Genomic DNA, 72,089 nt, shown 5'->3' on the forward strand with positions numbered 1-72,089 from the left:
TCTCTATTTTTGGAAGGCGATTTTCCGTATACACAAAACAAAAACAACAAATTGCCTACAAAGTAATTAATCTACGCTTGACACGAAAGAGACGTGACTGACATATTTTTCGGCATATCCAAAAAACTTGGCGCAAGCGGCCGCCGGTTGGTTTTTTTTTTACAAAAAAGGATAATATTAGCTTATTAGCTTCAAACAAGATGTCATATTTATTATTGTAAATTTATAAACCCTTATAAATTTACAACTGTGATAAAATAAAATGTTATTGTTACATTAATTTTGGTTTGCGGTATGAAATTGAATAACTGTTACGTTAAGATAGAGCTGAGATGGCCCAGTGGTTAGAACGCGTGCATCTTAACCGATGATTGCGGGTTCAATCCCAGGCAAGCACCACTATATATATGTGCTTAATTTGTGTTTATAATTCATTCGTGCTCGGCGGTGAAGGAAAACATCGCGAGGAAACCTGCATGTGCTTAATTTCATCGAACTTCTGCATTCCACCAAGCCGCATTGGAACAGCGTGGTAGAATATGTTCCAAGCCCTGTCCTTAATGGAAGAGGAGGCCTTATCCCAGCAGTGGGAAATTTACAGGCTGTTAATTTACTTTACTTTTTACGTTAAGATAAAAATAAAGTATATAAGTTAATTTTTTTGCTACGTGATATTGATATATTCTGAAGCAATTCCTATTTTCTGTAACCTGATAAGTTTGTGGAAAATCTAGTCGGTCTAATCTAGGATACGCTTGATCAAATCAACAGTTGTTATTAAGTTGCCACAAATAGTTTATTTATATATTTGGGAAACAAACAATTATAATTACACCTAATAGTAAAAAACCAATATAAGATAAACATAAATCAATCAAGTTCCCACTTACAATTAATACAAACAAATGACATATTAAATTAAAAATAAAAACAAAAACAGAAAGCACAAATTTTTGAATTAAATATATCTAATTTTTTACAATGTTTGTTATAATTTTTTCATGCACGTAACAAGAACATATTCTTTGAATAGTCACAGTTACAAAGGGATACAAAAAATAAAGTTTGGTTTCTCGCGTTAAGACGATTATTTTACTTTTAGTAAAGGTAAATGGTCACCACCGCCTATTGACAATGGCGCTGTAAGAAACATTAACCATTCCTTTCAGTACTAATGCGCCACCAACCTTGGAACTAAGATGTCATGTCCCTTGTGCCTGTCGTATAGGTACAGGCTCACTCGCCCTTCAAACCGGAACTCAACAATACCAATGAATGTTGTTTTGTGGTGGAATATCTGATGAGTGGGTGGTACCCAGATGGGCTTGCACAAAGCCCTACCACCAAGTAGATTATTAGATTACTTAAATAACATTTTGAATAATGCTTTTGCTACAAATTTTAGATAGAAAAATAAAATAGAAAAAAGGTGTGTCGTTTTTAATTACCGGGAAACTGTATTCGCTTTTTATTTTTTTTTATTGCTTCACTATAATCCTCCTGTTTTATAATCTGAGCGTCCAATCTTAGGCAAATGCCAATCCGAATTTGAAAGGGTAACAAATTTAAATTTTGGCACATATATTAATTAATATACTAGGCATTTTGCTCTACCACAAATAAGCCTGCAGTGCCGCTTTTTAGTATGAATATGCATTTATGCATGCATATATGCATGAATATATGCTGCCAAACCAAAACTTTCCAGTGTTCCGGGCGACCTAATATATTCAAATACTGATTCTCTATCGCCAACTAATTGTTATATGCAAACATAGTTTACATAAATGCTTGTAAAAACAAACAAATTTAACATCAGATCGTTAATATAGATCAATATAATATATGATATTAAAAAAGATATATTCTCATTATATGTAATTCTTCAAATAAACCGACCCGTATAATTAAACGTATACATAACATATAGAATAGATGTAAAATTTACATAAACAAAACATATATATAATTAACATATACATTATGCCTTGTTGATCTTTAATTCCAGATAGAACCAATAAACGTTAGGTATTGATTAGATATCGACCTGCAATAGTGAATTTAATAACATAGCGGAAATCACGTAATCTCAACAAAACAACAACAGCCTGTAAATTTTCCACTGCTGGGCTAAGGCCTCCACGCCCTTTGAGGAGAAGGTTCTACCACGCGGTTCCAATGCGGGTTGGTGAAATACACATGTGGCAGATTTTTTATGAAATTAGACACATGGTTTCCTCACGATGTTTTCCTTCACCACCGTTTACGAGATGAATTATAAACACACTGGTGCTTGCCTGAGTTTGAACCCGCAATCATTGGTTAAGATGCACGCGTTCTAACCACTGGGCCATCTCGGCTCACGTAGTCTCGCTTGCGGACAAATTTGAGCACTTCAAGGGGACTACATGAGCTAAATCCGATTTTTATAATGCATAAAAGTATATGATCCAACGCAGTAAAAAAATCAAAGAAATATATGATAATCTTCTGGATATATGCCAGTGAGATAGTTTTTTGAAAACGTGATAACATTAATTTGTCAACCGACTTCCAAACGGAGGAGGTTATCAATTCGTCTGTATTTTTTTTTTTTTTTTTTTTTTCTTATGTTTGTTACCTCATAACTTTTCACTGGGTGGACCGATTTTGATAATTTTTTTTTTTTGTTTGAAAGGTAGTGCTTGTCGTGGGGTCCCATTTTTTTTTTTTTTTTTTCCGATGATGGTATCCATATGAAAACGACATAAGTCTTAAATTTGCATTATGTATATGCGCGACAAATAGGTGAATAACTGAAAATCACGTTAACCAATTTTGATAATTCTTTTTTTATTATAAAAAATATACCTCAAGGGTAATTTGGTGAAAGTTTGGTAAAGTTCTGAGCACAGGATCCATGACAAAGTAACGGAACGGAAGGGAACGGAACAATTCTGAGGAGCACGTTAGCGATACTCAGTCGAATCTTTTATTTATAGGTTATTTGGATATTTGAGTCACCTTCCGTAATGTGGTTATGTTTATGTAATTATCATAGTCGAATATTATAATCAACTCGGTGTCAGCCAATAAAACCCTACAGTATATCTGTCAAAAAACAATACGAGAATACTTTTAACAAATATGTTTTTTACAAATTACCTTTTATACAATAATATACTGGATCAATCAAGGGGCTCGTATCGCTTCTTTCTTTTGATTGTTGGGGCAAGGGTACCGTGGCTGACACCGGCTCCAAATATAACAATAATTATAACTACATGATATAATCGTTAATCGACTTTTAAGTAGTCTAATATTTTTCATTTCATTTAACTTAGGAAGACTCTAAAAAATATGTTGTATACGGAATTATTTTTATTACTTTTTCGTGCATATTCATTTGTTTTAAAATAGTGTTTTGATTGAAGTCGGTTTTTCTTTTTGTTAAAATTTTTATAATAATACAGAACTCATTCAGTGATAGGAAAATATTATTACGAGCTGTTATCTATACTAATATTATTAATACGAAAGTAACTCTATCTCGCTCTTTCAAGGACAAACCACTGAACTTCATTTTTTTCAATTGATACAATTTTCAACCGACTTCAAAAAGGAGGAGGTTATCAATTCGTCTGTATTTTTTTTTTTTTTATGTTTGTTACCTCATAACTTTTTACTGGGTGGACCGATTTTGATGATTTTTTTTTTATTTGAAAGGTAGTGCTCCCCGTGGGGTCCCATTTTAATTTTATGTTTTTCCGATGATGGTATCCGTATGAAAATTTTAACAAAAAGAAAAACCGACTTCAAACAAAACACTATTTTAAAACAAATGAATATGCACGAAAAAGTAATAAAAATAATTGCGTATTCAACATATTTTTAGAGTCTTCCTAAGTTAAATGAAATGAAAAATATTAGACTACTTAAAAGTCGATTAACGATTATATCATGTAGTTATAGTTATTGGTATGTTTGGAGCCGGTGTCAGCCACGGTGCCCTTGTCCCAACAATCAAAAGAAAGAAGCGATACGAGCCCCTTGATTGATCCAGTATATTATTGTGTAAAAGGTAATTTGTAAAAAACATATTTGTTAAAGTATTCTCGTATTGTTTTTTGATAGATATACTGTAGGGTTTTATTAGCTGACACCGACTCCAAATATAACAATAATTATAACTACATGATATAATCGTTAATCGACTTTTAAGTAGTCTAATATTTTTCATTTCATTTAACTTAGGAAGACTCTAAAAAATATGTTGAATACGCAATTATTTTTATTACTTTTTCGTGCATATTCATTTGTTTTAAAATAGTGTTTTGTTTGAAGTCGGTTTTTCTTTTTGTTAAAATTTTTATTTATTACGAAAGAAAAAATCACAGTTTCTTCAATAAAAATTTTTTCTTTAACTTAATCTCTTGTTAAACATTTAATCAGCTCGTTTACATTTGTTCATGAATTAGGAATAGGAATATAATAATATAGGAATTTCATACGATATTAAGATTTTTTTTTGTCATATGATAGGTGGCAAACGAGCAGGAGGCTCACCTGATGGAAAGTGACTACCACCGCCCATGGACATCTGCAGTACCAGAGGGCTAACTGGTTGCCGCCTTTGAGGAAGGCCTTTGTGTAAAAATAATAATACTTTAAGTTTTAAAACATAAGCTTTATTTATTTTTATATTACGAAATTGTTATCTCGAAAGGACGTGCGAATAAGTTTGTTAATAACATTACAACTCCATCCAACTTATTATAAAATAAATTAAGTTATTTACAAATAACTTATAACCTTATATAACACAAAAACTATATTAGTCTACTTAATTAATTACAGATCTAATAGGCCTTATTATAGATTATTATCTAATTACATAAAAACCATACAATATATATTAATTTTATACATATTAACATTACAATATTTTGGTGTAAATGTAGTTTATTTAAATAATGTCTTATGTAATAATTTGAAGTTACAGTTTTATTTACATTTTTACATATATTTATATCGTTTTAAAATTCAAATGAAACATAATCCATAAAATGAATTTAATGTGAAAAATATTATTATATAAAATCTTCTTGTAATTAATATTTTGATTAAAAAAGGCTTGACTGTACGCTTTTCTGCAGGGCGGTCTGTTTAGGTACCACGTATAGTAAGACACAACTTAGATACGTAAAACCAATTACTGCTGATTTACACAACCAATAGAAATAGCTCACTATCGCGTCATTCGACGCAATTCGTCGCTATAGATTCTCGTGTCAGTTCAACTCGAGAAAGCAGGTGCATTTAATTCGACGTGTCAAATTGACGAATATATTAGGTCATATGATATTACACGTTATTAAGTATGTGTAAATATCATATTCACATAAGAAATAAATATTGATAATTTGGGATGGCGTTTAATTTGTGTCGTACTATACTTGTACTGTACTACACAATATGTCATATTCTACCGCTATGCAGCAATACTTATTGGTGTTCAGGTTTGAAAGGTAACTTATAAGGAACTAGTAACCAGTAATGAAAAGTAATAGGAAAAGTATGGTAGAACTAGTAAGGAAAAGTAACTTAGTGTACTACAGGCCCAAGGGACAAAACATGTCACTTCTCAAGATTAGCGCTGGATGTAATAAACATGTGGTGGCTCATTTGCCTACCTTTAATAAATAATTATTAGAAATTTCTTAAGTTTTATCAAACTAAACAAAAATACTAATTAAACACAAATACAATGAAAATATTTTATTTTTCATACTGACTAGATAATAAAATATGGGATTATTAAAAACAATTTACACACAACATATACAACCTCATTACATATTAACCAAATCAAGTACCGCAAACATTCTACACAGTTTTAAATAGACTGATTAATTTTGTTAATTAATATTTATAATAGGAATATAACTAGGACTTTGGTTACAGACATTCGCTACCGGCTGTAATATGTACGTTATTAAAACAAGGATCTCGCATTCATTTGTTAAGTCCTATTAAACGATTACGATGGATTTGTAGTGCTCTAGACAATGTACCCATTACAACAAGATCGGGATCGTAAAAAAGAGTTCTATTGGAAAGTTAAAAAAGTCGTTAAAGAACATTCGTGTACAAAAACAACATGTATAGTCTGTAAATTGCCCACTGCTGGACTTAAGCCTTATCCCCTTTCGAGGTGAAGATTACGAGCTTATTAAGGCAGAATCGCGTCGAAATTAGACCAAAGCAGGTTTCCTCACGATGTTTTCCTTCACCGATGAATTATAAACACAAATGAAAGTTCAGCGGTGCTTTTCTGGGTTTGAAACTGCAATCATCGGTTAAGATATACGTGTTCTTCCCACTCCCATCACATGTCGACTCCGGAACATTTGTGCGCTAAAAGTTATAATAACATTGACGACTTAATAAATGATAACACGCCTTGGGAATTATATAATCGCCAATGGCCGTTTCGAATATTAAAATAATTTATCACTGTCAACAATAATTTTAATCAAAACAAATCCCTGACTTTCTCTCGCCATTCTTTTCAAACTCTGACGCGTATTTTTCAGAACATTTGGCAGGATTTTAAGGCGAAATAAGAAACTGTAATACGTCTATGCTGAATAAAGATATTTGAATTTCAATTTAGATTCTGAACGATACGTCAATCGTATTCCAAAAATGTATACGTGCCACCGTAAAATTGTAAATACAGCTAGATTATAATCTATTGCGCGAGATCGTAATCTTTTCGATTAGGAGTCTATCATTCCTAAAGTCACAAATTTCAAAGTTTTAATTTTGTAATTAGCAGCACATAATAAGAGAGATGCTTTCGTCGTATAAGAAACTAGCCACCCGCCCGGCTTCGCACGGGTGTAAAGCTGATACTGAATATACTACAGAATGTCTTTCTACGTTCACAGATTTTTTTGTCATTAGACAATACGAATCACTATTACTTTATATATTATGTATGTATTATACATATAAAACTTGCTCATGAATCAATTTATCTATCAAAAATATCTGCATCCAAGTCATACATACAGATAAATGGTAAGCGACTTTATTTTATACTATCTAATGATACAGAGACAGGGAGCCGAGGCGACAAACTATGATAAAACATTTAAAGATACATATATTATCTAATTATATAGACATAGAGGGCCCAGCCGTCACAAAACATTTAAAGATACACAACATTTTATTTCAAAATACAGCGTCAATTTAATAATCTTTGATAGAGTGAAGAGTAAAAATGACAGCGAAAATACGTAAGAATTTGTTGTTGTATTAGATACAAATCTATGAACTGCTGAGCGATGACAAGTGATTGACTGGAGCGCCAAATCTGAATTATGCTAAAATTAGATGATCGATGTCTACCTGACATTATGCAGACAGGCTATTGATAAAGTCAAACGTTCACCCTTAATATCACTTACCTTGTTACCGTACGTTCACTTAGTATTGAGATGATCGTCTAGATGATAAAAAAGTGTATATATTAATATTATAAATGCGAAAGTAATTTTCTTTAATAGGTTGTTTGACTGGTTTTTAAAATCCATTTTATATTGTTTAGTAGAGGTTAAGGAACCCAGTAAAAGTTGATTTTTTTATTTCTAGTACATATTTGCCGAAAAATATCATATTAAAAATTCCATATTTAAATAGCGCACAAAAACGCTACTTGGACAAGATGGCGCTGCAATGGGGTCGGTGACGTCACTTTGCTGTATTTTAATCTGTGGTTCATATAGTAGCAAAGCAAGGTTTACAAAAAAGTGACTTGATCATAAGCCCGGCCAATCAGGAGCGTGTTGTGTCACGTGACAAACGTTTGAAAAAATGCATTTTTATTTATTGATTTTTGAATAAATTAGGTATTATTTTCAAGTTTCGTTAGTAAATAACCATTTTAAACTCATAATATACACTGATTACAATAAATAATTCACAATTTATTTTTCGCATTGTCAAATAGCCTATTGATTACGCTCCTACCCCTAAACCAAATTTAGACGTATTTCTTTACTATTAAAAATACGTAACCACTATATAGCTATCTCTTTCTCAATCTGAATATTATTAATACACAAATATGTCTTTGTTGTTCTTGATGGCAAAATCGCTGAACCGAATTTTATGATATTTAGTATGAAACAACTTTGAATTCGAAGAAAGGATATAGGATTACTCTTGTCTACCTAACACTTGATGATTGAAGCATGAAATGCGAGCAAATTTGCGGGCGACGACTAGTTATAATTTTTTTTTATTACCTAGGTGGCAAACGAGCAGGAGGCTCACCTGATGGAAAGTGACTACCACCCATGGACATCTGCAACACCAGGAGGCTTGCAGGTGCGTTGCCGGCCTTTAAGAAAGGAGTACGCTCTTTTCTTGAAGGTTTCCATGTCGTATCGGTTCGGAAAAACCGCCAGCGAAATCTAGTTCCACAAAGTGGTTGTGCGAGGCAGAAAATGTAAGGAATCGCGCTGTTGTGGATTTTCGATGAAATAAAGATCATTGACTCAAGCTACCAGCCACAAGTAAGATTTGATAAAAGGAATTTCTTTCTTTGTCTTAGATTCAAATATTCTGTAGTAATCTCGGGTAATCGCAGCATATTCACACACACACGCACGCACACACACACATACACACGCACACACTCAAACAACACAATAGCGCCCGTCAAATAGCGATCGTCGTATACAAAATCAAATGAATATGAAACTGAAATTTAAATATTCGAATTTACATTCACCAAGCTCCACCTGCTTTATTATTTCAAAACACGTTCGAAAAATCATTGATTAGATTTATTTTAAGGTTAAAATTTACGGCCTAACCATTGAGGGATATCGGAGATACGCGAAACCTCTCGTATGAGATAATGGAATAATGATTGGGTACTTCCTTACACGTGTTCCGCATACTGATCAAAGCACTCCCGTGTTTTACGCGAAGTAATAAAACTCGTTACAAAAGATTAATTTAGCCAGATTAATTTAGACAATTTATGTGATTTGCTGTTATATCGAAGCTTTATGTGTTAATTAGTAGCATACTACGTTTATATATTGAACTAGCTGTGCCCGCGACCTTATACGCGTTTGAATTTAAATAAAAAAAAATATCATTGTAGCCTTAGTTACTCCCTATTTAATCAGCTATCTGCCAGTGAAAGTCCCATCAAAATCGGTCCAGCCGTTTCAGTGATAGCCGGAACAAATAGACAGACATACAAAAATGGTAAAAAAAATGTTATTTTTAACTCTAGGTCTAAATAAGGGTTGAACTTCAAATGTCACAACGTTCACGCGAGACAATTCTTTTGAAAAGTAGCTTGCTGTTAGCGACAGACATCCCTTTGTAAAATACTTGAAAAATACAGTAACTATATGAGTTTTATTAGTAAAAAATATAGCGATAATATCTTTATTCCATCCATGACATACACACGGTTTTATTTGCATTTATGTGTTATTTAGGGATCCGAGTAAATGGGCTATCTGATGGTAAACGATCGCCTACAGATATTGACACTGAATGACGTATAAGCGTTTCAATTTATTTTGTATCTATGATTACACTTACTCATTTTTCAAATGTAACATGTAAACTTATAAAAACGACTGTAAAATCAATGGAATAAGGTCTATGTTTAATTAATTCTAAATTAAATTTAATTAATAATCGCAGAGAAGACTTTGTACCCTTTTAAGGTATATTTTTGAAAATAAGTAAAGACCAGAGACTTTGTAAAGCTTATATAGTGAAGCAGTGCAGAAGGCTAAAATGTATTTATAATATCTGTTTCGATATATATAAGTCAAATTATGGTATAGAAAAGTAAGTAGTCTCCGCTTCTTGACTCTTTAGATTATTTTCTGAAAACTTCAACAGCCATCAGCATACTTTATCCAAATAATTAAAAAAAATAATGAAACCTTTAACGAATTACACGCTTAAAATTTCCACATGAATCCCTTAGTCGTTAAGTGAAAACTGGAAGAAAAAATTAAATATAGTTTTCGTTCAAAGTGCCAATGTTCATACAACAACAGCCTGTAAATTCCCACTGCTGGACTAAAGGCCTCCTCTCCCTTTGAGGAGAAAGTTTGGAACATATTCCACCACGCCGTTCCAATGCGGGTTGGTGGAAATGCCAATGTTCATATCGAATCTAAAAGTTTGTAACACATTTTATGATATTAATTTGACAAGGTATCATCTAGCTGATTTTCATTTTTCCTAAACTATATTTCACATTAATATAATTACGACCGATGGGCAACAATTACAACAAGCTTTATATTAACAATTACAAAACGCCTTGCATTTTATCACCAGTGACAGAAGGGGCACCTTTCAGTAAGGTCAATAAATTTTACGTTCATGAAATGGTGTTTTATAAGTGTAAGAATTTCCTTTCCTGAACTGCTGACGGCGTACAAAACAAGTTTGTTTTCCCAACAAGGAAACGCTCTTCGACGTGAGAACTATGTCTTATTACGATAGTGCATACATTTCATGTGATATATGACCTTGTTTTTATACGTCACAGCCTTTTGCAGGCAAATAGTCACCTCAACGCTCTGCACAAAAGCAAGAGCTGCAAAAAGGGTTAGAAAACGAATGATACGGAAATCATAAGATCATTAGACGTTATGGAATGAAATAAATAACTCTTTGATAGCATCTAGGAGATTCTTATTTATTCCCATTCGTTCATTCATTCGTTCATTCATTTGATTTGTTCCGACGGGCACGTAAATATACTGTGAAAAGCGACGTTTGATAGTAGCTCTTCAAAGGTAATCTATAAATATACAATTATATGCCGAACTTATTGCGGGTAGTTGGAGTACCTTCCGACTCATATAAAAACGACCGCTCGATAGACTGCAGATCACTTTGTCATCAGTCGTCGGTCGGTAAGAGTGTCGGTATTGCACTACTTAGCAGTAAGATCGTTTATTTATAATTTTGGTTTTGTGTTTATTTATGTGTTTGTCATATCTGAAATTAACGGTTGTTTGTGATTGCTCAAAATTTGATTACAATTTGAATTATTGTTAAAAATTAAGATTATTTTTAAATAAATTAGCTATAAGTTGTTTCAATTGTTTTTTTCTTTTAATTATTTTTCCTTCTGATTGCTAAAAAAATAACAACAATATATTACATGAAACAAAGTCGCTGACCGTTGTCTGTCCCCATGTACGCTTAGATCTTTAAAATTACTCAACGGATTTCGTTATACATATAGTATGTATGTAGTATATTCAGTATCAGTATTGTACGAAGTCGGAGCGAATTGCCAGTAAAAAACTTTATGTATTGTTATGAAGATATGCTTAGTTAATTGCTGCATGTTATGAATGAAATAAAAACACAGTCGTGTTAAATATTCTGCTTTGTTATTATTTACTTTATTTGGTCGCTGTTACATTCAAAAATAGAACTGCAACTAACAATCCATAAATATAATAAAATTGGACTGTATGTTTGTCTTAAAAAATAACCGCTTTTTACTAAATGCATACACGGTATCTATCAAAATATGTTTCTTTTTTATGTCTATTCGTTCTGGTTAGTATCTGGTACGATTTTAACGGGACTGTCGTTAGCAGATAGCTGATTACGAGTAACTATTATTACTACAATAATAACTTTTTCATTAAATTCTCAAGCGCATGGAGTCGCGGGCACATCTAGCCTTCGAAAATAATCCACGCGTTTGAAATGTCTATTCTTAATTTATAAGTGATTAATTTCTATAGCCGAGCGAGTAGCCGGAAAAAGACCACAGTTGCGTGCATTGGAGAGGCCTATGTCCAGCAGTGGACAAACATGGGCTGATGATGATGATGATGACGATGATGAATGTTTAAACATACCAATTAAAAAAATCACCCTTTCAAAAGTATCAGTTACATATATCACATAAATATTTAAAAGTTATTCGAAATATAATATTTACATACATTTTCTATGATCACTTTGTACCGAATAGCGCGAGCTTTTTAAATATACGGGGCATTTTCGTTGGAATATATTTTATACCTTTTATTTTTATCGACTGTTTAGTCCCTATTGTCTTTTTCGAGATCATAATACGGCTTTTGTTTGTATATTTCGTGAATAACAACTGTGTACTTTTATATTCAAATATATTTTTTTATCCTACGTGATTATGAAAAGGACGTATTATTGGGCATATTATATGAGACATTGGGCCTTTTGGATTTATTGACAATTTATTTAAACTTGGATACAGTTCAAAATGAGAAAAGTTCCTGATTGGTCTGATAGAAAATTAATAGTGACTATAATCGGTTGATAGTTAATTTCTAGAATTCTGATTGGTCGAAATTCCAAATTTTGGTCTACCATTGCTTTGTCATTACACATGACAGAACACAGAATCTATGTTTGTTGCTCTCTTGTATTCGAATTTTGGATGTATGATATCAGTTCTCTACTAAATTAATTCATATCTTTTATTCTTTATTTTTTTAGGGTGTTAACACCAATGCCTTTGCACAAACGCATTCTGCCAGTTAAAAAAAATAGAATTTAATATTCCAATTTCGATTTCATGTTGTATAACTGTCACAGTCAATTAGATTAATTAGTCTTTCAATAAAAAGCCTAGCCATTTTGCTAAATAGCTCAGTTCAACCCTGAATGATATTCAATGAAGACATTTTACGTTCACAAAATTGGATATTTTTTAACGTGATCTGAAAACATAACTTATACAAGTTTACTTAACCAAATTATAAGGCTTCAGCATAAACTTATAATTACTTTTATTTTCAGATTCTCACCTAAATTACTTTACGCTATGAACGAATTAAGTATTGGATAAATGTCTTTCAGGCCGCTGGTTGCAATTCACCATTTTGTAAAATGCCTAGGCCGTTATATGAGAGGCAAATTTAACTTCTTCGATATAGCTAAGCTAAAGAATACGTTTGTGTTAGATAGCTGTTTTATTGAGATAGTTTATGAGTTATATAACCTTCAAGCTTCAGGAGAATAACAGTAGCCGTAAACCTCAACAAATCTTGAAAAATGTACTAAATCATATTTTTTACGGCCCTATTTTTGATGTCTATGCGTATTTTTGACCAATTCCTATCAGATTACTATAAACAAATATAACTATATTTTTTATCTTTGACACGACTACGATTCTATTTTTATTTCATTATAAACGAAGGGATTTCTAAACGATTCAGGAAGTCGCCAACTGCCGTTACCGTGAACAGGATGTTTAAGATTAGAATACAACTATGGCGTCCGCTCTTAGGCTGTTAATTGTTTATAATTGTATGAAAATTGATCACATATAATAAAGTAATTCATTCGACCGCTATAACATACATAATACGGTAAATACTACCCTACGCGATTTCGTTAGCTCGTAAGTTTTATGACTCCAGCCGATTGGATCGTAGCGTGATATAATGTACTCCTTAACCTTTCTCAATAAGCGGCTTATATAACGCAAAGAGGTTTTTTTAAAAGAGGTTTAAACGATCCTGAGATTAGGGTTTCATTTTCAAGAAAGTTTCAAGAAGGTTTCATTTCAGTTATAAAATGTTAGTATAGATTAAACAAATCTATGATGACAATTTTCATTGGAATTCTATAAACTATAAATATTGTTAATTGTGACGTAAAGAAATTATATTAGAACAAGGTATAAAACAATGACAATGTTTTCTCAGGTAGTAGTTTCAATTTAGCAGATACATAGTTGTAATTATCAGCTAATTGCTGTATTATCATGTGTTTAATTAATGATTGGTTCTTGAAATTACAATTAGCATAAAAAATCTTATATATAACACAAATGTTACGTTACGGAACTGTTTGTGTTGATATTGAAAAATGAAATGATATTTTAACGAATTTGAAAACAAACTAAATGAACTGGATACAATAAATACATGATACAGATTCTATTCACTCACTGACAAAGGCGCGCCTCTACGGCTAATTCTCGGTTTGCTTTAACGAGTGACGCATGTATATTACGACACAACTTAGATGTAGCATTGGCAAAAGTCGTAAAAATTAATTCGGAAGTGATCGGTTTTACGAATTTTGCCGAAGCTACATCTAATGTCGTACTATACTATAATATGTCTTAGTGTGCGTGAGATGAATAATACAAGGACAAACACAGCAAAAGATACAGACTAAATTACATTTTTTAATGCATCATAAATGCGTTATTATCAAACTGGCTATGAAATAGGCGTTCATTATAATTACGTTAATATTTACTTCAGGAAAGTATGATACATAGTAAAATATACCTCTATTTATCATAATAACTAACTCCGACTGAAATTATCTAACGGCAATAAAAAGCTCTCTGTACTTATGTCCTTCTTATCTAGATTAGTTTCAGCGTGCTTGAGGTTGTTATCACTTTCACAGCACTTGGGGAAAGGGGGCATGTTGTCCGGTTTGAACACGAGGCATTTCTTGTAGTTCTCCTTGCTGCGTTCCTGGTTGTTATTGGCCGTATTGTGCGGCCGATGCCTTCCTCAGAGATTCGATGAGCCGTTGTTTAGGAGACGAATGCTGCTGTCTCGGCCGACGCTTGTTCTGTGTAAAACAGTTGTGTTAATGAAATGGTTAAAGGCGTTACGTATTACGACTTCACTCTTTTGATGATTGGAGATTTTTTTTGGGGTGATTGCGCTTCCAATCATCATTAAGAAGTCTCAACCCTGAAAAAACAACTTCCAGTCCTCGATAGATACACATCCATGACTTTAATTCTTACATTCTCGAAGTCATTAACTTCGGGATATTTACCTTGTTTTTTATCTTTGTTCGGTGGAGCTCGATATTTCGACATTATCTACGAATGTCATGTTCGCGAGTCTCGTGAACAAAAAATGGTAAATATCCCGAAATTAGTAACTTTAATTTCGGGATTTATAATAATATAAATTAAAGTCATCATGGATATATTCCAATTTCTTAATGTATATGTTCCAAAAAAAATCCAAGATTATATACGATTTGTTTCGGATATTGATACATCATTCTTACAATATTTACTTTAAGCGATTTTACCATCTTGACTGTTTTGTTAGGTTAGGTTTAGTTCGCTTATTTAGTGTCAGTCAAGAGATTTCGTTCTGATGTAACGGCATATGTACTTTCAACAATATCGATCAATTGTCGTTCTTAATACAAAATATATAAGATTGTATCTTACGTGCGCGGAACCATACTGATGTTAGTCTTCCTGCTGGAGTGGAGTCGTCGTGACGTTGACAGTGATAGCGAGCCGCGAGGTCCATGAGTTGATCCGCTGCGGCACAGGAGGTACCTACGAAGGAGGTTCTGTATTAAAACTTATTTCGAGTATTTTTTTTTTTTTTTTTTTTAATTTGAAGTTTGTGCACTTGCAACGTCTAATAAGAACTCATTCTGACGTGACATAGTTTCACCTTAGTACTTCACCTTAAGCATGGTAATATTATGTCGCGAAGCGTTCTAAGTTACGTTTTAGTAAAATTCCGACGCTAAATAGTTTCACCCCGTCATCTGAATTCACATTCAAGATAGTCGAGATAGTTTAGTAGTTCAGCGCGTACATCTTAACTGATGATTGCGGGTTCAAACCCAGCCAAGCACCGCTGAAATTTGATGTGCTTAATATGAGTTTATAATTCATCTCGAGCTCGTCGGTGAAGGAAAGAATCGTAAACCTACATGTGTCTATTTAAATAAAACTAGTTATAACGGATTTTAATCGCGTATATTAATTATTTTGGACATCCCGACGTTTCGAGCACTTTACAGCGTTCGTGGTCACGGGTAGACATCGCAGTCTACCCGTTACCACGAAAATTTAAGACAACACTGCATGTGTCTAATTTCAACGAAATTCGGCCACATGTGAATCCACCGATCCGTATTGGAGCACCCAGGTGGAATATGATCCTAACCTTCTGATCAAAGAGAGAAGAGGCCTTAGCCCAGCAATGGGAAATATACAGGCTGTTACTATAAGAGGAAACACACATGAACAGCGAATCGGACTTGCTTGGAAAGAGTTTCACATAAAGGAAATAAGCTTACCTATTAAAGTGTTTCCTGAAGATGCCGCTTGTGCAATAGAGGGCGATGGGGTTCACGCAGCTGTTGAGGAAGGAGAAACAGAACCCAACGATTCGGAAGCCGTGCCACCAAGGATTGTAGTCATCTTGAGCTGTTGGACTGGAGAAAAAAAATTAGACTTCATCCATACTAATATTACAAATGTAAAATTCCATGTCATCTATCTGTGTGTCTTAAATCCACGTTTAAGTCACTTTCACATTTCATTCATTTTCATATCCCAAAAGTTACGCTTTTTGGGTTAAACCTGGATGGAATCCAATTTGGTATAATGCAAGGTTAAACACTAAGAAAGGATGGAGATTTTTTTTATAACTAATTCGATTGCTCGTCCTAAAATGAATACTCAATGAACAGTGGTCGATTTCTAAATGGAAGAAAAAGTGCCTGATTTTTATCTAGGGAAATTTGTGCGTTCATTTTTCTTCGTACGGTTCAATAGTTATGTATGTATATATTTGTTTCGCACATAATTTTTTTATATTAATTTTCAGCCTATTGTTGACATATTAATCTGGTATTTATAATAAAAAAAAATTGGTGGTAAAACATAGACTATACATATATATAAAGGATACCAGAAAAATTTGAAACATAAAGCAAGTAATAAAAAAATATTTGAACTGAAATTTAATTTAAAGAAAATTGCATATTAGGAAAACAACTTTATTAAGACTGAAAAACTAGAAAAATAATATATTAGGTTCTTACGTATGAAATGGCGTTTTGAACAGAAGGAATTTAAAGTATTTTTGTAAAATATATTTAAATTTTGGTAGTTTTGTTGTCACGTTTTAAGCAAAAAATGATATGTCCTTCCTTGAAGCTCAAATTTGCTTCATACTAAATTTCATTACACTGGTTCAGCGGTTTGATAGTGAAAGAGCGACAGAAGGACACAGTAACTTTCACATTTAAAATATTGGTATATTTTTATAAAAGTATGCACCGTTATTTTTAACTTTGCCATCTCATAAGTAGTTCATTAATCCCTTTACTAATAAAACCAAGGAGGCGAAAATCAATAAACTCTTTGAAGGCGGACTTGGACTGCATTGGATTCGATTTTTGTCTCTAGTATAGTTTATAGGATGACCAAATATTAATAGTAAGTCATATTAAGCTTTAGTTGATTGATCGAAGAGCCGAGATGGCCCAGGGGTTGAACGCGTGCGTCTTAACCAATGATTGCGTATTAAAACCTAGGAAAACACCACCGAATATCCATGTGCTTAATTGGTGTTTATAATTCATCGGCATCATCACTGCTCGGCAGTGAAGGAAAACATCTTTAGGAAACCTGTATGTGTCTAATTTAATAGAAAGTCTGCCACATGCGTATTCTCTGCCATATGTGTGCTATTCCACATTGGAACAGCGTGGTGGAATATGTTCTGAAACTTCTCCTCAAAAGGGAGTGGAGGCCTTCGCCGAGCAGTGGGAAATTTATAGGCTGCTGTTGTTGTTGTTGATTCTCATAACTTACCAATAATAGAACCACATCATGAACACGTGAGAGGGTAGGAAACATGCAGCGAAGACCATCACGAATGCTAAGACTGTCAAGGCAACTTTTCTTCGAGCTCGCATCTGAAAAAATAGAAAGTTTTAGTATTTCATGTAGAAAATAATAGGCGATAATATAGTCCTATTCAATGGAAGCGCAGTACGAATATATACGCCGTGGCTGAACTCTCAACTCGAGATATAAAATTATATTGCTACCTAATATAAGTCATAAGCAATAGAATTTAACGATATTGCCTTTCACGAAGTCGAGTCCTCGATGAGTCGAGATGGCCCAATCGTTAGAACGCGTGCATCTTAACCGATGATTGCGGGTTCAAACCCAGGCAAGCACCGCTGATTCATGTGCTTAATTTGACTTTATAATTCATCTCGTGCTCAGCGGTGACAAATTTCATAGAACTTCTGCCACATGTGTATTCCACCATCCCGTATTGGAACAGCGTGGTGGAATATGTTCCAAACCTTCTCCTCAAAGGGAGACGAGGCCTTTAGCCCAGCAGTGGGAATTTACAGGCTGTTGTTGTTGTTGTTGTCTTCCACGAATGGAGTACGATATCTTAATATACTAGCGACCCGCCCCACCTTCGCACGGTAATACTGATACTAGATATAATACAGAATGTCATATACAAAGCGCATAGCTTAGTCATTAGACAATACAAACGGCTATGTTCCTGCATTTTAAATCTGCTGTAAGCTGCAAGCTGCTGCAAAGAGATTCAAGTATTTAAGGTACTTAATTGAATAAAGATTAATGCTGTATTGTTGACACGAAGACACGACGCTTACAACAAAATAGTAATCTCTAAAATTATTAGTGTTTCTCTACTAGATTTTGTATGTATTGTACCAATAAAACTTCCCCTAAAATTTTTCTATCTATTACAAAAACTGCAATAAAAAGTGTTTGTGTAATTTCTAAGATCTAAGTATAAATAGGGACAGACAGACGGTGGTACGCGACTTTGTTTTATTATGTATAAAAATAATTATTATTATGTAACAAGTTGAACTATTGTATAAGCAACGTCTGTTGTCTGATTTGGTCACAAACATTTTCATAAACACTAAACAATAAAGGGTGGATATATTTCTACCAAAATGAGATCCCTTCTAGATAACTGTTAAGATATTTAAATGCTTAATTAACAATAAATCATACTTTAGTATCTTAAGCTCATAATGATAATGTTTGAAAGAGGATAAATTGGATTTGGTCTTGAAGAAAAGGAATGAATTAGTAGACTTAGCTGATGAAAATAATTAGCTTTGCTTGGTAATAGGCTATTTGACAATACGAAAAAAAAGTGTCAATTATTGCAATCAGAATATATTATGAGTTTAAAATGGTTATTTATTAACGAAAGTTGAAAATAATCAATCAATCAAAATAAACTTTATTCAAGTAGGCTTTTATAAGCACTTTTGAATCGTCATTTTACAATTAAGTGAAGCTACCACCGGTTCGGAAAGTAGATTCTACCGAGAAGAACCGGCAAGAAACTCAGTAGTTACTCTTTTTTAACATTTAAAAAATACGTTTAAAATTACGGTACGGTACGGTGCGACACGAAATAAAAAGCTCCGTAATATTCTCACAGTAAAAATACATAAAGTCAATAAACGTGTGTGTTTGTGTGCTTATAATTGACTGATGCCTAAGTGTTATTGTATTGATAAATAAAAACATATATATAATAACCCTAATAATATATAATAACTAATAATTCTAGTACATAAAAGTGCACCTAAGAAGAAAAAGAAGAGAAACCTTAACAGGAATAGTGAGTGGCGATCAAATGTGATTGTAAAGGGAGTGTAAGAGAATTAATAAGCAGTAAACAATTACATAAAGTATATCTTATGCACAAAGAAATGATAAACAAATCGGAATAAACAACAGTAACTTTTTGTGTCGGTAACAGCTAAATAAAAATAGTGACTGAGTTTGAGAAGTATTAACCTACCTTCGTTAGTTTTATACGTCATAACAATGATACATAAGGAATAACATTTTTTAACAACGCTGACGAGTACGTGATTGGTGTAGCGGCAAAGACCCTAAGGTGTCACTCGTCGAGTTCGGGATCGTATCTCAGCTATAGCAACTTATTCGTACTTGTAAATTGATATATTTTTTTTTTCTTGAAATATATGTCAGTGAAGAAAATTAGGAAAAATTATTAATTGAAGCATTATTTCAATAACTATGCCACCAAAAAAAAATAATGTTAATAAAAGAACAGAATCAGTATGCACTAAGTGCAAAGTATTAGTAAAAGAGGAAGACTATCTTAATTGTGCCCTATGTACAAAAATCTACCACAAAGTATGCATCAACAGTATCGATGATATTGATAGTAATGAGACCTGGGTTTGCCACGAGTGTAAAGCTAATAGCCGACGCCGAGTAAATAATACAATTACACCAACGGTTAAGAATGTAACTAAGATTTTTGAAAATAACAAAGTCAAAACTACTGATTGCAAATCTAATTCTTCTTCGCCTAAAGATATACAAATAACAAAACAAGACATTAGGGATATAATTAAAAATGAAATACAGAGCATGAGGACTGGTTTATTAGTTGATATTAGAAGTATGCTAAGAGATTTGATACAGGAAGAATTAAAGTCAGTTAGAGAAGAAATAAACAATATAGAACAGTCGATGATTTTTTTGAATGAAAGCTATGAATCTGCAAAAAATAATATAGCAAAATACCAAACCAAGTTAGATAACCTTGAAAAAGAAACCAAAAATCAACAATCAGTTATACAAAACTTACAAAATAGACTAGAGAACATGGACCAGCAAAACAGATGTAATAATATAGAAATTCAAAACTTACCAGAACACAGGAATGAAAATTTGATAACAACTATAATGCAAATAGCCAAAACAGTATCGTGTAACATCATGGAAGACGACATAGTTCAATGCACTAGAGTTGCAAAAATTAATAACAACAACAAAAGACCGCGTTCTATAATAATAAAATTCGCAACACCAAGGCTGAGAGACACTATGTTAGCTAACGTAATTAAGTTCAACAAAATAAACCAGCAAGATAAAATCAACACTAGTCACATCGGGCTGGCAGGAGACAAGAAACCTATTTACATTATGGAACACCTGTCACCTGCAAATAAAGCATTACATGCGGCGACCAGGTTAAAAACTAAGGAAAAACGCTACCGTTTTGTTTGGGTTAGGCAAGGAAAAATATTCGTGCGGAAATCGGAAACGACGGAATGCATATGGATAAAAAACCAATCAACTTTAGACAAGTTAGAATAAGACAGGAGATGTTCAATGCATGATTGGCAAGAGAAAACTCATAAAATTCTTTCCGTTATCTATATATTACCAAAACGTTCGAGGGCTTCGTACAAAAACACATGAGTTTCTATGCAACCTTCTGAGCTGTAACCATGATATTATAAATTTCACAGAGACTTGGCTAAACAACCAAATCAAGGACTCCGAATTGTTTGATAACCGGTATGTTGTCTACAGAAAAGATAGAGAAAATTCAATATTTCATAAAAATAAAGAAGGAGGTGGTGTATTAGTGGCAGTTTTGAAAAAATTTAACTCGTACAGACTAAAAACATATGAAAGTAATTGTGAGGAATTATGGGTAAGAGTTCAAACAGCGAATAGTAGCTGCTATGGAATTAACATATGTGCGATTTACCTTCCTCCTCCTGTAAAAAATGAGGTTCTTACTTATTTCATAGAAAATTACAACAGGATCTCCGAAATCAGTAAAAATGTTGTTGTCGTCGGTGATTTTAATCTAAGCTGCATAAAAAACAACATAAATGTAGCAAAGGAATTTGTAAATTATGTATGTCTTAATAATTTTACTCAACACAACAATGTTAGCAACTGCAATGATAGAATACTAGATTTAGTTTTGAGCGATAACAATAACATTAAAGTGTCGCAGAATTTCATACCTCTGGTACCAGCCGATCAATTTCATCCACCGCTAGAGATAATAATACGTCATCCAAAGGAATTTATAATAACACGTTAACGAAATGGTCGATATCTTTTACCGGAGACTACACGAAATAATAAATAAATATGTACCTAAATGTAAATCCAAGGGCAACAAGCACCCACCGTGGTTTACAAGATGCCTTATCAAAATGATAGGAGAAAAACATAAGCTACTAAAAAAATTCAGATTATACGGGAATCCATTAGATGAAATATCATTGCAAATATTAAGTAAACGTTGAAGGGTGCAATCAAAGGAATGCTATAATAATTACATTAAAAATATTGAAGATTGTAAAGGCAGGAATCCAAAATACTTTTGGATTTTTTTAAAAAATAAAAATAAAAAATATAATAGCTATCCTAATAATATGTACATGCAGGGTAAAAATGTAGAAGGAGAAATCAAAATCTTTAACGCGTTTGTGTCGCATTTTTCAGCAGTGTATAACTATCACACACCACCATCACAAACCACCATCGAGGAGCGGGGGACTGACTTGATGGGCACATCTCTTCTGAACCATTTGCATAATGAAAGAAAATCAATAAAGCTTTATTTAAATAGTCTTAAAATAAACAAAAGCACAGGCTCAGATGACATCCCACCTATATTCCTGAAGAGATGTGCCAATCAATTAAGTCATCCGTTATGCTTAATATTTAACAAGAGTCTGCAAACAGGAACATTTCCCTTGAAATGGAAAGTTGCGAAGATTGTCCCAATCCACAAATCAGGTGATGTAGATATAATTGAAAATTATAGGCCAATATCTATTTTACCAGTAATTGCCAAAACTTTCGAAGCCATGGTTCTTCCGCACCTTACTTTTTATTTTAAGCATGACCAAAATAATAAACAACATGGTTTTGTAAAAGGCAGATCGACAAACACTAATCTGGTGGCATATGTAGACCGTATTATGATGTTAATGGACGATCAAATACAAGTCGATGCTGTCTACACAGACTTTTCCAAAGCCTTCGACAGAGTATGTCATGATACACTATTAAAAAAACTATACAGTTTTGGAATAGTTGGTTCTTTACTCGATTGGCTTAAATCGTATTTAAACGATCGTACACAATACGTTGTTGTAAGTGGTTTTCGATCTGTCTCTTACAGAGTCAGTTCTGGGGTTCCCCAAAGGTCACATCTAGGTCCGTGGCTTTTCAATGTTTTCATAAGGGATGTATCCAACACAATCAAGCATAGTGAAGTTTTCCTTTTTGCAGATGATTTGAAACTTATTAAACCAATTAAAAGTAATTTAGTACACCTTCAAGAAGATTTAAACGCTTTACATAAGTGGTGTGAAATGAACAAAATGATAATGAATCCCGAAAAATGTTTTCATATAAAGTTCACCCGCAATAAAAAAAACCTTCCATCAGATTACTACATTCAATTTACTTTTGTAGTAATGTTATACAATGTATACATTGTATAACATTACTTTTGTTGACGCATTTTTAAATATTTTGGCATTTCTAATTAAAAAACCCAAATTTCTTGACGCTTTTGCAGTGATGTTATCTAAATGCGGCAAAAAAGTTAGCTTTGAATCTAAAATGATACCCAAATCCCGAATTTGTGTAACTTCTTTTAAAATGCATCCCTGAATGTAATAATCTGATGGAAGGTTTTTTTTATTGCGGGTGAACTTTATATGAAAACATTTTTCGGGATTCATTATCATTTTGTTCATTTCACACCACTTATGTAAAGCGTTTAAATCTTCTTGAAGGTGTACTAAATTACTTTTAATTGGTTTAATAAGTTTCAAATCATCTGCAAAAAGGAAAACTTCACTATGCTTGATTGTGTTGGATACATCAGCATCCTAGAGTATTGTAGTACAGTATGGTCGCCACATTATAACGTGAATCAACTTAAAATTGAGAGAGTACAAAAAAGATTTTTGCGTCATTTAACTTATTCAAGTGAAGGTTCAAAACAAAAATATAATTACAAAGATCAATTATCATTTTATAACATGTACAGCCTTTCAAGTCGTAGAATTCTCTTGGATCTTTTGTTCTTGTACAAAATAGTCAGAAATAAAATCGACTGCCCTCAAATTCTCAGGGGAATAAATTTCAATGTGCCTAGGAAAGTATGTCCACGTTATCCAATAAGGGTATTTTACATTAGACCATCTAAAACTAAACTAGGACAAAATGCACCTCTTTTAAGATTAGGTAAAACATATAATAAATACTCAATATCACTTGACATATTTGAGGACTCCATCAATAAATACAAAAAATATATTCTGGAGTTATTATTAGAATCGTAACTACAAAATAAAACATATGTTGTAAGCATGTAAATTTAAGAAATGAATGAAAAATGTATTCAATACCATTATTAATTTTTTTATACTTAAATTTCGAATTTTTTAATTAATTACTATTTATTGTTTTCTTATTTAAATTATTTTGTCATATGTTATTAATGTGATAAATGATTTGAGTGTACTAATTTATAATATTTTTTAGCTTTATTTTCAATGTTATTAATTATTATTATTAATTTAAATTAATTTATTTTTAAATTTTTAACTTTATATACAAATGTGGTTAGCACTTGTTAGTATTCAGTATTATAAAAATATTGCTTATGTTGTAATCTGTCTTAAGTAAAACAAAAAAAAATGTATTGTACCTAAGAATGCATGTTGTGGCCGTCTTAAAGAGTCGCACATTTTATATAAGTTTCAATGTGTTTTTATGATTAAATGTGTAAGTGTTGTGACTGCTGCAGGACCATCCTTAATAAAATAAAATAAAATAAAAAAATACGTCATGTTAATTAAATACAATAATTTCAATTAATGTATCCTGCTTGGAAGTCAACAGGTATTAACTCCACGCTTTTTTATCATCTATAAAATCTTGTATCGAATAATATGCTTTTTCTACCAATGCATTTTTACAAACGATTTGAATTTACTAAACGGCAAAGTTAAAAATGTCTGCGGAATTTTATTATAGATACCGATACCTTGCCCCAAACTTGGCGTTATAAGCTTATCCTTACTCCTAGTGCACATACAATGTTTATCACTGATTTTATCAAAGTGATCAATGTTACTGTGAATATACATAATATTGTTGTAAATATGTTGCGACGCAACAGTGAGTATTCCCACTTTGTTAAAAACATCCCGAATAGAGTCTCTAGCTCCAAGATTATAAATAAACCGGATTGCTCTCTTTTGTAAAATAAAGACAGATACAATATCTGCAGCGTTACCCCAAAGTAATATGCCATATGACATAATACTGTAAAAATAACCAAAATAAACTAAACGAGCGGTATCAATATCAGTTAGTTGTCTAACTTTTCTAACCGCGTATGTTGCGGAGCTGAGTCTTCCTGTTAGGGATGATAAATGAGAAGTCCACTGAAGTCTGGAATCCAATTCTATTCCTAAAAGACCGTAGTATTAGCTACTTCAAGATGGTCACCATTTAAAGATATATTTTAATTTTGCTTGCTAACATTAGTTAAAGTAAAAACTACACATTTTGTTTTTTGAGCATTCAAAACTAAATTATTTACTGTAAACCAATTGTGTATCTGTGATAATGCACCGTTCACATCGTCATAGTCATTTTTTTTTTCCCAACCTTAAAAATTAGCGAAGTATCGTCAGCAAACAACACTATATCACAAATACCCTTAACATAGAAAAGAAGATCATTTATATATACTAGGAATAGAAAGGGACCCAAAATTTAACCTTGTGGAACTCCCATTTTAACGTAGATCCAGAAGACTTTATTCCATTAATGAAAACTTGCTGGATTCTATGACTTAAATATGAAGCAATAAGATCAAGAGCTTTACCCTTAACACCCTAATATTTTAGCTTATAAAGAAGCGTTTCGTGCTCTACACAATAGAATGCTTTGGATATACACAGAATACTCCAATAGCGTTCTGTGATTTCTCCCAAGCATCGTAAATATGTTTGAGAAGCGCAATCCCCGCATCAGTTGTCGAGCGACCTCTTCTAAAACCGAATTGCTCACCATGAAAAATAGCATTTGTAGCAAAATGGACGAGAAGTTGCTTTAAAATATTTTTTTCGAAAATTTTACTTAAGGATGGGAGTATTGAAATAGGCCTGTAATTACCGGGATCGCTTCTGTTTCCAGTCTTAAAAAGTGGTAAAACTTTACTGCATTTTAACAAGTTAGGAAATGAGCAATATCGATTATGATGTTATTAATAAATTTTACCATGTAATGCCCCATATGTCGTTAGTTTTTTTAATATTTACAGTTCTAAACACTTTTATGACATCTATTGCAGAAACTGTTTCAAATGAAAAATCAATAACGCATTTAGGAACACTATTATTTAATAACCTAGCTGCATTTGATGTAGATGATTTTAAATGAAATGTTATTTTATGGTGTACTTTATCAAAAAATGTTTCAAATAAATTAGCAACCTCTAATTCAGAACTCGTGTATCTACTACCTGTGTTCAATTCTATTGGTATCATTTCCTTTTTGGGTTTTCCACTAACACTACTAATAACATCCCATGTGGCTTTAATTCTATTATCAGAATTCAGGATTTTTTTCTTTAAATATAAGGACTTAGTAGAAATGCATACTGTTTTAAAAATTTTGGAATATTTATTGACATATTCTAAAAAGGCTACGCTTCGATTCCACCGCCTCATATCATATAAGTCGTATAATTTATTTCTACTTTTAAAAATACCAAGTAGTAGCCCAGTCACTAAACTTTAATTTTGTGTTACTATAACATGATTTCATTTTAAATATATTGTTAAATTATTTTAATATTACTCCAAAAATGAATTATAAAGTTCATTTGGATCCTGTGTCGTAAGATCTAGATTAGGCAATTTATACGCCACATTATTTTTGAAACAATGTAATTTGTTAGCCGTTATTGGCCTGTATGCTATTTTTTTTAAATGATTTATTTCTTTGTGTTATAATAAATTTATTCAATAATCCATAAATAAAAAAGCATTTTTTCAAACGTTTGTCACGTGACACAAAACGCTGCTGATTGGTCGGGTTCAAAATGACGTCACAATATATAATATAAAAAGGATTTTTAAAACCAGTCAAATAGTCTATTACAGAATTACCGTAACATTTGGCATTTTGTTGTATATAAAATTTTAATCATGTATTCTGTAAGGGCGTATAGACACTGTGACGTCATTAAAGTTGTAGAACCTCGTTGATCGAACGAGGCCTTGTCATCTCATTCGTAGTGACCTCGTCGACACTGAATAATATCCGACCTATTTGGATTGTGATCAATAATCGTAAGGTATGCATGTAGCTGTGCTAGGCTCTGTTATTGTCAAATTGCTGAGAGTGACGTCCATTTTTATCAAGGTTCGAATCCGGCTCACTAAACTGCGAGCCATGAATACATGGGCTTAATGTCATGTGTCTTGGTCACTGTAAATATTCAAATGACGTATGTTTATTGTATATATTTGGTCAAGTTAAAATGAAAGCAATAAGTTGTACAATACAGCTAGTATTTACAAAATGCTGTTACCAAAAAATATTAATTAGAATGACAAAGCTTGACTGAGGGTTTGTGGGTCATGCGCTTGTTCAGTCATATATTTCTATGAATAATTACTTATAGATGTCTTCCTAGTATTTCAGGTACATCAGAAGGGTTTGACTTGCCAGTATCAGCCGTATTTCACGGAGATCTGACAGTTATAAGAAACGAACAAACATAAGACAGGCGTTGGTCTGAAACTTTATGTGATTTCCGAGAGCCCATTTCGGATTTCAGATAGAGATTATAGGACTACAAGTTAATAGTAAACACGATGCTTGTTTCCTCCACAGTGTCTAAATAAAACCTTCTCATATTCAATACATAGCGATAGTGTGAAAGCAAAACATATCATAAGTTTTGTAATTACTAAAAAAACTTTTCAATCAACGCGAAATTTCACAAGAGAATAACTAGTTAACTATTAACAACTTAACAAACTCCCAAGATTAGAATTACACATATTTTAAACAAACATTAAATTTAAATCTTGGCGATCCCATAAGTGGCTAGAGGAAACTCTGTTAATATTTAATTGAAAACTTTACTACAATAATTAATGGCCGTTAGTTTTAATGAATTTACGTCTGCGGTCGAGGACATCGCACTCGATTGTGTGGAAAGGTTTTGCAGCATCTTCATGGCTAGATACATCAAACTAGCGACCTTCCATGGCTTCACACGGATACAATACTGATACTACATTAGAAACATCTAAAATTATCAGTGTTTCTTTACTATATTGTCCACGTATTATATACAAAAACCTTCCTCTCGGATCACTCTATCTATTACAAAAGACCGCATCAAAATCTGTTGCGTAATTTTAAAGATCTAAAGCATACAAGGGTCAGACACCGGTAAGCGAATTTGTTTTATGTTATGTAATGATGATGATAATGATGAAGCCGCTTTAAGTCCTCAGTAATAAGATAATAGTCTTTTCTGTCTAAATTAAAGTAGTACGACGGCGTGTATTAGCCTTGTCCATATCGGTACATTGTTTTTAATTCAAAATATATAAACTTAAAATAGCCATATATATATATATAAGATTTTATTCTTTTTTCTAGGATGACACGGTTAATAAAACAAAATTGTGTTTCTCTGTAAAAGGAAATTTAATGGTTAGTTTTACATACCTCACATTAATAAAAATAAAATAAAATAACATTGAACATTGAAAAAAAATAATATTTACGCACCTGTAAAAGAAACGACATTTAATGTTACTATTAACAATGTCTTTGTACTAAATTACAAAATTCTTTACTTTTCTAAGAACTCTCTATCGATATTTTATAGCTAACAAAATTTAGTTGTCATGATGCGTTCGATGACAGTTCATACGTGTACGAATTCAAATTAAAGAAAATACTTTTTCTTTACACACACACATATATATATATATATATATATATATATATATATATTATTTCACATTCTTAAAAACGTTCCTGTCTAAATACAACTCTCAGTACAAAAACATACATTTTACAAACTAAATTCTATTTACAGTGTTACTGACTGCACGGTCGATGGTGATGATGTCACACATATTATTACTAAACCGGATTTAGCCAAATTACATGAGATACGGGATATACCATCTAAATGGCTGTACGTGGTCTGAATGGAAGCGCTTACTGGAGCAGGGAGGCGAATAGAGAACGGTGAAACTTCTGAATGAAAGTGCAGTCACAAAGGGGAACCATTTGAAAGATTGCATTAGGAATTTAAATATTGAAGTCGAATAATTAATGTGTACCTATATGGGTATATGTAGATGTATTAATATAGGAGTATTTTTCATATTATTTTACAGCATCTAAGTGATATGTATTATAACAAGAGAAAATATAAAAAAAATGAATATCTAGTCTTGTCTGTAGACCTCGATTAAAGATAATATTTTTAATGAAAGCCGAGATAGCCCAGTGGTTTGAACAGCGTGGTGGAATATGTTCCAAACCTTCTCAAAGTAAGAGGAGGTCTTAGCCCAGCAGTGGGAAATTTAGAGTCTGTTAATGTAACTTATGAAAAATGTGTACTAATTTTATGCTTGTATGTCTATTTTATTTATAAGAATAATCTGAAATCCATACTAGACACGTCAATAATAACGAAGAACAGCTCCTATATATATATAGACAAATAGGCCACCTACTGTTAAGTTGTTACCACCACCACAGACATTAAATAAATATAAATAAATATTGGACAACATCACACACATGACTCTGATCTCGATGTAAGTATTAGCTACTTACACTTGTGTAATAGAAAATCAGAATAATAAAACTAATGAATTTCCACATCGACTCGGCCGGGAATCGAACCCGGGACCTCGAAGTGGTGTACCTATGAAAACCGTTGTACGTACTACTTGATCACGGAGGACGTTAGAAATTAACCATCCTTACTTTGTTAATGCGCCACCAATTCCAGGAACTGAGATGTAATATATAGTGCCTGTAGTTACACTGGCTCACTTACCCTACAAACAGAAACACAACAATATCAGGTATTGCTGTTAGCATAATAAAACCTACTTCGAAACGCGCAATGCGTTTCTTAGAAGTATATTTTGGTGTAAGTTTCATGTAAATTAGTTGAGTAGTTTCCCAGCATCACATCAAGTCTTGATTTATAATATATTTATTAAAAGTCTCGAAAAATAAGGATCAAATTATTTAATTATATCATATTTAGGTTTTGTAATTATCAACATAATTATCAATTTTAAAATTTTTTATTCAAATATAAATTAAATACTAAAATTTTCTCTCCTTATGTTCTTAATAATAAATAAAAATTTTGACAAAAAGAAAAACCGACTTCAAACAAAACACTATTTTAAAACAAATAAAAATGTCCTAAAAAGTAATAAAAATAATTGCGTATTCAACATACTTTTTGGAGTCCTACTAGGTAAAATGAAATGAAAAATATTAGACTACTTAATAGTCGATTTACTCTTATATAACGTACTTATAGTTATTGCTATATTTGGAGCCGGTGTATTTATAGATTTTAAGTGAATCTGATGTAAACTAACTAATTTTTCTTAATATGGATAGATTAAGCGTGCCGTTTATATGAATCAGAAACTACTTAGGGGACGATTTCAAAAGAAAATTTCAAATAAAGCAAAAATAGACTTTCGAAAATGTGGCTTTAATACGTCATGCGGCATACACTACAAGGTACCACCCTCGAAAGAGCTGTAATCGACCTCAGTAAAAAAACTTTGCAAAAGAGCACATATAAGTCGTATATCATATGGCATCACATCATATACACAAAATTTGATTAAAGACAGTAAGAAATTCTGCGCCGTATCGCACCCTAACTGTGAGCCGTTTAGGAGTTCCATCACTACATAGTATAAAACAAAGTCGCTTTCTCTGTCCTTATATCTTTAAAACTACGCAATGGATTTTGATGCGGTTTTTTTAATAGATAGTGTGATTCGGGAAGAACTTTTGTGTATATAATACTTGAACAATATAGAAAAGAAACACTGATAATTTTAGAAGTTTGCCATGTGATGTTCACTGAAGTATATTTAGAATCAGTACTGCACCTCCGGCCGGGTCGGGTCGCTAGTTGATTATAATATTCGACTATGACAATTACATGAACATAACCACGTTACGGAAGGTGACTCAAATATCTAAATACCTATAAATAAAAGATTCGGCCCAGTATCGCTAACGTGCCCCTCAGAATTATTCCATTTCCTTCCTTCCGTTACTTTGTCATGGACCCTATACTCAGAACCTTACCAAACTTTCACCATACTACCCTTGAAGTATATCCTTTATAAAAAAAAAAATCATCAAAATTGGTTGGCACAATTTCGAGTTATTCACCTATTTGTCGCGCATATACATGATGCAAATTTAAGAATTATATCGTTTTCATAGGGATACCATCATCGGAAAAGAATAAAATTAAAATGGGACCCCACGGCAAGCACTACCTTTCAAACAAAAAAAAAATCAAAATCGGACCCAGTGAAAAGTTATGAGGTAACAAACAAAAAAATACAGACGAATTGATAACCTCCTTCTTTTTGAAGTCGGTTGAAAATTCATTTGAATTGCCCACGTAAAATCAATAATTAATATGCTCAACATATATACAAATATCAAAAATACTTATTGTTTGATTTTGTAAAAAATACAATAAATGCCTTTGTTTCATTGTCATGTAAAGAATGCATTAAATTTTAAAATTATGCACATAACATATATATCGAACAGAAACTTGTTTTTTTGCAGGTAATCTATGTAAAGAATTTGTATTCAATAATCAGAATAGAAATTTAGTTGTACTTCTTTACTGGAAACTTGTAACAACAACAACAGCCTGTAAATTTCCCAATGCTGGGTTGAGGCCTCCTCTCCCTTTGAGGAGAAGTTTTGGAACAAAATCCACCACTCTGTTCCAAAGCTGATTGCTAGAATACACATTTGGCAGAAGTTCTATGAAATTAGACCCATGCAGGTTTCCTCACGATGTTTTCCTTCACCGCCGAGCGCGAGATGGATTATGCACACAAATTAAGCACATTAATACTCATTGGTGCATGTTTGTGTTTGAACACGCAATCATCGGTTAAAATTCACGCGTTGTAACCACTGGGCCATCTCCATAATGTTATTATAACATAACTGGGTCTTATTATTCGTTAAGGTAGTCTTATCTTTATAGTAAGTACAACTAATAAACATTTGGAAACAAGTCAGGGAAATGGCGTCGCTTTGATTCGAAACTATAATATCAGTAAATAGATTATCTTTAGTGAACAATGAAACTGTAATCGTATACGTTTATTATAAGATCATTGTTAGATGTATATATTCCATAATATTTAATGTTGAGAGGTTTTGGAACTCCCGGTTGGAAACAAGCTGCTTTCGCCATACCTATATCACTTCATAGCATAAAACAAATTCGCTTTCCGATGTGTCTGTAACTATTAATGCTAAGGTTTTTAAAACTACGCATTGAATATTGATGTAGTTGTTTTTTAATGTATAGAATGATTCAAGAGGAAGGTATATATGTATAATGAATACATATGAGAGACACTGATAATAATTTTAGTGGTTTATAATTTGATCTTGTAAATAAACACACATTTGTGGTGACATGGCTCAACTCTACAAGATAGATCGAAACAATATACGACAGTATTGTACGCCTTAAAAAGGTCTTTAAAATCTCCACGATGGTGTATGTTTGTCTCGTAGAAATAGCCCACAGTAACCATTTTTTATCCTTTACTTTTAACGAGAGATAATGGCTTGTTTACAAAGCGATTTTAAGCAATATAGCCTTAATCCTTATCCAATTAAGTACTTTAAATACATTATGCATTTAATATAGATTAAGATAGCTCATTACAGCATTTAATTTCAAAACTATGTACTTTGTATATAATGATATTCTGTAGTATATTTTGGGATCAGTATTCCAACCGTGCGACGCGGTTTTGGGTTACTAGTTATACATAAATAAAAGGCAATAATAAAAACTGATTAATAATAATAAAATATATTTTAAAAAAATATGTGTAATGAAACCTTATACAATAGAAAGAGAAAGAGAGGATAAAAAAGGGAGAAATTCGGATGGAACATCACATTTGTTCCTTACGTGAAGATTTGTAACAGTTCACTGTAACTCAAGTCGAAAGAACTTTGGTCCAAATATATTTTAGTTTGATTTGATTGACGTTTGATTTCAACAATATTTATTGTAACTGGTTATAGCTTTAACAGACGAGAGACCAATAATACCTTATATTAATTTGTATCACCATCATCATCATAAGACAGTATTATTTCACTGCTGGGCATAGGCCTCGCCTAAGGCATACCACTGAGCACAATCTTTGGCCCCTCTAGTCCATCTCCTACCGGCCACCTTCCGCACATCTTCGCTCCACCGTGCCACATTTTACACCACGCTTGCCGATTGGCGGTCTCCGCTCTAGTACCTTCTTGCCCCAACGGCTGTCGGTTTTTCTACAAATATAACTGGCTCACTGCCACTTTAGCTGGCTAATCCTCTGCCCTATTCGGCCACCTTCGTTCTTTGTCGGATCATCTCGTCCCGGATTCGATCCTTCACAGATTATTCTATAGGAATTATTACTAGTATTTTAAAGTATATTGACACTGAGTTAAGGTGTTTTCTCCTTTCGTGAAGAAGTTTATACACCAATATCAATGCGGGTTTATTCGTGACTGATACGATGTTTTCGACGCCGAGCTCAAGTTCTATTACAAACTCAAATAAAGCTCATTAAAATTCCTCGCAGCCCAAACTCCTGAACAAATATCAGCTTAGTTTTCCACTAATATATCAGTTCAGAGTCGTTGAAGGACAACAAGAGCTAATTAAATATATAGGTCATACATTTCTTTTATTAAAAACTTTATGTAAAACTATTTTGTAAATGACGTTCTTATATTTAAAACCAACAAAAGTGCCGTCGTGTGACATTTACTGACGCTAGCCGATATAGTTCAGTGGTCAGAACGTGGGCATCTTAACAGATGATTGGGGATTCAAATCATTACTGATTTTTTTAATATAATTAATGTTTATAATTCAACTTGCTTGCTCAGCGATAAAGGAAAATATCGGAAAGAAACCTGCCTTTTGTGTGTCTCTTTATAATGAAATCAGCCAACACAAATTGAACTGGCACCGCTAAATTAGGTCCAAATCTATTCCTCTCTGGCAGAAGAGACTTTAAGTCAGCAGTAGAACTTATATAGGCTGTTACTCTACTGACAATAATAAATATCGCAACAGTACATTATTTTATCAGTAAAAAAAGGGAAATTAACCGTGAGTCGAGATGGCCCAGTGGTTAGAACGCGTGCATCTTAACCGATGATTGCGGGTTCAAACCCAGGCAAGCACCTCTGAATATTCATGTGAACACACAAATTAAGTGTTTTATAATTCATCTTGTGAAGAAAAACATCGTGACGAAACTTGCATGTGTCTAATTTCATAGATTTTCTGCCACACGTGTATTCCACCAAAGAGCATTGGAATAGTGTGGTTGAATATGTTCCTCAAAGGGGGAGGAGGCCTCAGCCCAGCAGTGCGAAATTTACAGGCTGTTGTTCCAAACCTTCTCTTCAAAGGGAGGGTAAGCCTTAGCCCATCAGTGGGAAATTTAGTTGTTGTTGTTGTTTCCACTGTGAATGAAAGATAATTATAATTGAGATTACTTGCGAAGTCTCAATTAATATGTATTTCGCCTTCTTCGTGTAGCACGTTTATTTATGAGTACTAGTTAATTAATTTTGTACGTGTGGCATCATCATAAATATCTTTCCGTCTATTCCTGTCTGAAAGCTTGTTATCAGTTTTCCTATATCATTTATACGAAAACGAGGCTTAGCTTGCTTCGAAACAAATTTCATCATATTCAAGTCTTCAGCTGCCACGGGATTGGTTCTGAGGGTCGAAATTTCCTGAACGAAAACGTTGAAACCAAAAAGGTATCGTGCGTTATTTTGCGACACCAGCGCCGTACACCTCATTAATTCGAGCTGTTTCTGCAGCACTGGTGCCACGGTAGAACTCGTACCCGTAAATATATCGATATTTCATGTTTTGTAAAAACAAATGAATGCCTATTTTCAAAACTCAATTGTATCAGCGAAATGAATTTATAAATTTGAATTTGGAATTCTTAACCAAAGAGGAGTTAATTCAGATCACAGTGGTCAGTACGACAAAACGCCAATTTCATATGTAAGGTCTATTACTATCAAAAGGTTTATTAACTTAATAACATTGTTGTACTAATAAAGTTTCCCACTTTGAATGTTCTAAGCTAACTAGCTATTGTAGACGATCGCCTATTGTTCTCAAATCATCAGCTTTAGGGGAAACCCTTAAACATTCACTAACGTTAAAGTTTATACATATGTATGGGAAGCTGTAGCCTTTGATATTTGACTTTATTTTTAGTATTTGTATTAAATACACTATGACTCAGGTTTAAATATATTTTCGTACATTTATATTAGTCGCTTTAAGATGGATTATGGGATTTAGATACTTAGGTAAAAAGGAATCGCGTAATAACTCACTTGGTGGAATAAGAACTTACTGCAAGCCCGTCTGGGTAGGTAGCAACCACAACATACATATATAATCAAATATCAACATTTAGTATCTTTTTTGTTTTGGTATAAACGGTGTGTGAGAATAACGAGAGGCTAAAGGGACATAACGTGGTAACCTCCAAAGTTAGTGGCGCATTGGTAATGTAAGGAATATTTAATATCGCTGTAAATGTGAACACAGATAAGAAATATTACATTTAAGAGTTATTAGCGCCACCAACCGTGACCTTGTGTAATCTATGGTATGTCTTAAATAAAAGTTTAGTTGCTCTCTAGACTATAGAATATTTCTTAAAGCTTTAATATCTGTAGCCGGTGGTAAAAATTTTGGCCAACTCGTCAATACTATAAAACAAATCATCATTTATATATTAGTTGACTTTTAATACACAAAACGAATGACAACTTACAATTGACAAACACGTCCGCCCATTAACAGCTCTGATTATCGAATGCCGGTTCGGCCTAACGACAGCGTTAAGCATGACTACGCTATGACGTCATACGTGTGTTCGATGGTGGGGTATTCAGACATATTTATATGTAATTATTATTATTATTTAGCCGTCGAATCGGGAGATTTGGCTGACTGTCCCTTACTCAATAACAATGAGACAATATAAGGAACAAATATAAAAGAGATCTTGACAACCAACCTGCCTCTGTGTTCCTTGCATTTCACCCGGCACGTTCTGCGTGCTCAGCACTAGATGACGAGCCATCAGCACGTAGAACAGCGCGATCACCGCCAACGGTAGCGAGTAGTAGACCAGGAAACGCATCAGGACCATAGTCCGAGCGTACGACTCCCCCCATTCTTGGGGATAGGGGTAGCATACTAGGAACTGTAAAGAAATAAACAAGAAAACAGGTGATATTTTTACCAATTCATAAATTTATTATAACAGGAATATATATGGTATATTATGCAATCCAAGATTATATGAATGATAAAAAAGCGTGGAGTTGATACTTATAATACGAAGTCGCTTTCCGTAGTCTGTCCCTATGTATGCTTAGATCTTTAAAATTACGCAACGGATTTTGATGCGGTTTTTTAATAGAGTTAATGGAGAGAAGATTTTTGTTTACAATAATATAGTATAGAAATAATAAAAATTCTTTATATTTAGTATCAGCATTGTATTTTTTTAGCATTTTACTTTTTATTAGCATTGAAGCCGGAAAGGATCGCTAGTAATTTATACAATAAATTATATTCAAGTAGCATGACTATGTATTGCAATTGTTGGAAAAGAGTAGAGTGATAATTCTCGGTAGATCTGATAAATTCTACAATCCGAATACAGCTCTGTAAAATGACGATTCAAAATGGCTCGTAAAAGCCTACTTTTATTACATTTTGATTATTTTCATTTTAATTAATAACATGTTCTGCTTAATTGTGTATTACATATAAACTGCCTTCTCTGAAAGGCGTTCCATTTATTGATACAAATTTTATATATATTGTTTTATTTTTTCTTTAAGGCAACACAGGATAAGTTTCATCATTTATTAATATATTCATTTTAATTAACTTTAATTTGAATACTAATTAAAATTACATGTGTATTATTGTTTTAAATCGAGTTCTTAGCTCTTAGCAAAGGTCTAGAACTTTCTAAGACCTAGGACTGTCACCTACCCACAAATCGCTGAGAAAAAAACAATTCAACGTTGTAACTTGCCCAGTGTTACTGGCAAGTTGGTTAATAGTCGAAAGCCGCTATAATCTCAGGCTTAAATAGTTCGACCCTTGCGAGTAGCGACCCTTAAAATCGTTGAAACGAAATAACTTGATTACGAAATATTATCCAGATAATGCTCTATCTTTCATTTATACAAATATAACTAACAAAGGTATAGTATGACACAACTTAAATGTAGCATCGACAAATTTAATAAAACAAATAGCTACCTATCGCGTCATTTGACGCTATTCGTCGCTATAGATTCTCGCGTCAGTTCAACCCGAGAAAGCAAGTACATGTAAATCGACGTGTCAAATTAACGAATATATTATTATAACGTTTGTGTAAAGATCATATTCACATAAGAAATAAATATTGATAATTTGGGGTAGCATAATTAATTCGGATGTGATCGGTTTTACGAATTTTGCCGATGCTACTCTAATTTGTGTAGTACTACTTGAATTTCGTTGTATAAAATTTCTAGAATAATTTGACAGAACTAAAGTATAACTCTCTCTCGCTTTCTTATTTAGTTCTCTTTCTCATCAAACAACATTTTCTCGTTTTATGTATACAATGTAAAAAAATGTTTTTTTTTTTTTTTATATTTGAATTTTATAACGGATACAATCAGTGATTAAACAAAGTTCAAAAAAGGAATTTATAAACGATTGCATTGCCTTGAATAAGTTTTTAATGCAAATAGTTTAAGCAACAATAGACCATAAAAATACAGTTGATAATAAATAAAACGTATAGAAGCGAAACCGAAGCTATCAATTCAATATCTGATAAGATAATGTATTTAGTATCGTAACTTTAACTTTTTTAATTGTTGCTTGTATTCTTTTTACCCTACCATGCGGTCATGGTTTGTAGTCAGAGTAAGAAAACCTACATCAGTTTTCAAATTAATTCCTTTATCAAATCGTAAGCTGTTAGTACCTTTTGAAACTAAAGCACTAAACTGACAACTGAATATAAAATTAAACTTACATAGTATGATAACTTGGTTCATAATAGTGTAACGTCTTTGGACTATGTCCAGTTTTATATCAAAATAAAGTCTTTTCAATAGCGTAATTTGTCATTACAAATTTAAAATAGATATGATATTGTTGGAATAAACAAGCAACATCTGCGTAAAGTCACACAACTTCTCTTTAAAAAAAAAATAGCGGGAGTTTTGCGGCTGACACATTGAATCGCGATGATGATTATTACGGTCGGCACAACTAAAAGCCATTAAACCAAGAATTGAATTGAATTGATTATTACGGTGTAATGTGATTTTTGACGGTTATTTGTGTTGTAGATTAAATGATTTTCTTTTGTGGTAGATTGATTGTTATTGTAAATTATTGATAATTGTTTAGAGATTAACCTACTTCCTATTTCTGGTTCTAACAATATCTTTTTTTATGGCTTTTTTTGTGCCAAAAAGGCACAGATTATTTCGCCAATGTCACGTGCGATGGAGAAGACACGGTGGAGATTGATTGGTTCGGTCGAGATAATATGCTCAAATTAATTTTGAAGGCATAATATCACTAGAAGAATTGGAGACCCATAAAAAATTTCTTTTACTGAATTGTCAAAATATGTCTGTCAGTGTCATATATTCTCGATCGGTAAAGCAGATTATTATCGGTCATGCTAAGCAAACGAATATAGGTCTTAAGGTAACGAAAGGTTCGTTACCCTGACTATACAGTAACTATTTTTAATTTGTTGTCCTGGATTTGTATGTTTATATATAAAAATGATTTTTTTTCTTTGTATTCAAAATTAATTGTTTTTTTACTCTGGCAACTCTTAGAAGGCGAAGTTTATGTTCAATTTGATTAATGGTAAAAGGCTTTCATGGACGTACATTATGCGTCTGAAATACATATTCTTTATTGCATTTCCCGAGTTATGGGGAATTGTTATTGAATCACTTGAAGCTTTTAATTTTAATTTAAAACATATGTGCGTGCTTATGTATTAATTTTCATTTAAGTTACATAATAAAAATATATTTTACGTTTATCGCAGAATTCAATAAAAATAATTCTTTTGGATAATAAGGAAATAATGGGAAGAATGTTTCCGCTATATCCCAAAAAAATAGTAAAGTTTGAGATTTAATTATTAAATGACAACGAAAAAAATATGTGATTACAATCCCTCGTGAATTGAAAGACTATCTACTCCCTAACATAGACAGAAAAAATTGATAAAAATATTAGGCACTTTGGTATACATACTGTGTACACGCTTTTTATCATTTTTAATTTTTTTAATTCTTTTAATGTTTTTTTTTAATGGATTACGTTGGCGGACGAGCATATGGGCCATCTGATGGTAAGTGGTCACCATAACCCATAGACAATGACGCTGTAAGAAATATTAACTATTCCTTACATCGTCAATGTGCCACCAACCTTGGGAACTATGATGCTATGTCCCTTGTTCTTGTAGTTACACTGGCTCACTCTCCCTTCAAAACGGAACACAACAATACTGGGTACTGTTGTTTAGCGGTAGAATATCTGATGAGTGGGTGGTACCTACCCAGGCGGACTTGCACGAAGCCCTACCACCAAGTTGTGGTTTTTGTATGTATTTTATTTTATTACTTTACAAACTAAATTGTACACCAATGTAAATTTTACGAACCTCGTATTATACCTGGTTCAAATACATAGGTGGAGTTGATAATGGATTTTTCTATAAGGAAATTAGCACAGTAAGCACACAGTAGCAACCCAGAGCTAAAATATTGGAAGTGGTAAGCCGCCGTTGTATCATACGATTTATCTTTGTATTTCCGTCTTGTATATGAGAGAAAGAGAAAGCACTATGTATATTTGTGCTCCATATTTCCTGAGATAGACCTTATGATAGGCGACTGTTTCCACAAGATGAAAATAGTCGTAGTTGCATCACACTATTGTGAATTGTTAACTTAAAAAAATATTCATTTATTTTGATATTTCATTTCATTAAATGTATTAAATTTATTGCTATGGATATATTTTCATTCCATTTTAAGTGTTACAAGGAACCATAATTAATTTTTTAATAAATTAATTTTAATTTGTCTTGTGAAATCTTTGCTCTTTATGTTTTTAATTTTTAATTGTCGGTATTTGTTTTCATAGTGATTTTACTAACTTTTATTTTCTTTGCATACACAATTTAATTTTAATTTTAATACGACCGTTCTATTGTACCGTCTTTCCAGAAAATTGAATAAATAAAGTAAATAATAATCTATCAGTTGCTCCTTCACGACCAAACCTAAACCGAATTTGATTAAATCTTTGTGTGTGGAAACTACAAGGAAGGATATACGCTACATTTTATGCATAGCGCATAACAATCGATCGTCTAAAACACGAGCGAATTCGAGGGTGACAAATAGTGTATAATACACAACATACTCATAAATATTTAATTATAACGCAAAATAGTTTAACCGAATAGTCTTGACCATTTGACATTGAAATCCGAAACTCAATGGTACGTACTGAATAAGTCAAATATCAAACAAAACAGTGTAAATAGGTCTTTGTATAGTTTTCTAATTACAAGTTTGCTCAAGCAAGTTGTAATGAAATTACAAACGAGCGGACTCGTGTGGACTTAACCATTTGATCTCCAGACTGAACGGTAGGTACCTTTCCTCTAGTATTGAGTTGCATTAAGGTTAATTGAAGAGTTTTTATCTATAAAATAAAGTAAAGTAAGAGCCTGTACATTTCCCACTGCTGAGATAAGGCCTCATCTTCCATTAAGGAGAGGGCTTGGAACATATTGCACCACGCTGTTCCAATGCGGGTTGGTGGAATGCAAATGTGGCAAAATTTCGATGAAATTAGAAACATGCAGGTTTCCTCACGATGTTTTCTTTCACCGCCGAGTACGAGATGAATTATAAACACAAATTAAAGCACAGATATATAGTGGTGCTTGCCTGGGTTTGAACCCGTAATCATCGGTTCAGATGCACGCGTTCTAGCTACTGGGCCATCTAAGCTTATATATGTAATAAAATTAGAGTATCACTACATAGTATAAAACAAAGTCGCTATCTCTGTCCCTATATCCCTTTGTAAGCTTAAATTTTTAAAACTACGCGAAGGATATTGATGCTTTTTTTTAATAGATAGTGATTCGAGAGGAAGGTTTTTGTATATAATACATGGACTATATATTAAAGAAACACTGATAATTTTAGAAGTTTGTAATGTGATGTCATAAATAAATAAATTCTTTAACATATTCCGTCTGTTTGTTCTGGCTTATCTCTGTAACTGCTGGACCGATTTTGACGGGAGTTTCACTGGCAGAATGCTGACGTAATACAGAGTAACTTAAGCGATGACAATAGCTGTGTTGAGTACAAACGCGCACGAAGCTGCGGGCACAGATAATATGTAGTATAATAATAATCAATTCGGTCTGTTTGGTACATAATCTTAAATGAGGTTGTATGCAGTAGCAGATCCTGGTTTTCAACCGACTTCAAAAAGGAGGAGGTTATCAATTCGTCTGTATTTTTTTTTTTTTTTTTTTTTTTTTTTTTTTTTTTTTATGTTTGTTACCTCATAACTTTTTACTGAGTGGACCGATTTTGATAATTTTTTTTTTGTTTGAAAGGTAGTGCTTCCCGTGGGGTCCCATTTTTTTTTAATTTTTTTCTGATGATGGTATCCCTATGAAAACGACATAAGTCTTAAATTTGCATTATGTATATGCGCGACAAATAGGTGAATAACTGAAAGTCACGTTAACCAATTTTGATAATTCTTTTTTTATTATAAAATATATACTTCAAGGGTAATTTGGTGAAAGTTTGGTAAGGTTCTGAGCACAGGATCCATGACAAAGTAGCGGAACGGAAGGGAGCGGAACAATTCTGAGGAGCACGTTAGCGATATTCTGTCGAAGCTTTTATTTATAGGTTATTTGGATATTTGAGTCACCTTCCGTAATGTGGTTATGTTTATGTAATTATCATTGTCAAATATTATAATCAACTAGCTACCCACACCGGCTTCGCACGGGTGCAATACTGATACTAAATATACTACAGAATTTGTTTATTTACGAAATCACATCGCAAACTTCTAAAATTATCAGTGTTTCTTTACTATATTGTTCATGTATTATATACACAAACATTCCTCTTGAATCACACTATCTTTCAAAAAAAATCGCATCAAAATCCGTTGCATAGAATTAAAGATATAGGGACAGAGAAAGCGACTTTTTTTATACTATGTAGTGATGGAACTCCTATACGGCTCACAGTTAGGGTGCGATATGGGGCAGATTTCTTATTATCTTTAATAAATTTTTGTGTATGTGATGTGATATCATATGATGTACGAAATATAGTTGGTCTTTTTCAAAGTTTTTTTGCTGAGGTCGATTACAGCTCTTTCGAGGGATCCTTGTGGTTTACGCCGCATGACGTATTAAATCCGCATTTTCGAAAGTCTATTTTTGCTTTATTCGCAAGTTTCCTTTGAAATTGTTCTCGAAGTAGTTTCTGACTCATATAAACGAAACGCTTAGTCTATCCATATTAAAAATTAGTTAGTCAACATCAGTTTCACTTAAAATCAAAAAATAAATAAAATTTTAACAAAAAGAAAAACCGACTTCAAACAAAACACTATTTTAAAACAAATAAAAATGCACTAAAAATAATAAAAATAATTGCATATTTTACATATTTTTTAGAGTCCTCCTAGGTAAAATGAAATGAAAAATATTAGACTACTTAAGAGTCGATTAACGATTATATAATGTAGTTATAATTATTGTTATATTTGGAGTCGGTGTCAGCCAATAAAACCCTACAGTATATCTATCAAAAACAATACGAGAATACTTTAACAAATATGTTTTTTACAAATTACCTTTTACACAATAATATACTGGATCAATCAAGGGGCTCGTATCGCTTCTTTCTTTTGATTGTTGGGGCAAGGGCACCGTAGCTGACACCGGCTCCAAATATACCAATAATTATAACTACATTATATAATCGTAAATCGACTCTTAAGTAGTCTAATATTTTTCATTTCATTTTACCTAGGAGGACTCTAAAAAATATGTAAAATATGCAATTATTTTTATTATTTTTAGTGCATTTTTATTTGTTTTAAAATAGTGTTTTGTTTGAAGTCGGTTTTTCTTTTTGTTAAAATTTTATTTATACATTTCCTGTTTGGTAAAAATATTTTTTTCTAATGGATATGAAATTAATAATAAATAAAAAAAAATTAACTCAATGATAGATACTGGAATGTTGGTAGTATTTTTTATTCAGGATACATTTTGAATAATTATATTTAATGCCGCTAATAATGATTTGATGTTTAATTAAAATAGTAGATATTATGTATCTGCCTTTTATATATCACGATAAAAACGCACCCAGATATCGACTCACTGGATTTGCATATCAAACGAACCTTTAAAAGAATTTGCTGGGACAAATTGTTGTTCATAATACTTGAAGCATCTGAGATATTAATAAAATACATTACAAATTGTTTGAATTGCTTTACCTAAATATATCGACTTGCAATTTTTTTGTAAAATACATATATAAATCTAACCCTAAACTAAAGATTTTTAGGGTTCCGTACACAAAAGGTAAAACGAGAGCTTCATACTAAGTACTGTAGTCGAGAGGGCTCAGTGGTTAGAACACGTGCATCTTAACCGATGACTAAATCCAGGCGAGTACCACTGACTATTCATGTTGTATACATAAATAAATTACTAAGCAATCACATAATCTATCACCTATGTGTACCAGTAGGTACTAGGTAGGTTAGGTTAGCCCAGTAGTGCTTATATATGTATATCTTATTTAACTTTATTTTTTTATTCCATCACACGGTTCCAACGCGAGTTAGTGGTGTCTTGGGTCGTACGCTGTTGACTAGTTTATCTTGAGATTAATTGCCGCCTAGGACGTCATCACAAATCGTCAGTGGGAGAGAAGCAAAAGCGCTTTTGGGTAATAAGGTTTAAAGGTACTTTTGCGTTTAGGGATTAGACTACACACAATTAATGAAAGTAATTCAATTATTTGAAAATATTTTTTGAAAGTAATTTTTTTTTATCGAGTCATATTTATTATATATATCATACATAATATTTATTTATTTATTTTCTTTAATTTTACAAATAAGTTCTTGAAAAACGCGGTCACGCTTTTTATTTATTTAAAAGGTCGTATTCATACATATTTAACGTTGAAAACTTAAACATGACACTAAGGCCCAGCACACACGGCGCAACGCAACTGCAACGTAACTGCAACGAAAGCCTTCTGAAATTATTAGTTTGAAACTCGTTTCAATCGATTTCCACACACGCAGCAACCTCACGGCTCACAATCAGTTCGGTTTTCTGAGAGAATAGAAGTCTGCAAAATGTCTAGTTCAAGTGATGAAGAAGTTGTGGTTATGTATTTATATATTCGACTAAGGAGAAGGCGTAAAAGAAGAACTATGTGGATACATCCCTACATTGATATTAATATCAACTGTCGTATGTTTGTGGCTGCCAAAGCATTGCAAGAAACTGATAGAAAATTCATGGATTGTTATCGTATGCCATTTTGTTGATGGAAAAGGCGCGAAAACCGAAGAAACGCAAACACGATTTTCCTGCACGCCGGTTTCAATGCAACTGGTTTGAAACGCGTGTCCAACCAGTTTCATACAGGTTGCGTCGTGTGCGGTCTCTCAAAAGAGTCTATGGCTGAAACTCAAAAGTAACTAGAAGTCGCAGTTTCGTTGCAAATGGGTTGCGCCGTGTGTGCTGGGCCTAAGAATTGTTGATACAATAAAATATAACATTTTACGACAGAAGTGACTAAGACATTCATTGCTTACTTCGTAATGTCGTACGATTTCCCATCGGATTTCCACGACCATAAGTGAAGTTTTCAATAAATGTCATATCGGTTTAAAATACCTATTTTATAAACGATTTATCTGATAACAGAATATTGTGAAATTAGACCTTGGTAGTGCTTGTTTTATTATTTCATGTGTCTAATTTGTGTTTATTTCTGTTACTATCATGAGGGTTTCTTCATGTGTCGGATGAAAAACAGACACATGTTTACTCACAAAGCTGTTGTGCAAGAGTAAGGTCAAATCATATCATCTTCTTGCCCTGATACCAATTTTATTCGGGGTCGGCACAGTATATCTTCTCATTCCTTACTTCTCGGTCGGACGTCACCTCACAAGTTACGTAACCTAAACATATCTTCTTTCACACAATCCATCCATCATTTCTTTGGTCGCCCTCTACCTCTATATCCATCCACACCCATGGTCAAGACATTCCTCACAACATGTTCCTCATTCCTCCGCTTAACATTTCCCATACCATGATAAATGTAATAATAACTATTATTATATTAATAACCGAAAAAAAACAATAATGTTAAATATTTTCTGGCAACGCCATTTAAGATTTTCTTTGTGTGTGTGTGTTTGTGTGCGCTTGCATGTGCGTGTGAATGTGTGTGTTGTGTCTCGAGGTGAAAAGTAACATGATTGAGATTTATTGTGTAAGGTCGAATAATCTCTAAAATAAAAGAAAGCCAACTATCTCTAAATATTCCTTAAGGTTAAGTGGGGACGAGACTCCGTCTAGGATCCAGTGCTGAACGGTGAAACATTCGAGCGTTTCAGAGTAGCAATATTGTGGAGTATTTTAAGTTATAACATTTCCTGGAACGTCGTCCGTTCGCGAATGAGTGAACCGCGTAAGAAAGGCTATTCAAAATTTAAATATATTTTATTAAAGTGTATTCTTTATAGTTACCTTGTAAGTATTTAGATTTTTATTTTTGAAAAAACAACAATGTTAAATATTTTTTGTTAACGCCATTTAAGGTTTTCTTTGTGTGTGTGTGTGTGTGTGTGCGCTTGCGTATGCGTGTGAATGTGTGTGTTGTGTGTCTCGAGGTGAAAAGTAATATGATTGAGAATTATTGGAGGGGTACATAATTAATTAGTAATAGTATTATTTTTCTAAATCAGTGATTACAGTCCTATACACAGCTTAAATTCATTTGATTATGTCTGAATATCTACGTAGATGATATCTGGTCAGTTTTTATAATAAATAGTTTATTTTATATAATATTTTACCAGTACTTTTTATCATAATCGTCATGGTTTCATTATGAATGATGAATAACGAAGTAAATTTTAAATTTATTGAGTTGTAATAACAATGCGACCGTCGTTATTTTTAGAATAAAAATATTTCGTAAATCCATTGAATTGCTATTTTTAATACATGAAAAAAAAAATCAAATAGAAATATCAAGTTTTATCATTATTTGCTACACTTAATCTTTTGTATTGCACACCTCACAACGCGCGTGGGAAGTGCCTTCGTAGGCCGCTATATGACGGTTTTACAACAAAAATTTTCTAATAACTAGAGTAAGACACTCAATAAATAGTAATACTACTGCTATATATTTATATTACAAAGTCAGCCAAATACATTGTTGAAGTCATACCTTCTTTTGGGAGGAAACCGCTTCGTTACGTAACGCGTTACGGCACCTCTCTCTATCTGGCTGTCTGGCTTCCCTTTCTCTCTTCTTACGCATACGGTAAGCTTGCCTTCTCACTCTAACTTTCATCGTTATTAGTATTTATAACAGAAACTTTGCTCAAAACAATATCAATATTAAATAGTTCAACTTACATTACTTAACGAAACGCACTTGTTTTTATAAAAACATTTTATTTATAAAACTAGCTATACCCACCCGCTTCGCTGGGCATTAGTCGCAGAAAAAAAAAAACATTTTGTAATTAATTACTGATCGTCAACAATGTACAAATAATAAAAAAAAAACAAATAAAGAAACATTCGAGATCTAATCAAATTCTTTAAAAAAAAAAATTGTTAATATTCGTCATCTATTTCATCTTCTTCAACGATGTTCTCGATAGGCTGCAAATTGGTCATAACACCCATAAACTTATACGATGTTATATAGGTACGATAAAAATTAAATTTCTATAGTCTGTAAAAGTTTGCATCAAACCAACACGTCTTCTTTTATCCGGTTCTATCGAATATCGATGTTATTACATTTACAACCTTGTCAATACTACGTCAAAGCATCCTGAGCATATTCGTGCATATGTCTTGGACTTCCACTGTACGAAGATCTTTGTCCAATATCAGCAGATACTATATCGTGCGATATTGTATCTCGTAAATAAATGTACTCTTTGGCTCAGAGTTTTGATTGTTTGTATCGAATATAGTTAAATCGTTCGTTCTCGATCATAGCGTACATGTCAACAATTAATTGTTAAAACAGTTGACGACATTTCAGAATATGGTTAGATTGATTATCTCTAATAATTATACGATACGCAAAAAAAATCCATACAACTAACTCTTCGATGTCACAGAGCCTGTCGTGAGAATATTTTGATACACTCCGAGATAATATCCATCTATAATTGGATAATCGTAATAATAGTTATACGATTGATGTGTTTCAGCGACACCTTGATTGTTTTTTGACGCTTAATGATAACAATACCTCGTTTTGTAATTTCTGTACCGACAACTACAGGTGTGACTTCAGGAGCTACGACACCATTAAAACGCCTTTCATGCTCTGCATTCAATGGCGTTCTATCTGCATCAATAATGACTTTGAATAATTTGTTGTTTCACCTTCTAGAGCAGTTTTAAAATCTTTTACTAAACATTTATTTTCATAAAGCATACCTAATCCTAAATTTAGCGATGATTTCTCGATTAGTTGTGGTAACTGAACATGCCTTGAAGATCAATCTTTTTCTACATTTTCCATGAAATAAATTTCCAGAAACTGGAGATTTTATTTAGATACTGGAAGAAATAAACCAATCTATGATACACTTTAAACGTAGACGCGAAAATATTGAATTGTACAATATTTGTTGCTCTAAATGATGTCGCTTATGGAAATATTCAGACTCCTCGGTAGTTCCCGTAACGTAGATAAGAAGAGGTTCTGGTGTTTCAACCAGTTGTGGTAAATACATTTTGCCAGTGGAGTAGCATTATAACAGCAGTTTATTTTAAACATCATAGCGTGACAATATGGGCCAAACTATATTCATTGAACCAATGATCACATCGGGATTTATTGAGATTGGTTCTAGTTCTTGACTTAGTCTATTTTAATTGTTGATCATCCAGTCGTTGGGCTCGCACGTCAGGTTTTTCAGTATCTCTCGATGAAGATACTTGTTCGAAGATCTGGAACTTGATCATTACGTTGACTAACTGTTTTGGCAACTCTCAAAATAGAAATTCGAATTCTATTTGTTTCTAAACGTATTTCTTGTTGGTATGTTGTTTCCGTAGCTTGATGTTCCGATCTTTTGTTTCTTCAATGGAATGGTGGTTTCTATTTATTTAAATTATTTGATTCAATGATGATCAATGATTTTCATATTTTATACTTATCGGTTGATCGGCATAGAAATGCATCGTGATACTCGTAAGGGCCATCTGTTGGTTATTTTTAATGATACGGATGAAATAATCACTTTCTCCGTGAAAAAATACTTGTACGTACTTATTTTCGTGACAATCGGTTGAACGGTGTAGATATATTTATATCGCAGAGTTACATCAATGGGGATAGCGTAATCTCTTTATTCATTTAATTTTAATGATCGATCAAATAGTTTTGAGTTTATCGATGACACACATACAAACACATCCACTTTTGTATATAGATATCCCATCATTTGCGCAAGCACATGTTTTTCCTGCATACCATTTTTTATAAAGTAGCACGGTGCACCTGTTCTCGAGTTATAGCAGAACATACAGACAGACAAAAATGTCTAAAAGGGTAAAAATTATGTCAGTCAATCATAAAAAGAATACTTATGACGAATTACGACAAAAATAAGTGTACAGACAGACTCTAGAGATTTATATAGTAGTATAGATTTAGTATTCACGTGCGATGGCTTTATTATTAGCGTATTTCATGTATAACTTTGGTGTTTCTGTACTGATTCCTATGCTTCTTTTTTTTTTTGAAATAGTTAATACTGTTAACTTTTTTAATTTGGGATGATTGAGAGTGTTATAAACGAAGGAATAGACAAATATAATCAGAATGCTTCGAACTACTAAGCTATCGGGAGTGACACGTGTTATTGTGAGTCAACCTTAAAAGATAGACAAAGGGTGTCATGGGATATTTTTTATATAATTTTATGGAGAAAATTTCCGTAATACACAATTTCTATGTAGCTTTAACCATTAAGATTGTACACGCGACGGAAGCTTAAAATATGGAGTAACTTCTCCCGTTTTTCTGACATTTCCCTTCACTGCTCTGCTCCTATTGAGTGTAGCCTGATAAAAAGTATACTTTAACCAGCCCAGGAGTATGACAAATAATTGTACCAAGTTTCGTTAAAATCCGTCTAGTAGTTTTTGTTTCTATAACGGTTATACGGACAGACAGACAGACAGACAAAAATTTTGCTGATTGCATTTTTGCCATCAGTATCGACCCCTTTTCAACCTCTGATAGTTATTTTGGAAAAATATTTCATGTACAGAATTGACATCCCTACAGATTTATTATAAGTATAGATAACGTATGACTCGCCTTTGGTCGGTGTGTTTGACTATCTGCCTGATTTACAGTAACATATACAATTAATTGATCCCCATCTATCTATATCCTCCTGACGCCTAAGCATTTACTAAGTTCACTTGCAACAAGGGCCGAATGTACTTTACATAGCAATAAACTGTTTTTGTTACAAAGGCCGAGACCTTGTCAGTTAAATAAAACATAAACTAGGGGTTCTCCCGAGTTCTCACTAAAACAAATGTTTCTTAACATTATTTGACGAAGACATTGAGCTTACATTTGTTTAGATATTTTTTGTCTTTTATAAAGGACTTCAGGTCATTAAGGCATAAGTAGGTTGATTGTATAAATAAAACAAATGATTACATTTATTCATATAATTTAATGTAACGTCACAAATGAAGTACCAAACATAAATATATTTATTTATTTTTATCAATATAATACAAAAAAGGTTACAAGACTACCCAATCAACATATGTCAATCTTCAAATGTCGTACTTCCTTGGTAAACCAAAATATCACATCATCAGTGGTGACATCAAGATCATATACTTCAATGAGTTCCGTAGCTGAAAGTAGCACAGCCAGCACGCCGTCTGCCCCGACCTCGACAACCAGTAGTCCTCCCGAGGATACTAGAACCGCTTCGACCTCTTGACAAATTGCTATCAACGCTGTCTAAACTGTCGCTCAAGCTTCATCTGCCGATGATCGGGATTCATTGCTAGAAGGCTCAGCGAAATTTTCATCCTCACTCGAGTTTTCAAACTCGGAGTTATTCAATAATTCCGTGATATCGCTGGTTCGTAACGCTGAAAATAATATTACGCTACTTTTGGTATGAACGCCGAATGTGATATACATACGATCAATTCCATATATATAAACTATGAATAACGAACGAAGTGCCTTTCTATAGGTTTAATTTATTTACGACGGTTTATTTAATATATTATTTTTGTATTTCTCCCCAAAAGTACGCTAATTCCAAAGAACATTTACTAATTTTAAATTATGGAAAAAAAAAATCATTAAAACATGTGAATTTAATAAAAATATTTGAAGTTTTACTAACCCTGTCGGTGGCGTGCCGTCATCTTCCTGAACTCCTGAGCACGCTGCGCAAGCATGGCCGCCACTAGGTTTGATATTTCTATCGAACACCATGGACAATCTATCGCCATTGCTTAAATTTCATTGGCTACAAGCAATCACTTGACCAATACTTTTTTAGCGGGTGAATACAAACAATCGGGAATTAATGCTACATAAAGGACGGTCGTCCGATGTTGAAATAAGAAGTTCAAAAATATTCGGCGTTTAGAGTACGATTTATTTAGCACTTTGTAAAGTACGCGAGGTGTCAGGAGGATATATACATATATTTCTTATCATAATTGAACTGCATCATGTAAAAATATTTAAATTTGTCCAATTTGTATTTAATAGGCGTGTGTATGTAAAAATAATGTAAAAATGTGTATGTAAAATCTCTTTCAATTCCATCCATTAACTACACTATTAAAACAAACAAGTTTCACGGTTAAGATTATCATTAAACATGTTACACAGTTACAAAAAGTATTATAAATCGTCTTCCCATTCATTTTACGACAAGCGAATCGGAATTGCAATTGAACAGGGAAATGGTGCTAGCGTTATTGACACAATTCCATTAGGTCGTAACTTGTACACCGACATTTCTCCAGTGGCTGGAACAAGTGCACCTCGACCGAGGATAAGAGTTAATATCCCAACAAATAGAAATGGTTTTTTTAAGTTCCTTACCCAAAGGGTAAAAGGAGATCTTATTACTTAGACACTGCATTCCGTCTGACTGTCTTTCCTTTTTTTTCTAGGTTGTTTCTCATGAAGCGGAATAGTTAGTTGAAGTTCACAATGTTACCGCTAAACCAAAAAGTTCTAAAAAACAGAATACTATAAATATTTGAGGGGGCTTCCAAACAAGGAAGACAACTTCGTAAGGAAAAGTTATTTTTTGGATACATATCGCCTATAGAAATGAATGACATTTTAATTATAAAAAAATAACCGAAAGATCGATTTTTTATCGCTATCGAAGTCTAATCTGATATATTGTAATTTGAATCACGTGATAGATTAAAATCTGTCGATATTTAAAGTTTCATTTGATGGTAGGGCTCTGTACAAGCTTGTCTGGATACGTCCTACCCACCTACCATCAGTTGGTGAACATTTACCATCAACTGGCCCACTTCCGTCTATTTTTATCAAAGTTATGTATACATAAATATTTGATTCATTTATAAATAAATATTTGCTTTAAAGGATATCCTTTTCATCATCACCTACAAACGTAAACAAAAGAACATTACATATTATTATAAATATTTTAAATGAATAATAGTTAACTGTCATCCATGAAGCCATTATAAGACACGACAGTTTCTTAATACCTCAGTTCCCTCCCACACTAGATTTCCATCATCTAAATGAGTGTCTTAATACACTCGTGTAAAACAGAATCGATACAACGCATACGTTCACATACAATGTAGTTTAAGAAGATGAGACGAATGTGTATGAAACATTGCTTTTTAAAAGCCTGCGCTTAAATTTAATGCAAACGTTATGGAATACTTTAATGCTGTATATTACTAGAGCTCGCCCTTGCTTCGCACGGGTAAAATACTCATAATAAATATTTTATATTATATGAAATTGTTTCTTTACTATATAGTCCTTGTATTACATATAAAAACCTTCATCTCGAATCAATCATCTATTAAAAAAAACCTCATCGAAATCCGTTTGGTAATTTTAAAGATCTAAGCAGCCTCCAGTGACAAGAAAGTCGTATGATTGCTCTTTGCAAATAACCAGGTTTACAAATTTATGATATTATGTTACTGTCTTCATATATTCTTGTACTTATTAATTATTAAATTGATTTCATTTTTCTCTATGTATATATGCGTGTAAAGCAGGGGTTACAAGTTTTTATTTATTGTATTAATATTGTATTATATATACCAACTTTTATGGTAAATTCAACCAAATTTCTTAGATTTTTTTACAAAATGATGATCAAGAACTGGATTTCAAATAATTTGGCCCTTTTTATGAATTAATAAAATTTCAATATTCACGTCATTTCCCCATAATATTGCCGGATTATTTTAATTATATAAATTGCGCTACTTCCTTTCCCTTCAAGGGCGCACAAATGGGTAGAAAGACCTTCAGCGCAACAATTCAAGCCTTACATTATTCAACTAATAAAATGAAATATCCGCAGAATAATTGACCTTCACATTTGGGAGGGAAAATAACATAAATATAGTTTTTTTCATTTAGTACTAGGTTATTTATATCGAACCAACCTAGAACCGGCGACAGGGCATTGTATAATTATCCTTCGAGGTCATAGTCCTAATAGAAATAAGAGTTAAACATTATACCACATCAAAAGTATTATTAACAAAATAAAAGAAATCGATTTCCTATATATATTAAAAACATGATAGGTCCTACAATTGAACCTTGTGGTACACAAGTGAATTTATAGAAATAAAAATTTTGAAATTTATAGAAATAAAAAAATGTATATAAGAATATCATGCTTATCTCAATCGAAAGCTATTGATAGGTCAGAAAACCTCAAACAGACTCTTCTACGCATCATAAACGTGCTCAGTAAATAATATACTTTTGCAGAAGTGAAATGGCCTTTTGTAACCATAACCATTTCAAGTCTAATATGAGACAACATCACATACATTACTCTGATCCCAATGTAAGTAGCTGAAGCACTTGTGTTATGGAAATCAGAAGTAACGACGGTACCACAAACACCCAGACCCAGGACAACATAGAAAACTAATGGTAATCTACATCGACTCGGCCGGGAATCGAACCCGGGACCTCAGAGTGGCGTACCCATGAAAACCGGTGTACACGCCACTCGACCACGGAGGTCGTTTTGTGAAACCGAACTGTTGAGGATGTAATAATATTCAATGATTGTGTTCAACGTGGTATATCCTGACCTGATGAAACATAGTAAAGTCATTCCAATATTTAAATCTGGTAGCACTTCAGATCCTAATAACTATAGGCCTATCTCAATATTACCTACCCTCAGCAAAATATTTGAAAAAATTATTTTAAATCAATTATTAGCATATTTCAATAGACACAATCTGCTTCACAGAAAACAATTTGGATTCATGAGGGGTCGCTCGACTACCGACGCAGGTATCGAACTTATAAAAAATATCTATGAGGCCTGGGAAGGGTCGCAGGATGCCTTGGGGATTTTCTGCGACTTATCCAAAGCCTTTGATTGTGTTCAGCATGAAACTCTGGTCAGGAAACTATATCACTATGGAATTAGAGAATGTGCACTCGACCTTCTGACTTCCTATCTTAACAATAGAATTCAGAGGGTTGACGTTAAAGGGACAAGGTCTCCTGGGGTCTCAGTTGGTATGGGGGTCCCACAAGGATCAATTCTTGGACCTTTTCTATTCCTCATATACATAAATGACTTGCACTTTCTTGTTGGGAACAAACATGATATAGTATTGTTTGCTGATGATACCTCTTTGGTTTTTAAAATTAATAGGAAACAGGTTCAGTATGACGATGTAAACAATGCTATATCCGATATAGTACATTGGCTTAGCGTAAATAATCTTAGAGTGAATAATAAAAAAACTAAAATTGTAAAATTTAGCACACCAAATGTGCAAAATGTAAAACCCGATGTACTTATCAATGGGGAATCGATGGATCCAGTTGAAACAACTGAATTTCTTGGCCTTACTCTTGATGCCAAGTTACAGTGGCTCCCCCACATAAACGGATTGGCGCGTAGACTGAGTTCTGCGGCATTTGCGGTCAAAAAAATTAGATTATTTACTGATGTTGATACGGCTCGACTAGTATATTTTAGTTACTTTCACAGTATAATGTCCTACGGTATTATGCTTTGGGGTAACGCAGCCGCTATCCAAACTATATTTGTGCTGCAGAAGAGGGCTATTCGCGCAATCTATAACCTAGGAGCCAAGGAATCATTAAGGTATAGATTTAAAGAAATTAAGATATTGACTGTTGCTTCTCAATACATATTTTGTAATGTTTTGTATGTACGGAAAAATATTAATGTTTTTATGAGAAAATGTGATTCACATAACATTGGTACAAGGAACAAACACAATCTTGTTACTCCTGTTACTCGACTGCATAGAGTCAGTAACTCTTTTGTGGGGCAATGTATACGCTTCTACAACAGGATCCCAGAAAGCGTTCAAAATGCTTCTGTTGCCAAATTTAAAAAAAATGTTAAGGAACGCTTGTGTGCAAAGGTTACTATACAATTAGCGAGTTTATGTTTGATAGCACACCTTGAGAATGAAGCGATCGCCTCCTGGCTGTTTCTAATCATATACTACTATGTACCTCATAAATTTGACAAAAAAAAAAAATAACAGAAAAAAAGACCCGCTGAGTTTCTTTCGCCGGTTCTTCACAGGTCAGGGTGTTCCTTTTTCCGAACCGGTGGTAGTGTTTATTTGACAATCAATAAGTAAGTGTAATGCTTTTATATTGAATAAAGGAATTTGAGTTTGAGTTTGAGTTGAGTTTGACTATTCGAGTTCAAACATAATAATAATTTATTAAATATGTTATATATAGTGGCATAATTGAGATTGTTCTATAGTTTTTTTGGTCGTTTTGATCATCGGACTAAGGAATGGAATTACTTAATTTTTGTATGGATCGTACTAAATACACACACTTATTAAAGTTGACAGGTAAGATACGAAGCCAAATCGTTGTTTATAATTACTGATAAATTCCAAAAATAGCTGATCTTTTTAAATATGAATTAAATAAAATATAAGTTTTTACTAGGTCACAGGAACGTAACGCTTTAGTAAGACCATTGATTCACTGCGAGAGGCATTATTTCCTTTAATGGTATTTACATAAATTTTGGAAAACACTCTTTCGAATTTGCTTCGTCTCATAATTTCCCAACTAATTTCATCTTATTTGCAGCAGAGCAACAAAATTGCGTAAATTTCGATGATCACATTAAAAATTGACTATATCCTGTACAAGTTAGCTTGCTCTTTTTGACAGACGAGCTAGTGATGGGAAACAGAAAGTATCTAGTAGTCCAAAAATATGGTTTTAAAATACTTGTAACTTAGACGAGATGGTGTGGGTGTATTATGTGTGAAATTATTTATCGTTATCTTATATATATTTATATATAAGATTTATTATTTTCATTGCAAAGTTATGTCGATCAGAATAAATTACATCCGTCAAAAAGATCGACCTATCTTGTACAGAGTATAACTCAGTTTACATATATAACTGTTTACACTACAATAATCTTTACAAATTCAATAACGAGATTACAATTTTCGTAAAATCTTACTAAAAATAGTAATGTAGAAGGGAAGGAAAAATAAATCCTCAGAAATTACTCGGCCAGCCTTAAAGATTCGCTTCATCGCAGAAGTTTCATTTTAGGTAAATATCTCTGATTTCATTCAGTAAAAGGTACGGCTCAGGTTAAATTACAATATGGTTACATTAGGTAAATTTTAACGTTCCAACGCTTTTAGGTAAAGACTAATTGCTATGTATAAATCTTTCAGTAACACTCATCCTTTTATTGGTAAGTGTTAATGTTAATAATAAATTATTTAAAAGTCGTATAAAGTAAGTTTAGCTTAGTGTACTAAAGCGACGATTTATTTACAAGAAATATTTTATTTTGATAGAAGTGTTTTATTTTACGTTGATCTAAAAAAATACAAAAATTGAAGCAAAGATGCTAAAAATAATTGTCCAATATTTTATTTCATTATTTACATGACAATAATTCTCTTGGCAAATATTTATCGTAAAATGCCGTGTTATAAGGAAAACGCTTAGCTCTGAGAATTTTTCTATCCATTCCAGATTATGAGCATCATGAGTTTGTAATTAAATCGAAAGTAGGAGTTCCGGTTTAAATATTGTTAAATCATTTTCGTCCTCCGTGCCTTGGGTTAATTTTATTTTCCTTCATTTTACATATTTATAATTTACTAGCGGCGCGCCTGATACGAAATATACTACAGATTTTGTTTTGAAATTAGAAAATTATCTATCTATAAATGATCGTATTTCTTTACTATATTGTCCATGTATTATATACAAAAACTTTCCTTCGAATCACTCTATCAATTAAAAAAAAAACCACATCAAAATCCGTTGCGTAATTATAAAGATAGGGACAGACGACTATTCTTTTAAGCGACTAGGTAAGCGACTTTTTTTTTATACTATACATAGTATAGTTTCATTATCATTACAATGATAATGAAGTCAATATTGGCAACAATAAATACTTTATTATATACTTAGTTATTATATTGTGACATACAATTCTTATTTTTAGTAAGGAGGTTGATATTTTCTTAAATATAGATTTTAGAAATATGAAAAAGCTTTAAAGTTATACCCGGACACTTCAAAGTAGAAATAATAAAAGTTAAAGAGGATCGTTTCTATCTTTGAGGCTTAGGAATTAAACCCTTAAAAATGCTGAAACGAACTTGAAAACTGTTTTATTCTACGTAACCAGCGGGCAGGTTCGCTAGGACGTATACAGATATGTATGAACTATTTACTATACATATGTTACATTTTTTTATTATAGCAATATTGAAATTAAATATATAATCGTAACAATATAAAATAAAATATAATTAGTTACATTTATTTTCGTAAATTTAAATACTTGATAACTGTGAATTTGTTACTGATTTAAGCTGGAAAATACGTTTATCTTCAGTTTTAGTGTAGTATAATTAAGTAAATTTTTACTTATTACGTAAGTATTAATCGTTTGCAGTAATATGTAACCGCTACTAAATTTTTGGCGTTTCTGGCATTTGGACAATTCGAAAAAGTTCGATTTTCTTGTCTACCTTTTTTTTTAGTCTGTGTCGTCTCAAAAGTACATTGTTTTTGGTATGCGTTTCCATCAACATTATGTTACTAATTTTCGAAATATAAAAAATATTTATATTGTGATATTATTCATCAATCTTCAAAAAAACTTTTTCTTGCAAAATTTTATGTCGTATGCGATCTGTCTTACTGTTGTAGGGGCAGTAAAGTTCAAAGGGATAAGTGGTCCAGTTACAAAAGACGTTATTCTTGTCAAGATCACTTTACAAGTTGCCTCCTAAGTTTTCTTTATATTGAAACCAAACGAAGGGACAAGATAAATATCTCTCGAGAGAAAACACTTGATTTAAAAAGATATCTATAAGAGATAGTTGGAATTCACGAGTTTTTTTTGGAAAATATTTTCTGGTTTGATAACATTTATTTCCCCAAAGAATATAAAAAGTTTCTTATATGAGAGATTAAATTTACTAAAGCTGAATTTTTTGGGTACATCGCAAATTCAATTTGCAAGGCAAGACAATTGACAAGAGGGTAAGATTAAACACAAAACTATACAAGGGTTAAACGAATAAGCGCAACTGAAAGACATTTTTATTTTTCGGGTTTTCATTCGTACAAAATTTACGATGAATTTACATTTTAATAAAAATATAATCGAATCAATTTTATTCAAAGTTCACAATGAAGCGTTTTTGAATCGTCGATATTTAAATACTACCACCGTTTCGGAAACCTCCAGAGAGAAGAAATGACAAGAAACTCGCATGGCTGCTCTTTTCTAATGAACAGCAACAACGCTGTTTTTTTTACAATAATTAGTGTCCTGTGATGAATGGATTTCGAGCCAAAATCCAAGCGTTCTTTTTTTTCTAAAAGGTATTCTATGAAATAATAATAAGATTTATTTATTAATTCAGTCTTAATAAAGTAAAGTAAAAAAATATATTGATGACGTTATCTTTCGTAAAGAAAGGCCCGAAAAGGTCCAGTGATTAAAAGTTACACAACGGATTTTGATGCGGTTTTTTAAATATATAGATTGATTCAATAGGAAGTTTTATATGAATACTATATATTATTATATATATATTATTTTATACTAATAGTAGAGAAATACTATCTATATTTTAGAGGTTTTTAAAGTAATGTCGTAAAAAAAACACATTTTGTAGTATGTTTAGCATTGCAGTGCTTGACGGTAGAATATGTATTAACCCAAATAGATACCCTGGCGAACTAACAACTACTACCAAAAGTTCTTCAAACAAAAAACTTAATTTAATAGGTACTGGTAGTTGAACTTTGTAGGAATGAATGCAATACAAAGTGAAAGATAGCTCAATCAAGTTTAAATGTATTGTTAGACCGTCTGATGTCGATGCCAAGACTATAAAGACTAAATCACTATTGGTGTAAACATTGAATGGCATTGTATTTCGTTATTTAGAACCAAGTAGGTTGTATATTAATCTATTCGTCTTTATATATCTGTATTCAGTAATTATATATCTACAGGTCCCTCGTAAACCTACCTATTACTAATAAATAAACGTTTTAACAAAAAAAAAACCGCCTTCAAATAAAAAAAACAATTTTAAAGAATTAATATGCACTAAAAATTAATAAAAATGATTGCGTATTTAAAATGTTTTTTAACGACCTTTTAAGTAAAATAAAATAAAAAATATTATTAATTAGTCTAATTAACAGTCGATTTACGATTATATAACGTAGTTATTGTTATTATTATATTTGGAGCCGGTGACATAACAAAGGGTAAGATAACCTCCTCCTTTTTGAAGTTGACTGAAAATACCGCCCAATATTTGGTTATGTGCACAATTAATAAATATAGTACGTTTTAAGACATTCATTAGAATTTCATGTTTTTTTTTTCTTGAAAATTTCACAAAAATATCGTGCACGAAAATCTCATTATATTCTGAATTATCTGCTACAAATTGTAAAATTTAACAGTGTTTTTATGTTCGAAAATGCTTAGAATTAAAAAGTTTAAAAATTGATAAGCTTATAACGCTAAGTTTCCGACTGCGCAAAGTCAATAAATCCTTCTTGGGATAAGGTATCCATTTCAGTAATAAAATTTCGCAGACATTTTTAACTTTGCCGTTTAATAAATTCAAATTAGTCTTAAAAATGCCAGTGGTAGCTTCATTAAACATAGTTGTAAGTAGTAGTTAAAAAAATATAGATACATTTTATTAGGTCGATTAAATTAAATCAAAATAAACTTTAGAGAGACTTAGTAGACTTTTACAAGCACTTTTGAAGCGACATTTTACAATTAAGTGAAGCTACTAATGTTCGGAAACTAGATTCTACCGAGAAGAACTGGCACGAAACTCAGTAGTTACTCTTTTTCAACATTTAAAAAATACAAAGTCATGTTAGTTAAATAAAATTATTTTTAACATTTAAATAAAACTAGTTATAACGGATTTCAATCGCGTATATTAATTATTTTTGGCATCCCGACGTTTCGAGCACTTTACAGCGTTCGTGGTCACGGGTAGACTAAGGTGGCATTTGTCTATTTGATGAACAAAAGAAATATTATTTACAACTACCGCCAACGATTTCTCAATTGGTATCTTGAGTAACGTTCCGGTTGCACGCAGAAGGCAAATAATTAATATACGCGATTCAAATCCGTTATAACCAGTTTTATTTAAATGTGTAATAATCGCGAAAATTTAAGACAAAATTATTTAAATTAATATATTCCGCTTGGAAGTCAACGGGTATTAACTCCACGCTTGTTTATCATCCAAAATACCGTCTATCCTTCTTATTAATGTCGTATTTGCACTTTTACCTGTTTCGTAGGGTTTACGACAAAGGCTCGCAGATAGGATCCTAGGTAGGCTGGCGTCGCGAGCACGGCGGCTAGAACCCATATGCCGATTGCCGTGGCAACAGTCACTCGAGTGGCGCGTCTGCTACCACCTGAGAACAAAAACAAAATAACTTTTATATACATTACTTGGTGGTAGGGCTTTGTGCAAGCCCGTCTAAGTAGGTACCAACCACTCATCAGTTATTCTACCGCCAAATAACAGTACTCAGTATTGTTGTGTTCCGGTTTGAAGGTTGAGTGAGCCAGTGTAACTACAGGCACAAGGGACGTAATATCGTAGTTCCCAAGGTTGGTGGCACATTGACGATGTAAGGAATATTTAATATTTCTTACAGCTTCATTGTCTATGGGCGATGGTGACCACTTACCATCAGGTGGTCCATATGTTCGTCCGTCAATCTATACCATAAAAAAACATTATTCTATATTACGATTGGCAAGAAATTATGCGTTCGTGTCGTGGCAAAATAATAATTGCTATTTACTACTTGTCTGTAGGCGTAGTGAGGGTACTTGCATATCATAATATTTTTGTGACGCAAATAGTATCAGATGGAAGAGATTATGAAACTTCAAAGGAATGAATATAATGAATAATATTCAATTAGAATATTCTGCATGAATATTATTCATTATTAATGTAAAGGTCTGTTAGCGTTTAAATCTGAACCGATTTATATGAAACTTGGTGATGAGATAGTTGGAGAAAGAGGGGGGGTTAGAAGGGGGTGACGTTTCATTTGCTATGTGTGTGTAAAGTCACATGTTCATCTGATATTTTATAATTATGAAATGAACGATTAATTACTGATTGTCATTTTATTTGTAAGTTTTTGAATTGAATATGTGCGTGTTAATATATAGCACATAGTTATGTCACTTTAGTTAAATGTTAGAGATCACTCAATTTGTAGTAACTGCACGAACTTTGACGTCACGAGAGCAATTTAGTACTGGAATGCATGTGTCGAACGCGGATACAGTTTTGGTTCAGTTAAGCTAGTTTTATTAAGTGTAAAGTTCAAATAACCTATTTCAATCGATGAAATGTATCAAATGTACATGTATGAAAAAAAGACTTATGTAATGTATGAAAAAAGACTTATATAATGTATACTTTAACTTATATATACTGTTGGAATAAACAAGCAACATCTGCGACAAGTCACACAATTTCGATTAAAAAAAAGGCGGGAGATTCGTAGTAGACACATTGAGATGGCGATTATAATTATTACGGTGTAATGTGATTATTGATGGTTATTTGTGTTGTAGACTAAATGTTTTTCTTTCGTTGTAGATTGATTGTTATTGTAAATTAAAGAGTTTAGAGGTTATTAAAGAGTTTGTTATTGTAAATTAAAGATAAAGTTTTAGAGGTTAGCCTACTTCCTACTTCTTGTTCCAAACTACTTATATTTTTTTGTTGCTTTTTTCCGACATGTTTTAAAATTGTCGTTCTATTTCAACTTATTCATACAAAAAAAACGTTTGCCTAAACTTTTCTTATAAATACCTCTGTCTATCAGTGAAAACCGCAAGAAAATACAGTAGTTTTTAGTTTATCGCGAACATACAGACATATTTCGTTTTATATAATATGATGATGTGCCATATGATTTGCTATTTGTTCCGCTATATTATGCGCTAAAAGTTCCTTAATGAAGCTATTATTTATTTCTTTATCAAAACTGTACACGTATCATTACAAGATATGGTTCTCATAATTCGATAATACAGCACGTTTAAGGATAGGTCAGACTGTTGTTACGAACTCGTCCAGACTGCAACTAAACAAATAAATTATACAATACTATTCTACTTAGCTACGTATATTCACTTTTATTTTAATTTCCAAGTTACTATAACAACTACATACATACACTATAGCGCGTACATTTTTCGAATGTATCGAATTTTTTAATTTATATATAAATATAAAAAAGAGCTGAGATGGCCCAGTGGTTAGAGCGCCTACACCTTAACTAATGACTGAGGGTCCAAACAGGTGAGCATCATTTAATTTTCATGTACTTATTTTGTGTTAGTAATTATTTATCTCGACCTAGGCGTTGAAGGTAAATATCTTGAACAAACCTGCCTAATGTAAAGCCTCATTGGAGCAGCGTGGTCGAATATACTCCAAAGCTTCTTCTCAAAGAGAGCTCTAATGCCCCCTGGTTTTAGTCGGTAAGTAAGTAGTAGTAGATAAGTAGCGGAAAATTTAGAGGCTGCTACTATCTGTTAATATAATATTTGTATATTTACGTATACATTTATTTCGTGTATAATGAAACACAAAGAAACTGCGTATTCATATTAGCCAGTAGAATAAATGATCTGTGGTTGAGGCTCGCTCATCTGCACAAAACCACCATTAATTAGCTCATCCATAGATAACTAATTATTTAATAATATTAAATAATCCAAGTATATGAAAGGTAGTCAGTACATATTGAGATAATAAATTTAGTAGGACAACTTGATTTGTGTTATATGATAGCTGATGTAAAAAGAAGTACCTTAGGCTCAAAAACTAACTTTTTTGTTGAATTCAAACGCGAACGATGTCGCGGGCATGGCTAGTTTAATAATACAATCTATAAGTTAAGATACGCTTCGCAATTTTAAACATCAAAATGAAAATATACTCGATTCAAGCTGCCCTTTACACGTACTTTAGAATCGTAGTTTTACATTAAATGTAAAGCTACTATCGGTTTGAAATGTAGTTTTTACCGAAAAAAGCATCAAAAAGTTCTGTAGTTACTTTTGCTCTATATTTTAAATAAAACATGTTAAGCAAATACAATTTAATTTATTTGACAAATCTCGTTTGAAAGTCAAAATTACTAGACTCACGCTTTATCACACACACACACACAAAATGTTGAAAATAATACTTAATTTATACAAAAATCCATAAATAAAAATGCATTTTTTTAAACGTTTGTCACGTGACACAAAACGCTCCTGATTGGCCGGGCTTATGATGACATCACTTGCTCGTTAACCTTGATTGCTTACTATGTGTATCGCAGATTAAAATACAAGCAAGTGACGTCACCGATACCATTGCAGCGACATATTGTCCAAGTAGCGTTTTTGCGCGTCTATGATACTTTTCGGAAAATGTGTGCTAGAAAAAAAATATCAACTTTTACTTGGTTCATTTAACCCCTACTAAATAATATAAAATTGATTTTAAAAACCAGTCAAATAGCCTATTTATCTATTTGATTTATTGCACCTATTATTAAGACTATCCTTTTTAGTTGTTACTAAAAATCACAGATTGCTTTTTAGTAACTTGTTACTTGTTACTAAAATCACAGATTGCTTTTTAGTAACTTGTTAGTTGTTACTAAAAATCACAGATTGCTTTTTAGTAACTTGTTAGTTGTTACTAAAAAGCTGTCTGTCTTGGAACACGCATTTGGAACGAAAATTATATTTAATATTTCTTAAATAACAGACACAATGAGATACACGAACGTTTGAAAATAATAAAACGAGAGAAAATTTAAAAAAATATATATTAAACTATATGAAATAGAAAGAGACAAACTAGAAAAGAAAGAGAGGAAAGGTCGCGTAGAGGTCGCTATAACCCTGTTCTTTTACGTGACAATTCTGTTAGTTCACTATACAGTAACCCGCGTGACGTATTCGTTCCAATAAGTAAAAATCTCTCGACGGTACACGCAGACTATATGTATTGCATTCCATATTGGATAGTTCAATAGTACGTTCGATAGATACAGCCGTGACGTCACGCGTTTTAGAATTTAGACTATTGGCGTGACCAGCGTGATCATTTCCTCGTTGGATATTTTTTTTTTGTAAAGTCGTGTCGATTTTTGCATAAAGAAACTTTGTTCGTTGTTTAATATGAAAATTGTAAAGAGAAATTTAATATCGCCGTGACGAAATGTAAGGTAATTATTTGTTCGAGATCGCGTCACTGAAGTCAGAACGATATTGAAATATATTATATTCAATTTATCTCATGTAATCTGTTAAACGTCACAATTAAATATTGCTATTTATACATACAATAAAATTGGGTCTGTTTGTAATATTAAAATAGCCCTTTTTTAATCACTGCATATGCATATGTATAAACATATACACTTTACATATCCCAAAATAACATTCTTTTCATTTTTATCTGTCTGTCTGTCTGTTTGTTCCGACTAATTACGGGAACGGTTGGACTGATATAATAAGGAGTAACTTAGGCTACAAAAAATATATTTTTTTGTTAAATTCAAACGCGTCCAAGGTCGCGGGCACAGTTGGTTTGAAATATTTTAACTCACAAAATATTATCATTACCAGCATCAAAGTGCTGATATTAGAATCAAAATGAAATTTGTGGATGATTGTTAATCTGATCCATACTCCATAATTGTAAAACATCTAAATATACATATTTTTTATAAAAGTATACAAACATGTATTAGCTGATCCTGAGGTTTTGCCCGCGCGAAACTTGAAACCCCGTTTTACCCCCTTAGAGGGAATTTCGTAAAACGTTCTTCTTTCATTCTTACCCTATGTTTACACCCTATTGTTACCGACTTCATCTATTTACATTAAAAAACATTACGGTAAAATACAATACACAAATAAAGCAAAAATTATATCCTGAAATATTATAGTATTTCAATTGATTTTTTCCATTTAGATTTAAGTAATTATTTTGATTAATAACATGGTTTTCATTTTGACTAGAAATTAAGCTTATAATTAAATTCGGAATACCAGCCTTTCGTTTGGCTAAACACGAACGATAAAGGAGTGCTGTCTAATAAATACTTATATTATAAAAATAGTAATTGTTTTTTAGTATATCTAAAATCCTAATGTCGAATAATAAATTATATTAGTGTAAAATAAAAATAGGTATATGCATTGTGAGGTTTGATTGATTTAAATTGATACTTGGTGGTAGGGCTTTGTGCTAGCCCGTCTGGGTAGCCTGGTACCACCCACTCACCAGTTATTCTACCGCCAAATAACAGTACTCATTATTGTTGTGTTCCGGTTTGAAGGGTGAGTGAGCCAGTGTAACTATAGGCACAAAGGACATAACATCTCATTTCCCAAGGTTGGTGGCGCATTGCAGTGTAAGGAATAGTTAATATTTCTTACAGCGTCATTATCTATGGGTGATGGTGACCACTTACATCAGGTGGCCCACATGCTCGTCCGCCAACCTAAACGATAAAAAAAAATTAAATAGTGAGGACGTAACATTATAAGAAACCTACCTGGCAAATTTCAAGTTTGTAGGTCTTATAGTTTAAAATTTCGTAATTAATCGGTGATTGCCATTTCGCTTTATATATAGAAATAATTTCCATTTAATTTAACAAAACTTCGAATCAGAACACTATCATGATATGTCAGTAAGTGATGAGGGATATTGGATATAGTAATTATAATATTTAAGGGAAATACTATCAATTTAAGTTTGTTTTCAATATTGAATAATATAGATCTTTTAAGCATTGGCATTGGCATTGTGGTCCGGCGTATTCACACTTCAAATTGGAACACAACATACTTAAATTTGTGTTCCTACTTTAGAGTTTATGATCGATGCTGTGCTACCTTGGGAATGAAACGATCGCCTCCAGGCTATTTCATTTCTATTAAATTGTTTATATAATATATGAGACAAAAAAAAGAAACGAAAAACCCCGCTGAGTTTCTTTCGCCGGTTTTTCTCAGGTCAGGGTGTTTTCTTTTCCAAACCGGTGGTACTGTTTCCATTAACCACAATAAGAAAGTGTAATACTTCTATATTGACCTACAACAACATAGAAAAATAATTAACTTTTCCTCCATCGACTCGGCCGGGAATCGAACCCGGGACCTCGGAGTGGCGTGAAAACATTATATGATATAATTGTGAGGTCCCTATTCATACATAAAATTACTTAAAAGTATTTTCCGTATTCCATTGAGTACGGTTGATTGGGGTATATCTCATGAGTGGGTGTTACCTACCTGGATGCGGTTGCACAAAGGCCTACCACGTAAATGCATGCCTATACAGCAGTGGGTGGAGACCTGAAGCCATAAAGGATCCAGTTCATAAAAGATTATGGGATCAATGTAGGAAAGGTCAAACGTCCCACGCAGTTGCTTGCTTACGTATAGGCGCCATATTTATATAATAACAACACATTATGCACGCGTTGAACTGTGACCTATAGGTCAGTCGTGCAAGGACAAGGCGAGCTCATAAGTTTTCCCTTAACAACCATAATTTAATTCATTTGCCCTTAGCGAATTCTGTTAGACGATCAGATTTTGGTTGAAGAAACATTCGTTAAGACAAAAAAGAGAATGGATTACGTTATCCATTTTGTTTATTATAAATAATTTATTTAATGTTGTTGAATTAGTTTTGGCCCTAAAAGTTCCAAAAGAAAAGAAATTAAAATAAAAAAATGATATCGTTTCAAATTTTAAAATAATTTCTTCGCTTAGCAGGAAAGTGTGTCATCTTAAGAAATATTAATCATTTTATAAAACACCAAAGCACCACCAACCTTTGGGACTAAGATGTTATATTCCTTTTGTCTGTAGTTACACTCCGCAAAGTTAATAAATCCTTCTTGGGGCAAGGTATCCGTTTCTATAATTCGACAGACATTTTTAACTTTGCCGTTTCGTAAATTCAAAAAATTTGTAAAAAATACATTGATAAATAAACGTATTATCTGATACAACATTTTATAGATGATAAAAAAGCGTGGAATTAATACCTGTTGACTTCCACGCAGGATATATTACATACATATCTAATTGTATTTAACTAACATGACTGTATTTTACTATTTAACTACTGGGTTTCTTGCCGGTTCTTCTCGGTAGAAATTACTTTCCGAACCGGCGGAAGTTTCACTTAATTGTAAAATGACCATTCAAAAGTGCTTGTAAAAGCCTACTTGAATAGTTTTTTTCATTTGCTTTGACTGGCTCGCTCATTCTTTACCGGATGAGTACGAGAAGAGGTATCCATAATAAAGTATTTATATTAAAAAAAAATAACTTGAATGAATATTAATAAAAATATCACGACGCTGTTTGATCATTTATATAATATTGTACAGAATAAGATTCTCTATTTATAAAATATAATCCCATTTTATATATAAAATTTAACTTTGATGTTATATTTTAAGAAAACATTTATTAGGTGCCTAGAGCCTAAACTAAATAAAATTATGTCGCTGGCCTCATAAAAAGATAACGTTATTCAATATAGCTTAGTCATATAACTTTTAACTTAGCTTCAAGTAATGTAGTAGGTTCAATTACAAAATTCTTCGTTGGTTAGAGTAAGTCTGTGTAACATAATTATGAGACTGTTACTTAGGAGTAACTTATTTAATACCTTCAACATTATGGCGCCACACACGTGCAATTAACTTCTCTACTTGAAAATATGTATATGTTTTTCTTATATAATCACGAGAAAGATATTTATTCTTATAATTGGACAACATCACATACATTACCCTAATCCCAATGTAAGTAGCTAAAGCACTTGTGTTATGTAAAATCAGAAGTAACGACGGTAGCACAAACACCCAGACTGACTGACATAGATTTTTCTACTTCGCCGGGAATCTAACCCGGGACCTCGGAGTGGCGTACCCATGAAAACGGGTTTACACACTACTCAACCATAGAAGTCGTCTTTGGAGGAATTAATGCTTAGGACGCGAAAGAGAGTTTCAATCCGGTTCCATACGGTAATTATAAAATCGTATAAATAATTTGTCATTATCATGTCAATTGTCATTGATAATAATGTAAGTTTCCAATTATATTGAAATGAAATGAAATTTATTTGCAAGAATATGGTTACATAAGATTTTACAGTAATTATGTCCTTAACATAGTCAACCGATTTGGTATGCAAATATTGTACTATATTACACTGAATCATGCAATCAAACTACACAATTAGAATAATTAAGGCAACCATCATGTCTCGAATAAAATAATTATACAATTAAAAAAATGTCAGTATCTAATAAAGAATGAATATTAATCTTAACAATATTGGAATAAATAAACTTATGATTACACTGCTTATCATTGACCATGGAAGTCATGATACTATAATATTGTTAGATTACCTTTCAGACATTAAGTTACTCATAAGTATTTTCTGGCGAACCAGTTCACGAGCATTAAAAAACGGCAAATTCTATCTCACTGCGCAACATCGTCCAATAAATTCTGTCTAAATTAGAATATACCGCGGACAATGCTCAAGTGAAACCACATCTGCAGCATACGTAATCGAAATTTGAGGTAACTTCGATTTAACGAAATTAGTTCAGATTCGAATTGCACAATAATCGAGTGAAATTTAGTTTTAACCACACATACAGACTTATTTTAAAAGTAGCCCGACGGGCAAATAAGCTACCTCAACGTTGAAGCCTGGGCGCTATGAAGAATGTAATTAAGAAAAATATAACCTATCCTTAAAACACTAGTGCATCATCATCCTTAGGAACAATGATCTTCATTATTCCTTTTTACTGAGTTTCTTGCCGGTTCTTCTTGGTAGAATCTACTTTTCAAACCGGTGGTAGCTTCACTTAATATAAAAAAGTTGTTAAATAACGACTCAAAAGTGCTTGTAAAAGCCTACTTGAATAAAGAATATTTTTATTTTGATATTGATTTACCTTTAAAATCAGAATGCAACAAGCAGTTATGTGGTGGATGGGTGGTGCCTGTCAAAACGCACTGGTATAAAGTCCTATGCACTAAGCAAAGAGCATGTATAGCATGAATAGAGCATATTGGCCTCGTCTCATCAGGAAAATAATGTGGCACAGCGGTATACGCTGAAGCGAAAAAATGGTGAAGATAATTGTCTCTCATCCCAAGTATATCTTAGTGAACTTGCTGTTGAAACACTTGGATATTGGAACAGTACCATAAGATATTTATAAAGCATAAAACGCTTCATTTTATTGTTTTTCCTGGTGAAGTCCTGTCAAGTAGTTCACTTTTTGGGCCGAGTTTTGTAATTGCGATTCAACGAGAAAGTGCTCCTGGCGATAGAAAGGGTTATTTTGATTGTATTTCCTAAATATAAATAATGATTATGTTAATAAATTCCAATGTTTTTTATTTAGAGGAATATTTTTGGATTTGGTGGACACGGTATGGATAATTTATTAAAAAAATGATTATGAACCAAGCAAGTAAGCATTTTTGCTTGAGGATTGAATATGTATTGAGAGGGCAAGTTTTTTTTGTCTGAGAATAGAAAATGCATTAAGAGTATCTACCGAGACTTGAACAAAAGGCTATTACTAAGTTCCATTCTCAGAAAGTGACAGACACTATACTCTACCAAAGCCAGTACTCTAGATCATACATAAGAACAAATAACGATATATGCAATTATGTAGGAATTTAATATAAATATAGTGCACTTAATCATTTCAGAGTCTTGCGTCTCAATTACTCAACGTTCAAGACTACTTGTTCCATATCACCTCTGTTTATAAAACCAATCAAGGATCTACGCATGTTCTTTAGGATTAATCAAGGTACAATATCTTTACTAAAAATTGTTTTAAGTTAGTTTAATTAATTTTCAAAGTTATGTTATTTAAATAGATGAAAACCCGGCTTCGCTCGGGTTAAATAATTGAAACTAAACAAAGATAAAAATAAATTTACTAAGTGCTGTTTTAATCAATGAAGATATTATTTGGGGCACACTTTCTGAATGCATCTGTTGACGTCAAACATTTAATATCGAATGTAGATAATACAAATTTTGTGGATGCATGTTGTCGGCTAATAAATTTATTTTTTAATGATCTTATAATTGTGGATATGTTTCGTTCGGATCCGTCTTGCCTGTGTAATGGTCACCGACCATCAAAGACATTACTAGTTCGTAGGTCCGTCTGGGTACCACTTATCATATTATATTCTACCGCCATATTATTTGTATTGTTGATTTTCTAAAACTAGCACAAGAGACATAACATATTACGACATTAACTCGCAAAGATGGGGCTAATAGAGCTCAACATTTGCTTATTTTTTTTTATTGACAGAGAGCATCAAAAAGTTTCGTATGAAAATTTTCAATGAGTCTGGGTTAATCTTTTTGACCTCAAGCTATGAATTATATGTATTATGAAAGGTAATAAATAAAATAGTAATCAGTAAATAAATGACTGACGGAGCCGATATGGCTCAGTGGTCAGAACTGATGATTGTCAGTTCAAACCCACGAAAACGCCACTGAATATTGTTCATAATTCATCTCGTGCTCGACGTTGAAGGAAAACATCGTAAGGAAACCTGCATGTGTCTAATTTTATTGAAATTCTGCCACATATGCATTCCACCAACCCGCATTGGAACAGCGTGGTGGAATATGTTCCAATCCCTCTCTGAAGAGGAGGCCTTATCTCAGCAGTGGGAAATTTACAGGCTGTTTACTTTTACTTTAATAAAGATATGACTGACGGAGCCGATATGGCCCAGTGGTCAGAACGCGTACATCTTACCCGATGATTGTCGGTTCAAGCCCACGAAAGCGCCACTGAATTCATGTGCTTAATTTTTTTTCATAATTCATCTCGTGTTCGACGTTGAAGGAAAACATCCTGAGAAATCCTGCATATGTCTAACTTCATAGAAATTCTGCCACATGTATATTTCACCAACCCGCATTGGAACAGCGTGGTGGAATATGTTTCAAACCGAGAAAGGTTCAAAGGGAAAGGAGGACTCAGTCCAGCAGTGGGATCTTTACAGGCTGTTGCTGTTGTTGTTGTTGTAATAGAGAAATAAGAAATGAATTACATGTTTCAATGCAAGATATTACTGACAATTGATCATTTCGTACTTAATAAGTATACCAAGTAATTAATCTTACGTGATTCATCAGACTGTGTTTTTATTCCCAGGCGTCTCATCTTGTAATATCTCCGAAAGAATCGGCCCATTAAGTTTTAGCATTTATTTTGTGTTAGAAACGGCTTACGGTGTGATTTTTACGATATAATTCCAAATTTCATTTTCATTCCAAAGTTTTTTTTGTGTACTTATTCCTGTGTAACCATTTAATTAAGCGTAAAATTTTGTATTTACGGCGAAGTCTTTCTATAAAGGCTAACTGTATTGAGGTCGAAGGTGCGATTTTTATATCGCTAATCAATCAGAAAAACGTTGAGCAATTTACACTCGATATAACTAGCGGCCGCACCAAAGTCATTGACACAGTCCACCGGATAAGTAAGCTGAAGTAGCAGTGGGCTGGCCATATTTGTCGCAGAACTGATAACCGCTGGGTAAAACGTATTCTAGAGT

General features: G+C 32.6%; 1 protein-coding gene across 1 annotated transcript; it reads right to left on the reverse strand.

Moving 5' to 3' along the window:
- Positions 1 to 14,158: 14,158 nt before the first annotated feature.
- Positions 14,159 to 36,311, reverse strand: LOC124536949 (neuropeptide CCHamide-1 receptor-like). The gene is made up of 5 exons (XM_047113618.1): positions 36,130 to 36,311; positions 17,669 to 17,772; positions 16,144 to 16,281; positions 15,275 to 15,388; positions 14,159 to 14,652 (listed from the first exon to the last, which is right to left on the reverse strand). The coding sequence occupies exons 1-5, from the start codon at positions 36,262 to 36,264 to the stop codon at positions 14,592 to 14,594; spliced, it is 552 nt and encodes a 183-aa protein (XP_046969574.1). The 5' UTR covers positions 36,265 to 36,311; the 3' UTR covers positions 14,159 to 14,591.
- Positions 36,312 to 72,089: the final 35,778 nt, after the last annotated feature.

The sequence above is a fragment of the Vanessa cardui genome, chromosome 17 (assembly GCF_905220365.1).
Source record: "Vanessa cardui chromosome 17, ilVanCard2.1, whole genome shotgun sequence".
Taxonomy (NCBI): Eukaryota; Metazoa; Arthropoda; class Insecta; order Lepidoptera; family Nymphalidae; genus Vanessa; species Vanessa cardui.

What these genes read in the sequence shown, in the direction of transcription:
- LOC124536949 (XM_047113618.1), bottom strand. Translation starts at nt 36,264, where the DNA reads ATGGTCCTGATGCGTTTCCTGGTCTACTACTCGCTACCGTTGGCGGTG. An exon ending in ATGATGTGGTTCTATTATTG is followed by an intron (nt 16,282 to 17,668) that starts GTAAGTTATGAG and finishes TTTTTTCTCCAG; the next exon opens with TCCAACAGCTCAAGATGACT. An exon ending in ATCAGTATGGTTCCGCGCAC is followed by an intron (nt 14,653 to 15,274) that starts GTAAGATACAAT and finishes TGTTTTACACAG; the next exon opens with AACAAGCGTCGGCCGAGACA.